The sequence below is a fragment of the Panicum virgatum genome, chromosome 4K (assembly GCF_016808335.1).
Source record: "Panicum virgatum strain AP13 chromosome 4K, P.virgatum_v5, whole genome shotgun sequence".
Classification (NCBI taxonomy): domain Eukaryota; kingdom Viridiplantae; phylum Streptophyta; class Magnoliopsida; order Poales; family Poaceae; genus Panicum; species Panicum virgatum.
The window spans coordinates 4003444-4064391 of record NC_053139.1 but is presented as its reverse complement, the minus strand read 5'-3'; the positions used below and the strand labels follow the sequence as shown (position 1 = coordinate 4064391).

Genomic DNA, 60948 nt, shown 5'->3' with positions numbered 1-60948 from the left:
GGATGGGTGGTCGTGGAGCCGGACGTTTAGTAGGGATCTCTCTAGGGTTCACTTTTGGTAGCTGTAGGCCCCGTTCCTCTAGACGAACCAGGATTTCAGTATTGTAAAGTTTGTGAATTATATATTTATTCAACTCGGTTTGTAAAACTTAAGGTCAAGTTCTATGTATATTTGTTGTATATTCAAATATGTGTCGTGCTTGTACCATCTGCGCCCACCTTCGCGTGGGACTATCGGTGATGTTTCGATCGGGACGTGGGTTGCGAAAGGATCGCCAAATTAAGCCGTTAAGCTAATGAGCCCGATGTGTTCAAATGACGGCCATTACGCTTAATTAGAGTTTTAATTTGGCGGTTCCGTCACAATCTGTTCCTAGTACTGTAGGCTATGAAATGAAGTTCGTAATGATCCACTTCGTTTTGACAGGCAGCTGTCATCTGCCAACTGATGACTTGATTATTTTGGAATGTGGTACGTGCACCCTGGCCTAAAAACACACTCATGGACACCCTAGCTACTTTTTTTTTGAAAGAAATGTAAACCCTACTTGTACCAGCTGATGTTAGGATTATCGAAATCGCAGATATCTTTGCTGTTGACAGGCATGTCGCTCATTACTTAGGAAAAAATAGCTATAATTGCGAACAATAATTGAAAAACTTAGCTATAATGGGCATGTTACTCAAAAGAAAAAAAAGGAAAAAAAATCTGAGCGACAGAACTACCTGATGGCACGAATTGAAGGCGTGATGATGATGATTAACGGTTGGTGATAGATACCCTCGAGGCCTCGACATATAGTACCCATAGTATAGTCACAGGCGCAGATGTTTGTGTCGCCAATCACAAATGTTTCCAAAAGAAGACAAAAATTTAGAAGGGTCGTAGGTAAAGGTCACTCACTGCCTTAGTCACTTAAAATTTTCCTCATCTTTTGCTCATTCATCGGCATCAAACAATTTCAGCAAATTGCTTGATGCTCAGCCCAAACAACAATTGCATACAAGTGCCTATCTGGAGAATTTCGTATATGACTGGCATCCAACCAAATACGAGCACTCATATCCTGTGGCATCAAATCGACGGAATCGTCATCCACACGGACAGTATCTAGCTTTTAATGGGGTGCATATATAGTGAAAACAAAAAAAAGAAAAGGAAAATATAAAATTCTCATCCAACAAAAACTCTATCTACCTCTCGTCTTCTGTCCTTGTTTTCAATCCAGGGGTGCTCCTGGGCATCTTTGTCTAGCGCTGAACATTAGTCATCCTTTTTTAAATTTTGGAGAAACTGTTGGATTTCATACTTTTTCGCTAGCTATATCGTTTTACATAATAGCTATATTAGGATTTTAGCTATTCATAGATACAATAGCTCTTAGAGATACTCTAATGCACCAAAAGTGGTGAAAGTTCATGAAAAAAAACTGCAAATGCCTTTTATTTTTTTATTTTTTTTGAAACAGATCTAAGCTACTATCCCGCCTATATTATTCAATAGGCATGCAAACTTCTATACACCAAATTTGGCCTTGTTATTTTGATACGAAATTGCAAAATTTTATGCTATAGATTAGTTTTTCAAGAACACATTGTGCACGTAACGATCATTAGGATCTCCAAGCAACCCAAGCACCCTGCGCCAATGACTTCTTCAGATAATAATAATGGGCCTCAATTATAGACTGGTCAGGGAAAACCCACGTCGGGTTCCACGATCGCCCGTGTCGCCGGAGAACCTTGGCGTCCGGCACCAGCGGGCTCACCCTGCGGTAATCCATGTCGTAGATGCCAGAGTCGCCGGCGTGGCGCACGAAGTAGATGCAGTCTTCCCGGGCGCCGTAATGGCCATCGCCGACAGGGACGGACTTGGAGCAGCACCGCCCCAGGAAGAGCGCGCGGCCGCGCAGGCCGCTCACCGGCCTCCACCGGCACGGGCTGGCGCCGAAATCCGCCTCGTAGACATCGAAGCTGCTGGTGCTGTCGCCGCCGTCGTCGATGACCCACCGTCTCAGCATCAGCAGCTGGTCGCCGGACTGGACGAGACGCACGTCGCCGGCGGGGCGGATCCCGTCGTGCGCGTGCGACCGGCACTCTCCGTCGTCCGGGACCTCGATCCCGGACTCGACGGCGGTGGTGATCGCCGGGTTGCCGCGGGGGCCCTCGCCGAGCCGGACGGCGAGGAGCTCGTCGCGCGTCGAGAGGGCGTAGAGGTCTCCACGGAAGAACGCCACGTCCTTGACGAGCGGGAGGTCCACCGCCATGGCGCCGTAGCTCTCCTTGTCTACGCCCGTGTGGGCCGTGTCCGTCCCCGCCCTGCAGACGAACACGGTCGTATTGTACCTGCTGGTGCTGTTCTTCACCATCGCGGCGACCACGGGCTCGAGCTCCGACGAGGAGCCATGGCGGGGAGGCCAGAGCAGCACCGCCTTGTGGACGCGCAGGCTGAGGCTGAGGCCGAAGCCGCGCGAGAACGTCTCGCCGCGGGTCCGCTCCTCGATGAAGGAGGAGAGGTCGGCGACGGGGAGCACGGCCCCGGAGAACGGGTCCGCCAGGAAGCACTCGCCGGTGGCGGCGCGCGTGAGGAAGAGGAGGTGGCCGTCGGAGCCGCGGCAGCGGGCCTTCGCGGGGACGCGCAGGCTCAGCCTGCGCGCGGCGTCGCCGTTGACGACGTCGAGGTAGGCCTTGTTGCCGAGCGCTACCCAGGGCATCGCCGGGGGCAGGTTGTCCCGGTGCAGGCGAGCGCCGGAGCGCCACGGCCGGCAGACGGCGCCGACGCGGGCGCGGTCGGCGAGGGAGTGGAGGCGCCGCAGGACGAGGCCCAGGAGGTCCGGCGGCAGGTCCGCCCAGGACGAGGAAGCGCCCTTGGTCGTCGTCGAAGACATTGGGATTTGGGAGGCACGAAGATTACTCTGAACCGTGCATATAGCTAGGGATCACGAAAAAGATTACTCTGAAGTCTGAAACGATGCCGATTTCTAGCTCTGCGGATCTAGGTTTTCCTCTCTTTTTTTTTCTCTCGAGAATCCATTGACATCATACCGGATTTAGTAGAGGTCGATGCATCGATCGACGATGCGGCCGCGTCGTGCCGTCTCACGCGGTCACGCTTTTGAGTGTAGTGGGCCGTGGCAGCGTGTTACGTGGGCCTATACGCCGTCGCGCAAGCAGTGGGCCCATGCCAGCGAACTCCTCCACGAGAGATGCAGAAAACCTATCTATCTTTCTAAAGTTTTTTTTTTCCAACTTAACTTCCAGTGTTTGAGATTTGTGCAAAAAGCTATCTTCGTTGGATCTACTCAACCATAATCTTTTTTTCTGCCTCCTTGCTCACCATGAGCGCCTTCGCGTCCCCCTGAGCCGCGCGGCTGCTCCTGCCGCTGGCCTGATGTGCCTCCCCAACCCCGCCGCCACCGGCCGATGCTCGCCCTAGCCCCGCCGTGCACCGCCTCCGGCCGATGCGCCGCCCCGGTCCCACAACACGACGCCGCCGGCCGCCGCCCCTCGGCTCTGCCGTGCCGCCACCCAGGCCATCGGAGATGAAGGCCCAGGCCACCAGTGAGAAGACTCATCCATCCAGACCAAGCGGATTTATTCAACATTTTGAATATAGCTTTTTCAACATTTGGTGTTTACAGTTTCAACATTTCATCTTTCTAATTTTGACATATGAACATCAAATATTGAACATATTTAAAAAATATTGAACATTAAATTTATCTTTATCCTTAGCTAATTGGGTTAAAGTAGGCTTTAAAGATACATGATTTATCTATCTTCCACAAGATAATATTAATTGCGGCATGTAAAACTTGTTGGAATATGACAATACCAACCACCGGAAAAAGGATCAGAATTAAACTCAATAGCCACCAATTCTGGTAAATGATCTCACTGTAGCAGCGGAAATAGATAGCATCATGCATATAGAAATTTATCAGGAGGAGAACCACAAAATATGGTTACAGCAACCATGATGAGGATACATTGACCTGAATTCTTGCATTCTGATCGCATCGAAATTTTAATCTCATCCTGTAGAATCAGAAAAATATTGGAGAAAGAGAGATAAACTTAATATAGAGCTACTGAAACATGCTTGTTGAAATTTAGTCTGAATGAACAACAAAATACTACAATAACTTACTTAAGGTGACTACCATAACCATAACCAACGAAATAAACTTAAGCAGTCCAAGCAAGGCTTCAAGCTAGAAGTACACACACACACACACGAGAATCCTGAAACAACAAAGCCAAAGCATGCTACGGCTCACCATAAAGCCGAGCATATGGAATCCGGATCACACAGCTCCGGAAGGGAAAAACCAAGTCGGGCACCCCTGGGCAACACGCCGCACCACTGTGGTCTCCGGCAGCAGCGGCGTGACCATCCGAGTTCTCATGTCGAACACACCGCAGTCTCGGAGGGGATCCGGAGGAGGGCCTCGGCAGGTTCTGGCGTAGTCGCAGGTGAAGTAGATGCAGTCCTCCTGAGGCAAACCACCTGCACATTCCGCTGCAGGGACAGACTTGGAGTATGTGCCGATGAACAGCGCCTGGCCTGCCAAAGAGCTGACTCTCCTCCATTGGCGGCAGGAGCTGCTGCTGGTCAGGTCGACCTAGAACACCTCAAACGAGAGAGTCCGCCCATGATGAAACGAGTTGCGCTCTGGCAGAGGGAGCAGGATGCCAACCCTCCGGACAACGAGCAGCAGTCTGCCGGCAGATTCAACCAGGTACTCCCAAGAGGGGCAGAAGTACCTCGCATCATCATATGAATCAGCAATGGCTAAGTTGCAAATGTTGTCAGACACGCATTTGATGGACGAGATCTTGGGCTGGTGTTTGTGCCTCTCGACGATCTCAAGGACGATGAGCATCCCGGAGATGAGGGAGTACAGCTTCCCGTCAAAGAACGCGACGTCGTAGATGTGGTCACGATTGTTCTTCCTCAGTTTGTCAGTGGCAACCGGGGGCTTGCAGATGCGGATCCCGCTGCGAAGAGAACCGTCCACGATCATTGCTGCTAGCAGGGAATCCGGTGACATGTCCAGGGATGATGGCCCAACAAACTTGAACAAAACTGGGTGTTCTGCAGGGTTCCCCATTTCATAGGGCCAGATAGTGGCCAGCTTAGGAAGCTGCAGCACAGTCTTGGAGAAAGGGTTCATCAACGAGCACTCGCCATCACTGTGCACGAGGAAGAGCCAGTTGTCGAAGGATCCATGGTAACGAGCATCACCTGGTAATAGCATACGGTGAATTTCACCACTCGGAAAGCTGAGGAATGTGCCATCAAGGAGGGACAGCCATGGAAGCGGTGGAGGCAGGAGTTGTAGTTGAGCATTGTTGCGCCATGACCGGCACACTGCTCGCACTCGAACACGGTCAGCGAGAGAGGGGACTCGCTTGAGAGCAAGGCCCAGAAGTTCCGGCCGGAGGTCTGACCAAGATGAAGATTGTGCATTAGCCATCATGCAGAGGAATTCAGGCCTAAGAGAGAAAAATGACATAGGGTTCAGAGTTCAACAAATATACCCCTTGTAATTGGCAAAGACGGTGAATTAAGCCGTATACTACTCAACAAGGCAACTGCAGCTTCTTGCTATTAGTCGTGTTGGGAATAAGGTACATGAGTAAACAAAAAAAAGAAGAAGATAGGAGTTGAGCCTCAGATGGTGGGATGTGCGAATAAACGCTCCTCTGTACACACTGGCAATTTTAGTTTTCTTGACAAAAAATACAGAGTGCCAACTTCGTAAGTTTATTTGACATAAATTATGGTAATTTTCTAAAACTACTTTCAGTACAAGATGCTTATGATATGCTCCATTAAAATTCTTAGGTCAGATTGGGGTTTAGCAAGTTATCAGTAATTACGACCTAGACAGATGGAAATGGTTTATAATGTCCAATATTAAGTTATTGTGGACTGATTCGTAAACAGAGGGAGAAATTCTTACTGGGGTGGAGGGTTCAATCAATCTGTCCTACTTACAAAGCCACAAAATGATGTCCAGGCAGCTACAACTTAAAGTAACTAAGGGGTGTTTGGGTCCAAATGCTAATGCCAATAGTACTAAATTTTAGCATTAGCCCAACAGAAGTGCTAATGGAGTAGACTAAAGCTTAAACAAGACTTAAAAACTTTAGTAGGGGTATAAGTGCTACAGGGTAGCACTCAACTTTGGTCCATCCAAACAGATCTGAATCTAAAAACTTTTCACAAAATATATCAACTAAAAACTAAAAAATGCACAATTTCGGATGGCAAAATAGCAAACAGCTCAAGACGAGGAATAAGGATTCGGAGGCTTACCGGTTGTAATCTCTATCGGTCAATAGAGGTGGGGGACGCGAAGATAGGAAATCAACTCCCCACGGAGGCTAGCTGCACTACAGCAGGCCCTCATGGTGAGAGGCCGCCACGGCCCAACCCGCTGTTCGCCAAGGAGTGCGAGATCACGGCCTCTCAAGGATAGTCCACCAAAACAAAGCCGCGCACAAGTAGACGACGATTGCTGCTGCTCATGATGGTGGTAGGGGAGGGAGAGGAGGGGAGGAAATCTATTCCTTGTGGAGATTTGGTGGGCGGACTTCAAAAGGGTGGGTTTGAGAGGGAGGGGGGGGGGTCACCGGCGGTCTTAGAAGATGGGGGACGGGGTGTTGCGGGGTGGCAGCGGCGTGGGGGAGGGGGTGTGGAGGGGGGTCGCGGGGCAGCGGTGTGATAACCGGTGGGCAAGAAACCGGACGGGGGAGCAGCGTTCTCTCAGATGGGGGTGTTACCAGTTGGTGGATCTGATGCTGCCGGAGATGAGAAAGATGACTGGACCGGAGGAGGGGGGTCGAGGGACGCATGTGATGGCCACGGTTTTTTTCCCAACCGGACACCCCAAACCGGAGCACTCCGGTTCCGGTAAACCGGACCGGTTTCACTGGAAACCGATAGAAACCGGACAAATCCCAGTGCAAATTCAAATCGTCCAGCGCATTTGGGAACCGACCGGTATACCGGCCGGTTTGGCCAGTATACCGGTCGGTTTGACTGGTAACGGTCAAATTCGATTTTTTAGTTTAAATTTAAATTCCCACAAAGTATACTAAATAAATATTTATATAACATATTTTAGTCTAAATGAACCATCCAATCCTCTTTTGTACTGCTTTTACATTGTATTTGTATACTTTTGTATGCACGCTTTTTTTGTTTAACTTCAAATCCCCGCAAACTATACTAAATGAACGAATTTTTGAGAAAATTTAACACCATTAGATTTGTCGTACCTTGAAGTATTTTTAGGAATTTTTTAGAAATTTTTCATTTTTTGAATTTAAATTTAAATTTTGAATTTGGGCCGGTTTGGTACCGGCCCAAACCGGAACCGGTCCGGACCGGTTACGTGAACCCTGGTGATGGCTCGGCTCGCACTCACACGAGCGAGAAATAGACATCCGCGGAGGAGCGGGGTGCCCAATCTGTGGGTATTCTCCAGCGAGAGGTTCACATCGCCGATTTCGTGAGGGCGCTTCGCAGATCTAGGGTGAAGGTAGATTGGGGTTACACAACTTAAATAGCCTGTCACAGGCTGGCAAAAGAGAGGATAGATACCATCTGGCAACATCTCACACCATCCAAGTGTCTGTTGTAATAGCATGAGCACCACACGTCATATCTAAGGATAGATTCGGATCAGATACGGATGAAATCGGATTCGAATGTCATCTTTTACCACATTTTAATCCGGATACGAATGCAAATACGGATCTCATCGGATACGAATACAAGATAGTTCGAATCCAGATACCTTCTCGATTTGAAACATAGAGTTATCACGAGTATCAATTTGTTTTGTCAACAATTTTATAGTAGATCAAAATCATTATACAAGTAGGGAGTAAAGGATTAGAAGATAGCTAATAAAAAATATAATTATTTAGGTAGAGCTTTTATGTTAAATATATAATATTAATTTTAAAGGTAAAATAAATAAATATTTAAATACTTAATAATTAAAATATATAAAAAAGATTTTATCATTAAATAATTAATTAATTTGACTCGTATATAATAATTTTAATAATGAAATAAATATATTAAATAGTTAAGTTAATTTTTATATCATTACTAATTTTAATAAATATATTATTAGTTATCTAGCTTTCTAAATAATTTAAATAGTATATATTATTAAGTAATTAGGTATAAAGATAAGTTTAAGATTGTCTCACTAGTCATTTTTTTTTGCGGATACGGACAGATGCGGATGTGATCGGATATTTCTCGAATACAAATATGGAATCGGATAGAAAAAATTTCTCAAAATTGGATTCGGATGCATCCATATGACATCGATATTAAAATCGAATACGAATATGGATATCCATATTTATATTTTAAGCGGATACGAATACAAATAATTCGAATGTTCAGCCATCCAGATCCATCCTTAGTCATATCTCATTCCAGATGTTTGACATGTTGGAATACGACGGTAGCACAAAGCACCACGCGTCTTGTCTCATGCCAAATGTCCAACATGCTAAAATGTCATGATAGCTTGAGCGCCATTTGTCACTGGTATCATGCCAAGTGTCGATCAGGTTGAAATAAATATCCGTATAGTTGAATGGTTTTATTTCACCGCGTGTCAACCTGCCTGGGAATTAATTGTTTCTACAAAAGCAAACGGCTAGATTAGTTGTCTAATACCGAGCAATTGTCATATTTGGAAAAAACAAGCTCACGTTCTTTCTTTTTATTAAGGCGTGTTCACGCGACATAGAAATTCCGTAAGTCACCGATTTTCTCATTGCCATCTATAAACCTATTCCTAAGTGTAAAAGATTAAAACGGTAAAAAAAAGTGTATGAGATTAAATGTAGAAAGTAATTAAACAACTTGCATAACTAGTTATCTATTTTCAAAGAATTTTTGTGTTCAGAAAAATAGATACGTTTTTCTTGATGTTTATGTATCGCTTCATATAGAAGTTTTGTTTAGAATAAGCAACTTACATACAATTCTTTATATAGTTATATGTGTGTTCACGGAGCATCGTCGGCAATGTGTGCCACACGAAGTTAGCTTCTAACAACATTTAAACTATCAATCTTTAAATCGTGGTACATATAAACATTGATGACAAACCAAGTGATAAAAGTTAGCTTCTAACAACATTTTTCAAGTTCTCGATCATTGAGGAACAAATGTCAATATTACAATAGAAGTTCTAAAGGGACAGCCAAATGGCCCTTGAAACTGAAATGGAAAACTCCCAAATGCCCATGAAACAAATCATGCAGAAAATAAAGTCATAAAAAGAACTAATAAGGGTGTTGAATTGAACTCTTCCACTAATGGATCATTGAGTAATTGCTCAACAAAAATGGATCATTGAGTTGACTAATAAACCCTACCAAATGATTCTTCGCGGCCAATGGAGTCCGTGTCTGCACCGTCTGTTTGACGAGATTTTGTGCAACCACTTTGAATACAATTGTATAAATTGCATGAATCATATACGGGTTATATGAGAATTTGGAGAAGAAAACAAAGCAATTAACTAAGCACTAGCTGTATGGGCTTCCTGTTACGGGAGCTAGCATGTGAAGCCCCAAGCAAATCAAGAGAGCGTACATGAGCTCCATGCATGCGCCTACATGTACGAGAAGCTCATGTATCTACGCATGTAGTGCCGGTGCACGTGTACGAGAATGACCGTATGCATGGCCGAGCCCGCGCGGCAGCCGGCGCGGCCTAGAAGATTTTAGAAACATCAGACCCCTAAACCCTCTTGCCATAGCAACGACTCGGCTTATTGGCCAGTAACAAAACGTGCGAAGTCTGCGCATATGCGGCCGGGATGGAAATACTCATGCACGCACATCAATCTTGGCCGTGTTTAGATGTTTTGTAAAAAAATTTTGCGATGGAATCTTGTTAATTTGAAGTACTAAATGAAGTCTATTTACAAAACTTTTTGCACAGATGAGTTGTAAATCGCGAGACGAATCTAATGATGCTAATTAATTCATGATTAATCAATAATTAGCGGATGGTTACTGTAGCACCACTGTTGCAAATCATGGATTAAATAGGCTTATTAGATTCGTCTCGCGATTTACAGCCCATCCATGCAAAAAGTTTTGTAAATAGATTTCATTTAGCATTCCATGCATGTGTCGAAATATTCGATGTGATGTTTTTTTCGTGTTTACGGGGTTTATGGAGTGGGAACAGGACCTTAGCTTCTTACTTCACACGTGTGCTGGAAGCTTCCTGGATCACCAGGCCCATGATGCAGAGAGCCCGGATGGCCGCCCGTGGTGTTTATCGCAATGTGCCGCTCCGTTTTGCATGCCAAACGGATAAGCAGGCCTGCATATTTTTCTCAACAAACGAGAGGCGGCGCCGGGTGGGAGGCCAAGGCTGCGCATCACCCTAATCCCTCTCTATATAAAGGCCCGTGCGTCTCTGGTTCAGGGGCTTCTTTTTTTCCTCCACGGGGGAGGCAGCTGGGCGAGGGGGCGAGGCGCGCCCCCGTCCATCCAAGGTGCCGACGTCGTGCGCCTCCTACTCGCCTTGGGTCGGCCGCTGGGCAGGGCGCCACGGAGCAAAGGAAGATCGATCTTGAAGCGGAGCCGGCCACCACGTCGACGCCGTGTAGATACCGAGGAACATGCCAAGGAAGGGAGAAGACGCCATGGCCGCCTCTGATCTCTTGATCTAAAGAGGTGCAGGTTGATCTTCTATTCTCTCTCTTTTTTTTTACAGATTGCATGCGCAGAGACAGGGGCTTCTTTTTTCCTCCACGAGAGCAATCAGGTGAAGGAGCCGGCCGAGCGTCCAGCCGGAGAATGCCGACACGGTGCACCTCCTGCTCGCCTTGACGAGCGGAGAAGCAAGGAAGGCGTGCGCTCGTCCATCGTCGCCCAAGCCGTCGTCGAGCTCACCGTCCATCATCAGATCACCAGCCGCCGTCAAGCTCGCCGTCTCTGACCGCCGGCGATTTCCAGGGCTACCGGCGCCCTTCTTCTTCCATCGAGCACCGGGGTGAAGAGAACCCCTCTATCCAGAGGCGTGCGGCCGGCATCTATCGTCATAGGCCTTCTGGCGCCGGAGCCCTCCGGCGCGTCATTCACTTCGAGGCCAGGCCGGCGGCACCCTTCTGTGTGCACTTCGGCTCCGCGAGCACGCCAGATACAAGATGATCTACAAGTTAAATATGGGTGAGCACTGCTAATGATTCTCTTTGTTTCTTTAATTAGCATGCATGGGCGGATGGGTGCAGCACCTGGCTGTGGAGATGTGTCTTGCCGACCTCGACGCACACAGCCAGTTTGGCGGCCGTTCATGAAGGCGCCCCTGGATTGCAACCCAGATCCACTACCGCCGTCACCACCAGGAACGCGCCGGCATCGAACCCAATGCCGCCGCCGTTGCGAAGACGCCGAAGTGCAGCTCGGCGTCGAGGCTGGCACTGCACGTTCAAGCCCGGCACCAACCTGACGCCGCCGCCGTCGCGAAGACGCCGAAGTACAGCCCGAAGACAGGCTGGCGCTTCACGTTCAAGCCCGGCATCGACCCAACGATGACCTCACCATCGTCTTCGTCTTCCTCGTCATCCTCCGGTTCACCATCCACCGTCGGCTAGGAGCCGGAGTCGACAACCCCGCCGGCGCAGCCCAAGTCTACACCAAGCCGGCGGCGGCCCTAATCCTCTTGTCATCCTCCGGCTCACCGTCCACCATCGGCAAGGAACCGAAGTCAGCAACCGCGTCGGTGTCGAGAGGACAAGGCCATGTCGCCGATGTTCACCTTCCGAGGAGCAGCAGGTTGATCCGTGGCCCTCTCTTAATCTTCTGTTACAGATTGCATGCACATGTTCACGGCCCATTGGCGCTCGCCGACCCGTCGTCCATCCACGGCGTCATGGTGCTGCACAAGCATGTTGGTGATGAAGACGTGGCCGGCGACGAGACTCTGCAGCGCCGCGCAATGGGTTGACGCTGCACATCTCGACCCGGCTGCCGCACCAACGACGACAGAAGTGTGCCGCGACGAGGCCGGTGCTGCGCGACGAGGCTGGCACGGTGCTGCCGCTCACGGCGTCGCTTCGAGAACGCCAACCTCAGGCTGCCACAAGATGATGCCGCCCCAAGGAGCTGCGTGGAGCCGAGAAGCCGATCTGCAACTTGCGCTTGGGTACACGCTCACATGCAAGCCCAGGCGTGCATGGTCGCCGTCCAAGTGCACCTGTGCTGTAGAGAAGCAAGCTAACTACAGTTTCATGCACTCAATTCTGGCACTATTTACTGAATTTCTCTTAGGTACAGGGGTTCAAATTGATGGTTAACTCGTTGGTGAAGATGCCAGAGTCGTGTAGGTGCCATCCTGGAGGCATTTTGAACAAACCGTTTATCGCACGAAATGAAAACTGAGTGCAAGAAACACCATGTTTAACAAGCCAAGGAATAGAAGCTACTCAATTCAGACACCATTTACTCATTTTCTCTTAGGTTAAGGGGTTCAAATTGATGATTAACTAGTTGATGAAGTTGCCAGAGTACTGTAGGTGCCTTCCTGGAGGCATTTTGAATAAACCGTTTATCGCGCGAAATGAAAACTGAGTACAAGAAACACCCTCTTTAACAAGCCAAGGAGTAGAAGATACTCAATTCTGGCACCATTTACTCACTTTCCCTTTGGCCTAGCGGTTCAAACTGATGGTTAACTAGTTGGTGAAGATGTCAGAGTAGTGTAGGTGCCAACCTGAAGGCATTATGAACAAACCGTTTACCGCGCGAAATGAAAACTGAGTCCAAGAATCACCATCTTTACCAAGCCAAGGAGTAGAAGCTACTCAATTCTGGTACTATTTACTTAATTTCTCTTAGGTCTAGGGGTTCAAATTGATGGTTAACTAGGTGGTGAAGATGCCAGAGTCGTGTAGGTGCCTTCCTGGAGGCATTTTGAACAAACCGTTTATCACGCGAAAATGAAAACTGAGTCGAAGAAACACCTTCTTTAACACGCCAAGGAGTAGAAGCTACTTAATTCTGACACCATTTACTCATTTTATCTTAGGTCTAGGGGTTCAAATTGATGGTTAACTAGTTGGTGAAGTTGCCAGAGTAATGTAGGTGCCTTCCTGGAGGCATTATGAACAAACCGTTTATCGCGCGAAATGAAAACCGAGTCCAAGAAACACCAGCTTTAGCAAGCCAAGGAGTAAAAACTACCCAATTCTGGCACCATTTACTCATTTTTGCTTAGGTCTAGGGGTTCAAATTGATGGTTAACTAGTTCATGAAGTTGCAAGAGTAGTGTAGGTGCCTTCTTGGAGGCATTTTAAATAAACCGTTTATCGCGCGAAATGAAAATTAAGTCCAAGAAACACCATCTTTAACAAGCTAAGGAGTAGAAGCTACTTAATTCTGACACCATTTACTCATTTTCTCTTAGGTCTAGGAGTTCAAATTGATGGTTAACTATTTGGTGAAGTTGCCAGAGTACTGTAGGTGCCTTCCTGGAGGCATTTTAAACAAACCGTTTATCGCGCGAAATGAAAACTGAGTCCAAGAAACACCCCCTTTAACAAGCCGAGGAGTAGAAGCTACTCAATTCTGGCACCATTTACTCACTTTCCCTTTGGTCTAGCGGTTCAAATTGATGGTAAACTAGTTGGTGAAGATGTCAGAGTAGTGTAGGTGTCGACCTGGAGGCATTATGAACAAACCGTTTATCGCGCGAAATGAAAACTGAGTCCAAGAAACACCATCTTTAACAAGCCAAGGAGTAGAAGCTACTCAATTCTGGCACTATTTACTCAATTTCTCTTAGGTCTAGGGGGTTCAAATTGATAGTTAACTAGTTGATGAAGATGCCAGAGTCGTGTAGGTGCCTTCCTGGAGGCATTTTGAACAAACTGTTTATCGCGCGAAATGAAAACTGAGTTCAAGACACACCATCTTTAACAAGCCAAGGAGTAGAAACTACTCAATTCTAGCACCATTTACTTAATTTCTCTTAGGTCTAGGGGTTCAAATTGATGGTTAACTAGTTGGTGAAGACGCCAGAGTCATGTAGGTGCCTTCCTGGCGGCATTTTGAACAAACTGTTTATCGCGCGAAATGAAAACGGAGTCAAATAAACACCATCTTTAACAAGCCAAGGATCAATTCTGGCACAATTTACTCATTTTCTCTTAGGTTTAGGGGTTCAAATTGATGGTTAACTAGTTGATGAAAATGCCAGAGTCGTGTAGGAGCCTTCCTGGAGGCATTTTGAACAAACCGTTTATCGCGCAAAATGAAAACTGAGTCCAAGAAACATCATCTTTAACAAGCCAAGGAGTAGAACCTACTTAATTCTGGCACCATTTACTCAATTTCTCTTAGGTATACGGGCTCAAATTGATGGTTAACTAGTTGGTGAAGATGCCAGAGTAGTGCAGCTGCCAACATGGAGGCATTATGAACAAACCGTTTATCGCGCGAAATGAAAACTGAGTCCAAGAAACACCCTCTTTAACAAGCCAAGGAGTAGAAGCTACTCAATTCTGGCACCATTTACTCACTTTCCCTTTGTTCTAGCGGTTCAAATTGATGGTTAACTAGTTTGTGAAGATGTCAGAGTAGTGTAGGTGCCAACCTGGAGGCATTGTGAACAAACTATTTATCATGCAAAATGAAAACTGAGTCCAAGAAACACCATCTTTAACAAGACAAGGAGTAGAAGCTACTTAATTCTGGCACCATTTACTCAATTCCTCTTAGGTCTAGTGGCTCAAATTGATGGTTAACTAGTTGGTGAAGATGCCAGAGTAGTGCAGCTGCCAACATGGAGGCATTATGAACAAACCGTTTATCGCGCGAAATGAAAACTGAGTCCAAGAAACACCCTCTTGAACAAGCCAGGGAGTAGAAGCTACTCATTTCTGGCACCATTTATTCACTTTTACTTTGGTCTAGCACTTCAAATTGTTGGTTAACTAGTTGGTGAAGATGCCAGAGTAGTGCAGCTGCCAACCTGAAGGCATTATGAACAAACCGTTTATCGCGCGAAATGAAAATTGAGTCCAAGAAACACCCTCTTTAACAAGCTAAGGAGTAGAACCTACTAAATTCTGGCACCATTTACTCAATTTCTCTTAGGTCTAGGGGCTCAAATTGATGGTTAACTAGTTGGTGAAGATGCCAGAGTAGTGCAGCTGCCAACCTGGAGGCATTATGAACAAACCGTTTATCGCTCGAAATGAAAATTGAGTCCAAGAAACACCCTCTTTAACAAGCCAAGGAGTAGAAGCTACTCAATTCTGGCACCATTTAGTCACTTTTTCTTTGGTCTAGCGGTTCAAATTGTTGGTTAACTAGTTGGTGAAGATGCCAGAGTAGTGCAGCTGCCAACCTGGAGGCATTATGAACAACCCGTTTATCGCGCGATATGCAAACTGAGTCCAAGAAACACCCTCTTTAACAAGCTAAGGAGTAGAACCTACTTAATTCTGGCACCATTTACTCAATTTCTCTTAGATCTAGGGGTTCATATTGATGGTTAACTAGTTGCAGGGCCGACCCTGTGTTTCTTGGGGTCCGGGGCAAAACCAAAATTGGAGGCCCCTAATAAACATAAACATCCAACTAGTTCAGTTGCTAATCTCAAAAAAAAAAGTTCAGTTGCATAGTTGATTTCGATGGATTATAAAAAATTCATATGGTGAAAACAGTTGCATAAAAGTACGTCAAAAGTATAACTTGCAAACACCCGATGGTAACACAAGTGGCTCAAAACTAGGGCACAACTAAAATTTACAAGAACTTGCATCCCTAATCCCTATATCTTGAACGGATGAAAATCCTACTAAAGCTCTTTAGAACAAAAGAAACAAAGATTACAATACTTATTGAGATTTTACAGAAAAAAAGAAAAGGATTATGCAAAAACATGATACTGAATCGAACGCTAATTAGTTTGGGAATTGGGATCGATCCTTCCTACCTTCCTTCAGGTGTTAGGGCCTTAGGGGAAATCAGTCTGCCGAGGGCGAGGGAGCAAGGCAATCTTTGGGTGCGGTTGTGGCGTCGCGCATACTGCAGAGAGATGGTCATGCGGATAGCCGATGAGGAGCCGAGGAGGAGAACAGGCATTTCTTTTTCTTTTTTTTACGGAGAACAGCTGAACAGGCAGGCGTTCCTCTCGGTGGCTTCGCTAGGATTGTTTGCATTTGGCTGATTGTTTGCAGTTTTCGTTGGACTGACAGCATACGACAGTTTGGACCTTCGTATATATATTCTGCATGCATATATGACCGGGGCCCCTATGATTTGGGGGGCCAGGGCGGCTGCCCCGCCTGCCAACACTACAGGGCCGGCCCTGACTAGTTGGTGAAATTGCCAAAATAGTAAAAAACATCTACGTATAGATGTTTTAACACTACTAGAGGATGAATGAAGCTCTCTGCGGACGGTCTTCCCGTGGGACTTCTTCGCCCATCGACACCCAGGCTGCTGGTGGCCCTTCTCGGCCGGGGTTCCTCTCCATCAAGCACGCGGTCTCTGCGGACGGTCTTCCCGTGGGACTTCTTCGCCCCTCGACGCCCAGGCTGCTGGTGGCCCTTCTCGGCCGGGGTTCCTCTCCATCAAGCACGCAGCGAAGGAGCCGGCAAGCGGCCGGCATCCGTCATCCGCTATGAAGCCGACCGTCAGGACTCCATCAACGCGAAGGGGAAAGGCAGCAGCGTGGTACCTCCGGCTCATGGTCGACGTTCGCCTGCTCATCATCAACAACCACTTCGGCTCATCAGCGTCGAGGGTCACTTCGACTCGCCCTCTAGCGGAGCGGCGACCCCGTCATCGTCGACGATTACTTTGGCTCGGCTGCCGGCAGAGTGGTGGCACCCCTCATCATCGATGGCCACTTCCCTGACATCAGCAGCCGGAGGCGCTAGGCAGTGTCTGGAGGTCCATCTACTTCGACATGAAGTGGAAGTACGTGGGGGCACTCTGCATGCACGTACGTGCGCATGCACTACCACAAGCTAACAAGTCAGTTAGCTGATTGTGAAGTTTCCGGCAGATGGGATTTCTCTGCTAATCTACAATGCTTGCAACGACCAAATCGACCGCAACAAGCTGCCGCGACAATGACTTGGTCTAGTTCGCGCGACCATGCATCGCCAACATACCCCTACTACGACTACACCGCCGTTCGAGACCGACGAGGCCGAACGACACGGGCGAGCGCCGCTGATGTTCCAGCTGCGCTACACCGGCTCATGGACACTGACGAGGCCATGGACAACGCCGACGTCCACATCTGCACCACCACCATCATCTTGCATGGAGAACGTGAAGCGAAGACTGTTGATGACAACCACAGCAGCTTAATCGGACGTGCTCCAGCAAGCTAGTCTTGCGGAGTTAATTAACCAGGAGCTTCTCAAGGCCCTGGGAACCAGAACACCACATCGCCCAAGTCGGATCTACCCAACGACGGCAGACTATGGAGCGCGCACTTGTATAAGGGAACCTGTATTTGTATTTCTAAAAAATATGAATAAAGCATGTGTTCTCTATCTTTTGTTTCTCTTGTGCATTTTCTATATACACTGGCACGCCCGCATCTTTATTTTCCACGCAGAGAAAATCTTTTGTGATTTTTCTCTCAAAACACCGTCATATACTGTAAACGAAATGCCGTCCACTCCCGGGACGGTAAACGAAATACGTCCATCTCCAAGGTGCCTGGGGCCGTCGGATCCACAACAGTCGATCGAGATTTGAAGCGGGTCAGATTGCATACATACGGAGGAGACGAACGTACTGCCACGCCATGGCCGCGCCGCGAGCGCTGCTTACCGAGTCGCGCGGACAAGACATCGCCGATGAGGAAGACGGCGCTGACGCCGACGCGAATCCACATCCGCGCGCTGGAACTCATCTCTCGGCATCACGCATGGGAGTGGGACGCGGTCACGCGGGTACTCTTCAGTCTTCGCCGTTAGCCCTCGAGCGCCGCGGCGCGCTGGCCACGGGGCCATGCCTCCATGCCATGGCGGCGGCGACCGACGACGAGCAGGTGGCTGCCACTCGGCGCGCGCCTTCGACATGGCGCAATGCTTGCGCCGCCTTGTCCCCAGAAGGCCAGAATACGTGCAGTAGCTTCACCTAGTTCTCCTGACAAATCACAATGCGCATCAAGTTTCGTTTCTCCCGAGATCGGCTTCATCGCCAGCGCCGCGCGCCGCTTACATCGGCAACGAGGAAGACCGCCGCAGCCGCCGTGAACAGATCTTTGGGTGCTGGAAGCCTGGAACTCATCTCTCGGGATCACGCTGCACAAGACGCGGGTACTCTTCGCCGTTAGCCCTGGAGCGCGGCGCGCCGGCCAGGGCCATGCCATCACGGCGACGAGGAGCAGGTTGCCAATTTCTTCAACTCGGCGCCCACCTTTTTAAAGTAAAATGGTATTTCTGCTCGACTAGATTGCAGCAATAGCGTCAACTTTTTAATTTTTTATAGTCTCGTCTTATTAAAATGGACAAAAAAAATCCCAGAACACATGAATGCGCAACAGAAACTCAGGATGCTCAGGTATCCTACTGCAGTACTGGTGAATACACTGCTATCACTGCATGAGTTTGTAAGCACAAATCCAGTTATAACAAGAGGAAAAGCAGAGCTCCACATCTTTCAAAAAAAATTTAAATCTTTCAAAAAAAGCAGAGCTCCACCAACAAAAAAAGAGGTCAATAAAATTAGCAGATTATTTGAAAAATGAAACATTCCTCCTTGATTCAGTGCAGTATTGGTAATTTGTTATAGGGAACAGATGCAAATCAACTCAGCAAAAAGAGAGACTAGCATAGAGCATATATAGGTGGTGAACATAATACATGAGTCTTGATGAGTAGATAATAGTTAATGTGGTTCAACAACAAAACACTAATGCGCTAAGTAGACATCAGATAACATTTAAGAGCACAAACAACGTAGAGTTACATAATCCCAATACACTAAACAAGGTAAGCTGGTTTGACTATATAGAATCAGCAGGATCAGCAGGAAAGAACCATGTTGGACGCCGCTGGCCACCATGATGCTGCGGTGCTGTTGCAGTCTGTGACAGCAACGGGGTGATCATCCCATTTCTCAAGTTGTAAACGCCAGAGTCACGAAGAGGATCCACAGCATAATCTGGCAAAGTATAGTCACACATGAAATATATGCAATCCTCTTGAATTCCATTGTACTCTCCAGGAGGGAAAGACTTAGAGCAATGCCGCCCAACGAAGAGCGCCTGGCTGCCCAAGTTATTGACCCGTCTCCACTGAGCAGGATTGGTGCTCAAGTCTGCCTCAAAGACACTAAATGCAATAGTGCGATCATGCTCAAAGAGAAGACTTGCGTGACCGGGATGGTCCTGAATAAAGCGTGCAACCCTCAACAGTTTACCACGACATTCAACAAGATATTCCCTAGACATATATGACCTCTCTTGCGGCCCCTCTGTGGCGCGTTCCCAGGCCACCTCTGGTGGCACCGGCTGGCCCCTTTGTGGCCTTGCCTAGTAAAAAAAAATATGACCTCTCTCTGGATAAGGATTCGGGCAAGTCCCATATATCATCCCTGTAGTTGATTATGCAGTCAGTGGCTGAGATCTTCGGCTTACTCCCAAGGTCATAACCAATCTCAAAGGAAACAAGCTTACCAAAAGCAGTTCCATATAGCTTCCCATTGAAGAATGCGACGTCAAACAAGGACCAAGACGGTTGCATGCCCCTTCCTCTAGACAAGTCGGTAGCAACTGGCGGCTGGCAAATACAAACTGTACTGCAATTAACATCATCCACGATCAGCACAGCAACAAGGGATTCTGGTGAGGAGTCCGGGGGCGAGGGAACCACCAGCTTATAGAAAAGCGTTGTAAATCTGTTGTCTGAATTCAACCAATCACGGCACCAAACAGCGGCTAGCTTAGGAAGGTCCAGTGTGGCCTTTGAGAAAGGATTCATCAATGAGCACCCTCCATCGATTTGCATTAGGAAGAGCCAGTTGTCAATGGAGCCATAGCAGTGGGCATTATCTGGTAGAGCCATTCGGATAACTTTACCATCTGGGATGCTCAGGAAGGTGCCATCAAGGAGGCTGAGCCACGGGAGGGGAGGGGACGGCGATTGCAGCCGAGCATTGGAGCGCCAAGGCTGACAGACTGCTCTCAGTCGAACACGATCAGCTAGGGAGGGGAGGCGCTCAAGGACAAGGCCTAGGAGCTCTGAAGGGAGGTCCGACCAGGACAAAGACTCTGCAGCTTTCATCATCAAAGTCTACAAGAGAAGTCATAGGGTTCAGAGTTTAATACAGTAAATGATGTGAATATAGTGAATGTTAGCAGCACAATCAAAGTCTGAAGGTGACCAGCAAATCGTCAGATCAGAACTAAAGTAAACTTGATCAACAGCCTGGTGCTGCACTATATGCTAGATCGTTGCAGTCTCTAATGGGATCACCAGTAGTCCAGTTAAGTTACTGAAACTACACTTCGACTTATTTTAGAACTCGAGGTGCAAAGCTAAAGTAGAAGCCACAATCTTTCACTCCAATAGTCTAATGGCAACCAGAATCGACAGCAAGCAGGAGTATAACCAGAATCTTGCACGGTGTTCCTTTTGTTAGATCCAAAGCCCAGATGGCATTTTGTATTTTTATAGCAGGGCCGTACCTCAAGATATAAGAGCATCAGTTAAAGCAAGCCAATCTGTGAAAGTCAAATATTTTAGCATATTACTATTTATTCAGGGCAAGACGTGCGATGTTTTCTCTAAGACCATGCTTCAAAAACGATGTGTGTAAACTAGATCTAAGTACTACTGCAGTATTCAACATTACAAGTCATTTTTCTCCTCCCAAGTTCATGCCAGCGCGGAACGGCAATGGTTGGTTGATCTCCCAGCTGCACAGCCAGGGCCCTTCTCCCCATAAGGCTAGATCCAGGCTTGGAGGTGCTTGCTGGTGGCCTGGGACGCCCGGGCCGGCGAGGAATCGCCCGAAACAGCTTGATTCGAGCTTCTCCTCACCCGACCCAATGGCTATTTTGGGGGTGAAGATTCGATCGGGACTTGGGAGGTGCTGCTGATGGCTCGTGGGCGAATGGATCCTTGCGGGATTCGTCCAGCTTAGAACAATAAAAAGAATGGCAACGTATGCTATGCAAACCACCTTCGTATCTGAACCACCATCTAGTCTTGAACCAAAAGCAAGATCCGCCACACTGATTACAGCGCTAAACATGAGAACATGGAGAGAGGAACAATTGTGGTGAGGCATTGCCGCTTACTCGTGATGACCTCATGGCCGGTCGGAGAATCCGCTCCGCCGCCGACTACCGCAGCATAGTGCTGCAGCCCGCAGGCCGGAGTTCTGCGTTGTGACTCGATGGATCGCAGCACGCTGGCTGCGCGATCTCCGGGTCACTGGGTGGCAGGGGGGAGGAGAAGAGAAATGGGCAAGGTGGTGGACTGGTGGTGGAGAGAAGGTGGCTGGCACTTAGGGATGCAAGTCCCATATTTTTTTTTGGGTTAATTGGATTCGTGCCATTACAATTCTGCGAGTTCGGAGTTCTGCCATTACTATTCGTCTATTTGGAAACATGCCATTACAAATTCATCTCTACCCGGCTCGTGCCATTTTATACGCTTGAATCATCTTTGGGTCCATTTGCAGACCGTATTGTACGTCCCGAGCTGATTCCACGGCTCAAAATACCCTGGCGAGCTGAGCCGAGCCGTTCGAGAGTAGCCATACCCCAATGATAAGGCCGACCGAGCCGTCTGAGCCAGTCGGTCACGCCACACACAGAAACACTCACCCCTCCGCGACGAACCCTAACCCTACAGCGGCGGAGGCGGCGCAACGGCGGACGAGGAAGACCTCCAAGGAAGAGTGATGCAGGCCACTTGAAGCAGATGGCTAGCCCCCCCTCGTCTGAACCTCCCTTACTTCTCGAGGAGGCGATGGAGGTCGACGGCGTCGACATCAGGTAAGCCAAAATCTGTCTCCCCAAAACCGATGTCGACGTAGGGTAAAATGGTGAAATCATAGGTTATCATAGGTTATTCAGTAGCGCCTATTGATTGGTTTTGCATTTGTTTTTGGGTTCCTCTTTATAGGCATGAGTTGTTCTCACAAGAGATTATGGTGGAAGGGTTTCTCACAGTGGATGCATTGGGTAGGAAAGTGTACTGTAAGGGTGAAGCGTTCCCTCACAAGAGAAGACTTAAATGTGATATAAATATCAGTCCCAGGAGACTGATAACACATTTATTACATTAGATGGTACATCACCGTACAACTCTACGTGGTAATGGGCAGTGAAGCGTCACTATCACGAGGATAACAATTAAAACCCACACAACGACATTAACTACGAAGAGGTCATCAGAGTCTTGCGCCATACGGAGCTTCTTGCGGGTGACCCTATCCACAGGCAAGGTTGGGTGCAGGACGGAACCCCTACTCAACGTCTTCGGGAACGAAGTCTGGATCTTCCTCTGTAAAAATTAGGAAAGGGTTGAGTACAAACGTACTCAGCAAGTCCAACCACACCCACGGAGGGGGTATAAATAGAATATAATGCACAGGGTAAATCAAGGATAAGGCTAGAGTTTAATTTGCGGAAAGCTAATTTTTATGCAAGGGTTCATTTTAGAGAAAAGAATTTTCAAAGCAACTTTCTCGCACCGAGTAACACATAGGGTTGATCCACACATCATCCAAGTTTTAAATTTGCTACCGGACTCCTCATCCGCCGTAGCACACGGCACAACTGTCGGACACTTTTCCAAAACAACTCACGCCAACCCATCCATTTCCAGAAGAAACACTAGTTGTGTGACCAAACCGTAACTCACCGAGTATTGTGGGCACGGCTATTCGAATATATTTTAACTCTGCAGAGGTGTGCAACTTTACCCACAAGCGGGGTACCGCAGTACGATCACCTTAGTGTCGGTGCAGATCCCAACAAAGCCATTACCCACCTTAGCTAGACCTGACTAGCCACCACGGGATCCACCAAGGGGCCATTAACCTATTTCCGAGGTTTAACCGGGGCATAAGTCACACAAAGCTTATCCCTTCTCCTTAGTCACCCGTTGCTCTCAGCTCTCCTGATGGCAATCAGACTAACTAGTGAGATTTATGCTAAGCCGTTGCCACATACAACGGTCGAGTGGTTTGCACGATAGTGGAGTTAGGCAAGATGACACACCAACTCGGTCCTTAATTGTGACAAGATGGATATCACCCTTCCTTGCTCAACTACACAGGTACGAGCACACCATTCGGCAATTCACACAGAAGTGACATCCATCCCGTCTAAACTCATCTTTCGAAAATTCCATATTTTCTCTTTCCACACACTCACACATTTTCTTTTTATAAAACAAGTGGTACCGTGTTCGAGGTCCTAAGCGTTCTAGCAGTGATTAACATCCAAATAGAATGAATCATATTCGGACATTAATCTAGGTGGTCAAGGAATGGTTATAACAAATCAAGGGGTGGCTATCCAACCATGTTTTCAGCAGTCAAAACATATGCAGTTTTGTAAAATAGGCTAATAGGTTGTGTTTATAAAACTGGGACAAAATATGCATTAAAGGATGGGATTGAACTTGCCGTTCTCAAAGCCTTCTGGGAAGCCCTGCTCGAGGTACTGTCCTTCGAGTTTGGGGTCGCGGTACTGGTCCTCGCACACTTGCTCGCGGTACTGCTCGTCGACGGGTTCTCCCTTGTTCACACCATGATCTACGATGCACACAAACAAACACACAATAAAGAAAAAGAAATAAAGGTTTTACCGTTGAGCTCGAATCGGAAACAATTAATGAGCAAAGGGTAGGAAGAGTATTTTTGGGAGATTTTTGAATGGCATGGCCAAAATAATATAAGAATTTGTGTGGTCGAATTTGGGGGCACTTGGAGGATTTTTGGCGCATAAAATGAGGAGTTAAAGAGGCGTTTAGGGGCTAAATACGGATATAAGGGTTCTTTGTAATTATTTTTGAGATGGTATGGGCTCGATTAGAATTTCTAGGAACACATGAGTTACTCTAAAAAGGGGCAGGGGTATATTCATGGATATCTTTGTATGGTGGAGGGACTAATTTTCTAAAGAAATAAAGGAGAGGGGCTTCTTTGGGAAAGAACTAGAGAGGTGGGAGGGCTCTTTATAGATTAGAAAGAAATGGAGGGGCCTCAGGGCAATTATGCCCTTCTTCTTCCTTGCGACACAGGAACAGAACGGGAGGGATGGGGGGCGCTGGGGGGTAGGGCACCGGTGGCCCAGGGCATGGCGGCGGCCGGGAGGAGGGGCAAAACGACGAGGGGGACGATGGGATTCCATTCCCCTCCTCACCTTGGGCTGCGGTGGAGCGAGGAGGCACGCCCGCGGTGGCCGGTAGGAGGCGGCGGTGAAGCTTCGGGGCGGCGGTGCTGGGAGCTCGTGGAGTTGGTACGCAGTGGTTGGAGGGGTTGTGGGGGTCGAGGGCGACGCGCAGGGCCTATTTATAGGCGGTGGAGAGGGGGGGCGCCGGTGGCCGAGTTCGGCGGCCATTAATGGAGGTTTGGCCTCGTCGAGGTGTCGAGGAGCGGCGGCGCGATTCGCGGCATTGTACAGGACGACGAGACGGCTTGGGCAGGGCCGGGTGGCGCGTCGGGCATCCCGCGGCGCGTGGAACGCGTGGGCATGGAGGGGTGCTGCAGCGCGTGGCACAGGGGAGCCTTGTCCGTGCGTGAGCAGGCAGCAGGGAGGAGGAGGAAGGAGAAAAGAAAAAGGAGAAAGAGAAAAAGGAAAAAGGGAGAAAAAGAAAAGGGGAAAGGAAAAAGGAAAGAGGAAAAAAAGAAGAGGAGGCGCCGGCGGGATTCGCGGCGACGGTCGCGAGCCGGGCGTGGTGTCGATGAGAAGCGACGCGCACGAGAAACGAGGAGAACGGGGAAGGTTTAAATGATGATTGCTTTCGGTGTCGGAACAAAGATTGGGTTTTGGTGTCCGGACGACAAATTGCCTGAAAAGATTCGAGCTCGGCGATGAAAATATTTTGAAAAATATTTTTAATGAGTAATTTAATTTGGTGAATTTTTTGAGATGTTACAAACCTACCCCACTTAAAAGGAATCTCGTCCTCGAGATTCGGCTGGTTTCTAAAGAGATGGGGAAACTCCTTCTTCAGAGCATCTTCGCGTTTCCACGTAGCTTCTTCTACCCCGTGTCTGCTCCATTGCACTCTGCAAATCCGTACTTCTGAGTTCCTTGTTCTTTTTGTGACAGTGTCCAGAATTTTGACCGGTACTTCCTGGTATCGCAGGTCTGGCTGCAAATCTATTGCCTCCACTGGCACGTGTTCTGTCTCGGGTACACTCAAACACCTTCTTAATTGTGAGACATGGAACACCGGGTGTATGTCTGACATTCCTTCTGGTAGTTGGAGTCGGTAGGCTACTTTTCTGACTTTCTTTAGCACTTGGTACGGTCCAATGTACCGAGGGGCTAACTTTCCGTGCACTTGAAATCTTCGGGTCCCTCGAATAGGTGAAACCTTAAGATAGACGAAGTCTCCTGGATTGAAACTTATTTCTCATCTTTTCTTGTCCGCGTAGCTCTTCTGCCTGGACTGGGCTGCTTTCAACTTTTTGCGGATTTCTGCTACTCTTTCTTCCACTTCCTTTATGTGGGCTGGTCCGACTACTGAACGCTCTCCTACTCCTGACCACATCAGAGGGGTTCTGCACTTTCTCCCATAGAGAGCCTCAAATGGTGACATACCTAAACTTGCCTGATAACCGTTGTTGTATGAAAACTCCGCATAGGGCAAACTCTTTTCCCAATCTTTACCATAGGTAAGGACACATGCCCTTAACATATCCTCCATAATTTGATTTTCCCTTTCAGTCTGACCATCAGTCTGCGGGTGATAGGCCGAACTAAAGTCCAATTTGGTCCCCATGGCCTTATGCAGACTTTTCCAAAACTTGGAGGTGAATTGGGTCCCTCGATCTGAAATGATTCTACTAGGTACACCATGGAGTTTTACTATATTATCCACATAGAGCTGGGCTAGCTTCTCTCCTCCATAATTGGTCCGTACGGGTAGAAAGTGAGCGACTTTGGTGAGCCGGTCCACTATTACCCAAATGGAATCATAACCTTTCTGGGTCTTGGGCAATCCTACCACAAAATCCATTCCTGTCTCATCCCATTTCCACACTAGGATAGGTAGGGGTTGTAGTAATCCTGCTGGCTTCTGGTGCTCCGCCTTGATCCTTTGGCATGTGTCGCAATGAGCAATGAACTGGGCAATGTCTGACTTCATTCCATTCTTCCAATACTTTTGTTTTAAATCCAAATACATTTTGGTGGACCCGGGGTGGATGGAATATGCCGAGTTATGAGCCTCGTCCATGATCATTTGCCGGAAGTCCCCTTCTTTGGGCACACAAATTCTATCTTTATACCACAAGGTTCCCTTATCGTCCATTCGGAAATTTGGTGCTTTGTTTTCTCCAGTATATTTGCGGATTTTCATTAAATCTTTATCCAAACCTTTGGCCTTTCTGATTCTGTCCTCTAGTGTGGGTTGGACGTCCAGCGTGTGGCGGGAGCCTCGAGGGACAATGTGCACATTCAATTGTGCCATTTTCTCTCGCAGATGAGCATCCCTGGGTCCATAAGATTTCCGGCTTAAGGCATCAGCTACCACGTTAGATTTGCCAGGGTGGTAGTGAATTTCCACATTATAATCCTTGGCCAGTTCTAAACATCTTCTCTGCCGGAGGTTCAGATCTGGTTGGGTGAAGATATACTTCAGGCTCTTATGATCTGTGTATATCTCACACTTGTTTCCAATCAGGTAGTGCCTCCAAATTTTGAGGGCATGCACTACGGCTGCAAACTCCAGATCATGTGTTGGGTAATTCTGCTCATGAGGCCTGAGCTGTCGGGAAGCATAAGCTACTACTTTTCCATCTTGCATAAGGACACACCCTAAACCTTGTCGGGATGCGTCACAATAAATGACAAAATCCCAGTGAATGTCCGGTAGGGTGAGTACCGGAGCGGTTGTCAACCTATTCTTCAATTCTTGAAAACTTCTTTCACATGACTCTGTCCAGGTGAATCTCTTATCCTTCTTGAGCAGCTCTGTCATGGGCCGGGCTATCTTGGAAAATCCTTCAATGAATCTCCGATAATACCCAGCTAATCTAAGAAAGCTTATGTTTTCACTAACATTGGTCGGTTACTGCCAGTTGGAGACTGCTTCGACCTTCTCAGGGTCCACTGCTACTCCTTCTGCGGTTAGAATATGACCAAGGAAAGCTACTTTCTCAAGCCAGAATTCACACTTGCTAAATTTGGCATATAGCTTATGTACTCTCAGCTTTTCCAATACTACCTGCAGATGTTGCTCGTGTTCCTGGACACCCTTGGAGTAAATAAGTATGTCATCAATAAAGACTACAACAAACTTATCTAACTCGTCCATAAACACCTTGTTCATGAGATTCATGAAATAAGTAGGTGCATTGGTGAGTCCAAAAGACATCACTGTAAACTTAAACTGCCCGTAACGGGTGACAAAAGCTGTCTTTGGGATGTCGCTTTCTCTAATCTTGAGCTGAAAATATCCTGACCTCAGATCAATCTTGGAGAAGTACTTGGCTCCTTTTAGTTGATCGAAAAGGTCATCAATCCTGGGGAGGGGGTACTTATTCTTGATGGTAACCTCATTCAGTGCACGATAATCTACACACAACCTCATGCTCCCATCCTTCTTCTTGACAAATAGGACTGGGGCTCCCCAAGGCGACGAGCTTGGTCTGATGAAGCCAATTCATTGTAATTCTTCCAGCTGCTTCTTTAATTCTGCCAATTCAGAGGCTGCCATCCTATAGGGTCTCTTGGCTATAGGAGAGGTTCCAGGGACAAGGTCGATGACAAATTCTATATCCCCATCTGGTGGCATTCCGGGAAGTTCTTCAGGGAAAACATCTGGATATTTGTTTACTACCGGGACTTCTTCCAAGGACTTGGCTTCCATGCTAAACACCATTGGGTCTGGTCCACTTCCCCGGGTATGGCAGGTCACTCGTACTCCTTCTGGGTTTGTTAGGTGTACCACCTTGTCAGTACAACTTATGAGACCATTGTGCAGGCTTAACCAGTCCATTCCAAGGATCACGTCTATTCCTTTAGACTTAAGTACTACTAGGTCTGTTAGAAATTCTATCCCACTTAAATTGATCCTTACCCATAGACATCCTAGTTGACACTTGATGTCACCTCCAGGCGTCCGGGTTAATAGGGGTGTTTATGTAGTACTGTAGGTATTTTATGCTTATCCACAAAGCTTGATGATATGAATGAGTGTGATGCTCCAGAATCAAATAATATTGTTGCCAGATTTGAGCTGACTAGGAACTCACCAAGTACCACTCCTTGTGCACCTTGGGCCTCCTGCGCGTTGATGTGGTTGACGCGGGCTCGTCCATAACGCTGCTGGCTGTTGTTGTTGCCCTTGTTGTTGCTGCCGACGGGAACACGATTGGCTCCGGACACCGGTGGCCTAGGCCCATTCACCGTGTTGGAGAAGGCTAATGCAGCAGGCTTGTTCTTGGCATATGGGTAGTTAGCAATGTAATGCTCTGTCTCTCGGCAGTTGAAACAGGCCCTAGCATTGTTGTTGTTGGTGGTGACTTGGCTGGCATTGCTCTGCGGGGCCTTCATGGTGTTCTGGCTTCTGAACTATGTGTTAGGGGCTTGGGATCATGTCACTTGTGACTGGGTCCTGTACTGCATTAGAGCCTGAGATCTTGGTGCAGTATAGCTGGAGCTCCTTGGTTTCTGGAAGTGGTCCTGCTGGCGAGCTTTGCTTTCCAGGAACTTGCGCTTGTTTTCCTTCTTTTCTTCAGCCTTGGCCCTTTCTGTGAGGATGGCCATGTTCATCAGAGTGTTGAAGTCTGGGTATATCTGAGGGGTAAGCAGGGTTCGGAGTTCTGGGCTCAATCCCTTCTTGAACATGTCCTGCTTCTTCTCATCCTTGTTTACTTCTTCTGGTGCGTAGAGGGCAAGCTCCATGAACTGGTAGGTGTACTGTTCCACAGACATGCTTCCTTGCTGCAGTGCACGGAACTCATCCGCCTTGCGCTTCATGGTGGCTGCGGGGATATGGTAGCGATGGAACTCTTTCACAAACTCATCCCAAGTGATGGTGGTGGCATCTTCGACAGTGGCACAGTAATTCTCCCACCAAGCTAAGGCAGTTCCGGTGAGTTGGTGAGCTGCCAGGAGAACCTTGTCTCGGTCTTGGCATTCAAACGGCTCGAGCTTCCTTTGGATCACACGCAGCCAGTCATCTGCCTCCAAGGTTTTGCCGAATCCTGCAAAGGTGGGTGGCTTGGTCCTCAAGAAAGCTGTCAGCTTGTCATTCATGGTCTGCTCTCATGGCCACTTGTTGATGAGGGCATTGGCCAGGGCTTCCAGTATGAGGGTCTAGTTGCTTATCACCTGTGCCAAGTCCCCGAAAGGTGGAGGTGGTAGCAGTGGCACTTCTCCTTGGTTTCCTCCTCCATTCTGGCTCGCTTTCTGTTCGATCTGAAGAGGGTTCTGTCCATTAGGCTGTCCTCCCGCGCCAGCGGCTGTAGGGGTCCGGTTGTGGGAGGCCCTCGTACCACTTCGGGAAGCCATCTGTAGATTGGGTAGAGTCTTTGTGAGATTGGGATTAGGATTAAGTGATGTTTAAGTTGTTTAATTTGTTTTTTTTTTGAAAAGGCAGAATCTACCTTCCGCCGATAAGCACACAAACTAACAACAAGTACACAAACTAGCAAACAACAAATACAAACAACTTTATTACTGCAAGGGGGGTACACACTGGGACAAGGCCATGCGCGTACTATACATTCTGGTACAAGGGTCACAAATAAGGGTACAACTTAAGCCAGAGGGACTGGGGGCTTCTTCTAGGGTGGCTTCGGGACAAGCTACTCGCGGGGCGAGCCTTCTTCGGAGTGTGCCTCTAGGAGAACGAGCAGTCCTTGCTCGCCGTTCTCTAGGTTGCCATTTTTCAGGGGTTGTCCAGCAGCTTCTCCTTCAACGGCGGCAGTAGACCCTTCAGGGTTCTCGGGAGGGGCTTGTGGGGTTCCCAACAGTGGTCCCCATCCTATGACGGGCGTCCCAAGTAGGACGTGATCTTCCCCAATTGCCGGGACTGGCGTTCCACTTCTGGTCCATTCTTGCATACGCCGGTCCCGGGCCTTCCCGAGGCTCTCCTGGGCAACCACTTCGCTGCTGACCGCGGCTGCGACTCTTGCCTCGGCTTGGGCTGCCCAAAATTGTTGCAGTCTTACCGCGAGCTCTGCTTGCTCGGCTCGATGGGTCTGCTCCCTCAGGATGCTGGCTTGCTCATCAAAGAGCTGATCCAAGGAGGCTAGGTAGGTAGCCACTTGGTACAGGGGGTCCTCTTCATGGCGGCGTCGTTCCAGGCTTCTCATGCGAGCCTCTCAAACTGGGGTTCTGATGGCCGGGGGAAAGAACCTCATCGGAGTGGGGGCGAGGTGTCCTTAAAAAATCCGGCACAGATAACAGAGTGCCTTCCTGACGGCCAAGGGATAGGTGTCTGGGTGCCTAAACCCTGTGACGGTCACTCGCCATGGCTGGATGTCGGGGTCGCAGTCACTTCTAGCGATGACCAGGATCACCCTGCAGCGGATGGTACCATGGTGCTCGTACTCTCTGCTGTAGTACCTTGGCATTCCGAAACACCAAGACTCTCCAGGGCATTGATCAAAAGGCTAGGGAAGCTAGGTGCAGCTTGGCAACTGCCCTGGGTCCATCCTTCCTCAGCCATCTGAAAACAAAGGGTGAACAAGCTTTACACAAATATTTGGGTACAAAGGGGATAGATGGTACTTATTATTACAACATGGTGGGGTACAGTTTCCATGGATACACGATTATTAGGATAGGAGTTCTAGCTTAGGTATGCTACTCTCCTATTATGAGGACTCTTCCTCGATCTGAATAGGGCGCTTCTTTGGTGGAAGACACTGCTCTATCACATCATCTTCGGTCTGAGTACCCCTATCCCAATGGGTTTCTTCGGGTTCTTCCTCTATCCACCCACCTACTCCTCTGTGAGCCTCGTGGTTTTGCCATTGGGCTTGGAGAGTGGCTAGGGAATTCTCAGCTCGTACGGCTCTTATCCGTTGTTCCTCCATTTCTTGGATTGCCTTTTCTGCCCTGCGGATTTGGTGCTTCAGTTGTTCCGCCTGTTCGCGGTAGAGTTCATCCAGGCCGGTGAGGTAGATGGATAGGTGGGAGACCGTATCTTCTAGTTCTTCTTCTCTCCCAAGTCCTCTCATTCGGGCAATCCATGAGCGTCCTCTTTCTCCAGTAGGCAGGAAAAATCCCATAGGAGTCTGCTGAAGATTATGCTTGTAGACCACACGCAGACATCGCAGGGCTTTTCGGGCGGCCTTTCGATAGGTGTCTGGGAAGCGAAAGCCGGTGGTGGAGATGAACCAGGGGTCCACGTCAGGGTAGCGGGTGTTTTTTTCCCACGAAGATCATCATGTCGCACCGAAGAGTGCCCCTGGAGTCGTACTCCCGGTAGACATACTCTGGTGGGTCCACAACTCCGACGCGTTCCAGGCTGAGTAGCAATAACTTAGGAAGGTCTGGCTCTGCGTGGCAGATTCCACCACTCCATCCATTGTCAGCCATCTAGAATAGGGCAAGAGTCAATGGTGAGTGTATGAGTGGAAAAAGGATTAAGCAAGGACAGTCCTAATGTGGAAAGGCTCGAAAAAGGGGTCTCGATTCTAGGGTCACGTCCTATGGCCAACCTACGGCTCTGATACCACCTGAAGCGTCCCCTTACAAGAGAAGACTTAAATGTGATACAAATATCAGTCCCAGGAGGCTGATAACACATTTATTATATCAGATGGTACATCACCGTACAACTCTACGCGGTAATGGGCAGTGAAGCACCACTATCGCGAGGATAACAACTAAAACCCACACAACGATATTAACTACGAAGAGGTCATCAGAGTCTTGCACCATACGGAGCTTCCTGCGGGTGACCCTATCCACAGGCAAGGTTGGGTGCAGGACGGAACCCCTACTCAACGCCTTCGGGAACGAAGTCTGGATCTTCCTCTGTAAAAATTAGGAAAAGGGTGAGTACAAACATACTCAGCAAGTCCAACCACACCCATGGAGGTGGTATAAATGGAATATAATGCACAGGGTAAATCAAGAATAATGCTAGGGTTTAATTTGCGGAAAGCTAATTTTTATGCAGGGGTTCATTTGAGAGAAAAGAATTTTCAAAGCGACTTTCTTGCACCGAGTAACACATAGGGTTGATCCACACAACATCCAAGTTTTAAATTTGCTACCGGACTCCTCATCCGCTGTAGCACACGGCACAACTGTCGGACACTTTTCCAAAACAACTCACGCCAACCCATCCATTTCTAGAAGAAACACTAGTTGTGTGACCAAACCGTAACTCGCCTAGTACCGTGGGCATGGCTATTCAAATATATTTTAACTCTGCAGAGGTGTGCAACTTTACCCACAAGCGGGGTACCGCAGTACGATCACCTTAGTGTCGGTGCAGATCCCAACAAAGCCATTACCCACCTTAGCTAGACCTGACTAGCCACCACGGGATCCACCAAGGGGCCATTGACCTATCTCCGAGGTTTAACCGGGGCATAAGTCACACAGAGCTTATCCCTTCTCCTTAGTCACCCGTTGCTCTCAGCTCTTCTGATGGCTATCAGACTAACTAGTGGGATTTATGCTAAGCCGTTGCTACATACAACGGTCGAGTGGTTTGCACGATAGTGGAGTTAGGCAAGATGACACACCAACTCGGTCCTTATATGTGACAAGATGGATATCTCCCTTCCTTGCTCAACCACACAGGTACAAGCACACAATTCGGCAATTCACACAGAAGTGCCATCCATCCCATCTAAACTCATCTTTCGAAAATTCCACATTTTCCCTTCCCACACACTCACATATTTTCTTTTTATAAAACAAGTGGTACCGTGATTGAGGTCCTAAGCGTTCTAGCAGCAATTAACATCCAAATAGAATGAATCATATTCGGACATTAATCTAGGTGGTCAACGAATGGTTATAACAAATCAAGGGGTGGCTATCCAACCATATTTTTAGCAGTCAAAATATATGCAGTTTTGTAAAACAGGCCAATAGGTTGTGTTTATAAAACTGGGACAAAATATGCATCAAAGGATGAGAATGAACTTGCCTTTCTCAAAGCCTTCCGGGAAGTTCTGCTCGAGGTACTGTCCTTCGGTTTCAGGGTCGCGGTACTTGTCCTCGTACACTTGCTCGCGGTACTGCTCGTCGACGGGTTCTCCCTTGTTCACACCGTGATCTACGACACACACAAACAAACACACAATAAAGAAAAAGAAATAAAGGTTTTATCGTTGAGCTCGAATCGGAAACAATTTATGAGCAAAGGGTAGGAAGAGTATTTTTGGGAGATTTTTGAATGACATGGCCAAAATAATATAAGAATTGGTGTGGTCGAATTTGGGGGCACTTGGAGGATTTTTGGCGCATGAAATGAGGAGTTAAAGAGGCGTTTAGGGGCTAAATACGAATATAAGGGCTTCTTTGTAATTATTTTTGAGATGGCATGGGCTCGATTAGAATTTCTAGGAACACATGGGTTACTCTGAAAAGGGGCAGGAATATATTCATGAATATCTTTGTATGGTGGAGGGACTAATTTCCTAAAGAAATAAAGGAGAGGGGCTTCTTTGGGAAAGAACTAGAGAGGTGGGAGGGCTCTTAATAGATTAGAAAGAAAGGGAGGGGCCTCTGGGCAATTTTGCCCTTCTTCTTCCTTGCGACACAGGAACGGAACAGGAGGGATGGGGGGCGCTGGGGGGTAGGGCACCGGCGGCCCAGGGCATGGCGGCGGGCGGGAGGAGGGGCAAAACGACGAGGGGGGCGAAGGGATTCCATTCCCCTCCTCACCTTGGGCTGCGGTGGAGCGAGGAGGCACGCCCACGATGGTCGGCGGGAGGCGGCGGTGGAGCTTTGGGGCGGCGGTGCTGGGAGCTCGGGGAGGGGGTGCGCGGTGGTTGGAGGGGTTTTGGGGGTCGAGGGCGACGCGCAGGGCCTATTTATAGGCGGGGAGAGGCGGTGGAGAGGGGGGCGCCGGTGGCCGAGCTCGGTGGCCAATAATGGTGGCTTGGCCTCGTCGAGGTGTCGCGGAGCGGTGGCACGATTCGCGGCGTTGTACAGGACGACGAGACGGCTCGGGCAGGGCCGGGCGGCGCGCCGGGCATCCCGCGTCGCGTGGCACGCGGGGGTGCTGCAGCGCGTGGCACAGGGGAGCCTTGTCCGCGTGTGAGCAGGCAGCAGGGAGGAGAAGGAAGGAGAAAAGAAAAAGGAGAAAGAGAAAAGGGAAAAAGGGAGAAAAAGAAAAGGGGGAAAAGGAAAAAGGAAAGAGGAAAAAGAAGAAGAGGAGGTGCCGGCGGGATTCGCGGCGACGGTCGTGAGCCGGGCGTGGCGTCGATGAGAAGCGACGCGCACGAGAAACGAGGAGAATGGGGAAGGTTTAAACGATGATTGCTTTCGGTGTCGGAACAGAGATTGGGTTTTGGTGTCCGGGCGACAAATTGCCTGAAAAGATTCGAGCTCGGCGATGAAAATATTTTGAAAAATTATTTTTAGCGATTAATTTAATTTGGTGAATTTTTTGGGATGTTACAAAGGGCCGAGTGATTAAGTGGGATGTCGAGATTGGGTCTTTCTCATTTGATTTGCTGATGAAAAGTCTTGAAAATGAAGTAAAATGGGCAGCTTACTAGTCGGCCACAGTGTGGTTCTTTCACAAGAAATTTGGTGAGGACACTAGACTAACAGAAGAAATTCATTTGCGTGAGTTGTATGAAATGTATGAGGCAGAGATGCGTTGCCATGTGATTGTAGCCATCGTTGACAATTCCAAGATTGCTGAGCTTGTGCTAACAGTTGAATTAGAGCCTTTGTGTATGGTGGCACCTGATGAATGGCCGCCTGCTAACCAAAATGAGGTGTCTGCATCCAAAGAGGCAGAATCACAAGGTACTGCAGCTAAGGAGGCAGATGCTATAGAGATAGACCTGTTTGACAATGAGGAGGAATATGTTGGAATAGATGATGAGCACATCTATATGCCTCCTGACCCACCATCTTCAGGAGTTCACACTGAAAATGGTGGTGCTGAACCTACAGCAGCACAACCTAGTGCACATGCACCTGAATCATCTAATGCACATACCCATGCTGGTCCTGAATCTAATGAAAATGGGCCTACTACTGAAGGAGGTGTGCCTCTTGAGGCAGAGGTCAATGATGCAGATCCACAGGAGCTGAATGTGATTCATGATCCTGAGCAGCCAAATATCGAGCAGGGTGCCTTGTTTCCTGATATTGTGAGCTTTAGGAAAGCAATTAGGCATTACGCTGTTCAGAGGGGTTTTGAGTTTCGTGATCTGAAGACAGATAAGACCAGATTCATTGCCAAGTGTGCTCATCAGGGATGCCCATGGCGTATACATGCTTCCCATATTTGGGATAAGAAGACAATTGAGGTACAGTACATGTTTGAGTTGCTTATGCTTCCATTATGTACCTGTTTTTGTTGCTTATGCTTCCATTATTGACATGTTTGAGTTGGTTTTGCAGATTAAAGTCCTTCCTGCAGAGCACAATTGTCCAACTACCAAGCTTAGAGAGAGCAAGATGGCTACTCAGGGTTGGGTGGCTGACAGGCTGGGTGAGTGGGTGAAGAAAAATCCTAGCAAAGGGCCAAGGATGGAAAGGAGAAGGTGGAAGGAGATTATGGCATCAAGCTGAAGTATTCAAAGGCATGGTCAGGTCTGAAACTTGCATTAGAGCAAGTTCATGGTAAATATGAGGAGAGCTTCTAACTTTTGTTCAACTGGAAAGCACAGATGGATATCAGTTCACCTGGTAGTATCATTGAAATAGATTTAGAAAGGAAGAATAAGAAGACGCGCTTCAGGAGGATTTTTGTTGCATTGAAGCCATGTGTAGATGGATTCTTAGCTGGTTGCAGACCATATATAGGATGCCACAAAATTGAATTGTAAATACACTGGTCAGTTGGCTTCTGCAACATCTGTTGATGGGCACAACTGGTTGTATCACTTAGCTTATGCTGTTTTTTATTCAGAGATAGAGGAAAACTGGACTTGGTTTATAGAACACTTACAGAGAGCTGTTGGGACTCCAGAAGGCCTGGTCATTTGTACAGATGCTTGTAAAGGGCTGGACACAGCAGTTGGTGCTGTTTTTCCTACAGCAGAGCATAGAGAATGCATGAGGCATTTGTATGGAAACTTCATGAAGTATTACCAAGGTGACGTTTTCACAGAGCACTAGTATCCAGCTGCTAGGAGCTACACTGAGTACATATTCAAGTGGCACATGAAAAGAATCAATGATGTTGCTCCAGATGCTATAGAATATCTTGAGGAGTTCCACAATAGGATTTGGTATAGAAGTGGATTCTCAGAAGCAAGCAAGTGTGATTACTTGACAAACAATGTATCTGAGAGTGATGATGACCTAGCAGAGGTGACTCTAATTGACAAGTGGAACAGAACTAGAAGGCATTCTGTGGACCTGAAAAACCACAAGTGTTCATGTAGACAATGGCAAGTGACAGGCAAACCATGCACATATGCCTTGGCATGGATACTGTCCAATAGAGGTCTGAACATTGGTGATTATGTCCACGAGTATTATTCAATTGCAAAGTTCAGGGCTGTAACACCCAGGTGTTAATCACCTGTAATTAGGGTTAATCATATGTTTAACATGACGATTAGTACTAATGTTAATCATGTAAAGGCATTCAATAAAGTTTGTTAGTACTTTAACACATGAAATGATGAGTTCTTCAAATCATAGTTTTTAAACATTTAAATCTATATTTCAAATTGCAACAAACAGGTTTAAAAATAAATTTGAAACCTTTGCTCAAATGGACTTTTGCCTAGAACCAATGTTATAGGTTTTCTAATGATGAACCACTTTCGTGTTCAAATTTTTTTTCGAGTTGGCACACAAAAGTGGGAGAAAAAGTTGAATTCTGAAGTGTATAGGATATTTTTAAATGCACTCAAGTTTCAAATTTTATCTTTCAAACCATTGTTCAAATGGAAATGTGCCTAAAACGAAAGTTGTAGATCTTGAAATTTTAAGCAAGTTTGGTATTCAAAAGTTTTTCGTTTGAGGCCATGAAGAAGGAGAAAAGCTGGGTTTACAAACTGGAATTTTGGAACTTCGAGTTAATTACAAAATTGCCATCACCACCATCTCTTCTCTCTCTTCTTTGTTTCTTGCCATGACGGCGCCGTGCGCCGGCGTCGACGGCTGGCTGGCCACGCGCCGTGTCCCTTGCCAAACCTGTCCTTGGCACCCCTGGTTTCATCAAAACCAGCCTCCCTAGCTTCTCCTACATGCGACGCGTGCCCCGCCATCCTCCGTCGTTCGCCGTCTCGACGTCGGTGCCGAGCCACGCATCGCCGCGCAGGCGATCCTCGCCCTCCACGCCGCGCTCGGCCTTATCTCTCGCGCATGACCTTATCCCCTCACCTGGAACCCTCTCTTCTCCTTCCTGTCACTCCTTCCTCTTCGTGCCTCCATTAACGGGCTCAAGCTCGAGCTCGCCCCCATCGCCAATACTCGTCACATAAGCCACCGAAGTTCGATTCCTCGCACAGGTAGCAGCCCCACAAGCTCCTCCATCGAACCCCGAGCCCGGCCGCACCCTACCCTGACTGAAAATCAGCCCCTGTACAGCCGGCCTCCATTAAACTACGACGAAACTCATGCTGCACGTCGATCCGTCCTTCCGGCCCTTCTCCCTCCAACCTAGGTATAAGAATCGACTCCCCTTGACTCACTCATGCTCGTGCTCGCCTCGTTCCATCACGTTCACGTCGTTTCCACACTTGTTCCCGAGCCATGCCGCCACCGGCATGCTACTACACGCCGGCGAGCCGCCTTCAGCCGTCCCAACCCGCACCGAGCACACCATGAGGTAGCTCGCAACCTCCTCTATCTCCTCCCCCACTTCCCCCTTGCCGCCGGTGACCGGAGCCGCCTGAATCCGGCCGGCAAACGCCGCCCCTCCCCTATTTTCGCGAGCAGGGACCCCAGGCAGCAATAGAAACAATTTAATATCTACAGTTTTGGATGTTCAAAAATTATGAAATTTATGCAGTAGCTTACTCTTTGCATGTTTAGTTCACTGTAAAAATTTCATGTCCTGAAGATATGTACACGTTTGTAAATCTATTTTGGTTCGGTTGTCTTGTTAAGGATAAAATAAATACTTTTCTGTTACCAATAAATGTTGATAAATTTTTGTTACACCCTTTATCAGTATGTTATCATGCCAATTAATTTGTGTTGCTAGATCATGGCTGCAAGTTATGTTTTTGCCTTTGTTTAGTTCCTAGCTATAGCTTTGCCTTTTGTGTTGTTGCTTAGAATTTACTTGTTGCATGTTAATTTCAGCAGCTTATTTGTTTCAGTTGACCATAATATGGATTGTTTTTATGTACCTTGGTCATCCTTGCTTGTTAGTTAAATAAAATCTCTAGTTAATCCTTCTTGCTTTGTAGTGTTGCTTGACTTTTCTAAGTAAGTTTAGTACTGCGTTTGGAAGTGAAAAACTTTAGTTATATATAATCTGCTGGTTGTGTGATGTTGAGCTAATTAGTTCTTAAAAATTTAATGCCTTGTAGTATATTAACCAGTTGAACCTGTGTGCCATGTTTGATGTGCCTACTATCCTTCTATGGTACACTTGTGTGAGGTTTAGCTAACCAACTCTGGGTGCTTATGTCATTTCATGTGACCTTATGCTTGCCATGTATGCCTTTTAAATGCATCGTGTGTTGTTTTTCTTATGTTCATGCACTTGCATCGTTACATATCACCTAGGTACGCTATATGTGCAATGCGTCGATCTGAAGGGCAAGGTTGGAGCCGAGCCAGAAGATGGTGTAACGGTGGACGCATCTAGAAGATGGACGGATGGATTCGATGTGCATGACCAAAGGAAGATGCTCGCCAAGCGAGTATCATCTAACTAACACTGACTTAGTGTTACTCTCAGGCAAGTCCCGGAGCATAACTCCTAATTTGAGTATTCAATGTTTATTTAAGTATTTGTGCATTTAAATTTTTAGGAGTTGTATGGAACCCTAGTATACATGTTTCTCCCTAGGTACCTATGAGTCTATACTAGTATACAGGTGTCATTAGTATTGCCATGCTTAACTAGGATCCGGTAGAAGTCGAGTGATTGCTGTCACTCGCGAGCTATAGGTTTTTGTTACTTATGGCAACGTGGCTTGAGAATGAATCAATGAGGAAAGAGAAATGGAGACCGGGCGGAGATGATTTTGGTTTTGGATATGAAATGGATGGAAAGTAAGCCTCCGCCTATGTCGATTGAGGACCGTACCGTTGTTGGCAGTGTTGATCGAGGATTGAACAGTACTAACCACATACCGGAAGTAGGAGGTAGTCGAAACCGGTAAACTGTGTACCGCTTTACGACGATACTTTGAGTTCCGTCCTGCTACGCTGGGCGTGGGATGATGGCAGGTGTTGGGTTGGATGTTGCCTCTGGGTTCTTCGAGAGTTCACCGTGAGGGGCCCTTTGTAACAGAACCGCCTAAATCAAACCGGCTTAAGTGCACTAACTATCATTTTAAGCATTAATCAAGTTATAGCACACTTAAAACAGTGTAATCCGGCAGCCTATTGGGTTAAGGATCGAAAACACCGGAAGTCTCGCACGAAGACGAGCACAGATGATTACAAGCAGACTAAAGTTCTCAAAATTAAGTTTACAAAGCAAAGTATTACAATTAAGCTTAAATAAAAGTTATTAGAGTTAAAAGTGCAGCGGAAATTTAGAAAGGAAGTTCAGTTTAAAAACCATGAGATCTACGAAGTCGAGAGGATGTCACATCGAGCCCACCGACGTGAATCCTAGTCAGCTTCCACCAACAATAAATACCTGAAAACAAAGTAACAACAAACCCTAAGTATACTAATACTCAGCAAGACTTACCCGAACAAGGGTATACTTAGCCCATTATCTAGACATGCAAGGCTTTTGGGCTGGTGGATTGGTTTTGCGGAAAAGCATCTAAGGGTGGATCCTTACTTTCAATATTTTAGCTCAAGATTCTATATAGATAAATTATCAGCTAAGATTTGCATAGCTAAAGCAAACATGGTAAATATTGAATATTAATTCAGAAAATCATTTCCAAATATCCTTCATGTTCCATTTCCTTACTACGATGCGGTGTTTTGATCAAGATGCTCATATCCGAGAGCGACTGACGGCGAATCGATCCGATTTAACCTTGCAAGGTGGACCTAACACACACGTCACATATAGGCCCCGTCGGACCATACGTGGCAACCCTTCACATATGCACACCAAATTGCCGAACTGCCCTGCGACCCGGAACTGCTAGCCCCACCGATACCAACGAAGGGTCAGCCATGAGTTTTTATATTAGCTCCACTAGTGAAGACAGTATCAAGTCTGCCTACCGGTGCATATATGTTACTGAGCTTACCGGTTTCGACTATCTCCTACTCCCGGCATGCGGTTAGTACTGTTCAAACTCGATCAGCAGGGCCAGACAACGGTATGGGCCTTAATCGACACAGGCGGAGGCATACTCTTCATCCATTTCATATCCATAATCATATTCATCTCCACCCGGTCTCCATTTCTCTTTCCTCATCAATCCTTTCTCCAATAACTTTGCCATAAAAAATCCCAGTGGTCCTATATATCGCGAGTGACAGGAAATCACTCAACTTCTACCTAGTCCTATTTAAGCATGGCAGTACTAACGACCTATATATATACTAGTATAAGACCAAAGGAACTTGGGGATAATGCAACTAAGATTCCAAACAATTCCTAAAAACATAATGCACAAATTATAATTATATAATGATTCATAAATTAAAATAGTAGGTTATGCACCGGGGCTTGCCTGGGAGTAACACTAAGCTAGTGTTAGTACTAACAAGGCCTTGGGCCCTTACGACTTTGAGCCGGGTCTTCGGTTGCATGAGTAGGATCGAGCGGGAAAGGGCCGGGGAGCATGAGTAGGTCGCGTGGATGCTCACCGTGCACTCGATTTGGACGGAGGAGGGCCGGAGGTAGGGGATCGACGGAGGGGACGGAGCTCCGGCGGAGCAACTATGGCGGCCGGCGTTGGCGACCCGATTCCGGCAGGGGAACGGCCTAATCGAGGTCGGGGCTGGGTGGAGGAGTTGCGGGGCAAGGCTGCGCGGCTTGGGGCGTGAGGGATTGAGGCCGGGTGGCGAGGGGTGGCCGGCGCGGCGAGCGACAGCAAGCTCTGCTCGGCTTGGCTCGTCTCGAGCTCGAGCAGGAAGAAGAAGAAGGGAACCGGGAATGGATAGGGACGCGTGCACGGGATAAGGACGAGCGAGTGAGCGCGGCGGGCGAGGTTCGCCGACGGCCGATGCGTGGAGGTCGCCGGCGGTAAGCCGGTCGTGGCTTGGGCGTCGCGTACGAGCACAGGGCCGAACAGGGAAACACAGTGAACGTTTTGACCGATTTTGACCCGATTTTGACCATCCCGAACTCAAAATTTTGCATGGGAACATGAAATTTGACCAAAATAAAAGTTGTAGAGGAAAAGAAGATCTAGCACTTTCATTTGGGAGAAAGTTGATTTGGAGCTCGGATTAGGGAGAAAACGTGCTCAAATTCCTACGAGGTTTAAGTAATAACAATGGTCATTAGGAAGCTAATGACGTTACTTAACCATAGTTAGCAATTAAACATGTGATTAGTGCTAGGATTAACACAGGGGTGTTACAGCCCTTCCCCCTTTAAAGAATCTCGTCCCGAGATTCATGTGCGTAAGTGACAAAATAAGGAGGGAAGATGTTCGTTAACCAAGGATATTAACACTATCCTGAAATTACCTTCCTCAAACTAACTTACCTTTGGAAGCTTTCTTGGGGGTAGAGCATTCAGCGTGAATCATCCCTTCATGAAGGTACCAAGTACAAGATTTTTCTCTATCGCATTGCTTATTTGACCTCTGACCTTGTGTAGGTGGTTCGTACTGTGCAGCTAACATCCGAAGTAGATGGTTTGAGTCGCCTCCCGACATACGAACATCGGATAGTATCTTTGTCCAGTTCAGATTATTAGAGGTGCTAACCGAATTCGGTGGATCTTTCCAAGTGGATGAACGGCAATCCCGGATGAAATGGCCGTATTCAACACACTTGAAACAAGGTTGACAACCGGTGCAGTGACATTTCTTCTTTGACCTCATTGAACCCCGAACAGGGGAGCGAGTTCTTGCTCTTATGGTTGGGTCAACATCAGTAGTGCTGCTAGCTTGCCTTCTACCACGTGGAATGAATTCTGTGCATGTAATTTCCCATCCACTCAAATCTATGTCGTATCCACTGCTCTTGAGAGCCATACACTCTACATGGGGATCTTTAAGTTCCATCGGAAGTTGTGATGGTGGCATTAAGGAGTCCGAGTAAACATTATGTGTCTCCTCTTGCTTCCCATTTATTTCCGGTCTGGGGTTAGCATATTCTTCAGGTACTTTGCTGTGATCACTTTTCTTTTTGTTGGAGCTGCTTCATAGACAGGGGCGGTCGTAGATCTTACAACAGTGGCAAGGCTCAAATTGCCTCATTGGTGCTTCGGTTATCATGTTGTCGGAGGGTAGAAGGTTAATGTGCCCCTGACCAGGGTCCTTCCTACTGCTTCCCGCTGCATACTCCATTATTCACCTAAGGAACAGAATAAAGTTGGAGACATCTTTAGCAGTATGATAACTTCTATTTCAGGGGAGCTCACATAAATGATATACACACAAACAACCGTAACTAACACGGCATACCAGAGTTTCTAGCTCCAACTTAAGCAAGGTGGTTTAGAGAACTCAAGGTTACGCATGCAGTCTAAAACCAGGATTTCCTAATAAGGTGAAAGGAACTTCCTCTTTGCGTGCAGCTGGGGATGCCTCCCGATGACGGCAATTGCTTTTAAGTGAACACCCGAACTCGATTCTTACACAGCTCTTCAATTAGAATGGAGAATTGAGCCGTGCAAGGTTTTCAGATCCGAAAGAAAAGTTGACCGAACAAGGTACGATGATGAGACCAAGTGGTGAGTTCTCACAAGGTTGAGATCATCACATGAGGAAAACAATATCGGTGAGATTCATCACAAGGCTTACGGATGTCAAGCGAGGAGAACACAAAAGAATGGTGTAGAAGGAGATTTTGGAACATCCTTGCTCAGGATTTTATTATCTGACTGAGTTGGAGGATGCTAGTTGTAAAACATATTTATTTATGCCAATGCAATCAAGGGATCATGACAAAATATTCCAACTCAGTGGGCAGATGCTCGATAACCATGATAATGATGCACTCTTGAGATTTATGATTGCAATGCTAGTATAATAAAATGATGGATGAAATGGTGCATATGACACGATGCAATTGTCATGATGCTGACCCAATGATGCATACACCATGATGCAAAGATGACAATGCTCTTGTGTGATACTCGCCCTGAGATGCATGGGTATGATGCACACACATATGAGTTGAGGATGCACATGATACGTACCCCGTACCCATTCTTTCGGAACTAAACCTCGTTAACCTTACACTCTTGAGTGAGGTCCGAATAGTTAGGACACTAGTAAGGTTGCATAAAAGGGGATTGCAGTGAGTTATGTCACATATACCTTGGCACCAGCGCGCTCCTAGTGGCTCAATCATGTGGCTGCAGTGCACATGAGGCCCTAGGTTCCATCGCGGCATCATGGTTATGTGACTAAAACACCACCACAAGAAATCGGGTAAATTCCTTCCACGGCCCTAGAAAAAATAGTGCTCCCCTCTATGGCCCTGTGAAAATGAAACTTCCTTATTTGACACCAATTTAATTTTCTATCCCTTGCATGGTCCTACTGTTACTCCGTGAGCCACTTCCGTTCGTTTCCTGCACTGCGCCGTTGCCTACCGTATGCTGTTCCAACCTTGTCATACGCGCGCCTTGCTCAGACAGCCGCCGTGCTCGCCTCGCCGTCCCCGCTGCCCCGCCGCCGGCCGTCTGCACTGCACCACCGTCCTCTCGCCCGCCGGCCATGCACGCCGTCGGTCGCTCTCACTGTGGCCGCCCACGCCGCACCGTCGGCCGGGGCGGCACGTCACCGCGCCACCACACTAGGGCGGGTCTGTGTGCCCGCGTCGCCGCGCTAGCTGGCCACCACCGTCCGCGCCCACCGTCCTCGCCGCCACCTTCGACCGCTCCCTCTGCTCTTACTAAAGCCGCCTACTCAAGCTCTTTGCTCGCCTCACCGCCCTCAGCTCCCCGCGCAAGCGCAAGCGCCTGCACCATCGCAGTCCGGTTCCAACGCCTCCGCTCCACCTCCCCTCCCCAACCAACCCAGATTGGAACGCGCGGCGACGGCGAGCGCATGAGCACGGCGAGGCTGCAGCAAACCCATTTGTCTGTTTGGATGGAATAGAGGGAGAGGAGGTGGCGCTGGAAGCTCGGTGTTCGCCGGCGACGGCTCGATGCAGCCTATGGCGGGCTGCAGTTGAGCTGTGGGGAGGTCGAGAGAATGGGGGGCAAATCTTCCAATTGAAGGAATCGAGCGGAGAGGCTTTGAACACGGCGAATTTCGGAGGCGGCCTCTCAGTGGCAAGGGCGGGCGGCCAAGGCCAGCCTCTTCAAGCTGCTCCGGCAGGCGGTCAGAGGCGTAGGCATGGCAGGGTCTTGCCAGCAGCCACGAGGAGCAGGAGGAGGAGCATGCCGTGCGGTCGACGTTGGGGCACATCGGTGGCTCAACGCCTGCGTGTGGCGCAGGCCGGCCTGCGGGCGAGCGGCTCCAGCAGGCGCTCGCGGGGGCGGATGCATAGCCAGTGGCCATGAGGACGCCCCGGTGGGTTTGCGCGCCATGGTGGAGCGGCTCCTACGACCGCCGCCGTGCGTCAAGGGCGAGGCTGAGGAGGCGTAGTCCTGCTGCTTCGAACGGGAGCGGGAGGTGGCACGCGGCGCCAACAGCAGGGTCGCAGCCGCGTGCAGGTCGTGCGGCATGGCGAAGGTACGCGTGCTGCTGCCGTGACTCGCATATGTGCCTGCTCCACTACCAGTTAACACCGACGCCCGTCCAGAACTCTCACGGCAACTGAAGAAACAACGGAAGTGGCTCACAGAGGTAACGGTAGGGTCATAGAGGGGATAGGAAATAAAATTGGTGCCAAATAAGGAAGTTTCATTTTCGCAGGGTCATAGAGGGGATCACTATTTTTTCTAGGGCCAATGAAGGAATTTACCCCAAGAAATCAAGAGTAGCAACCCAATAGCGCCAGCAATGACAAGATAGGTTTAAGAAACCGAAGGCAACTCGAAGTTCTACTCGGGCATACCCGTTAGTTAGCCCACATTTTCTCGATGACGATGATGCAACACCATGCACTGATCAATGATGTGAAATGATGTGATGCATGATGGTTGCAATAACTGCAATTAAAAAATTATTTTATCATGAATCTTTTTAATTTATCCAAAACTAACTGGGCAAGAATGAAGGTACAAGGTTCAGGTATTAGAGTCAAAATAACCAACAATACAGGGTACAACATCAATAGAGGGTAGAATGATCATTGAGCGATGGATTGTAGGATTTTGTTGACAATCATCATGGATTAACTATCACAGGAAAAAGCACAATGCATTTGCCGAAATAGATTCAAGGCAAGGATCAAGGGTTCGTTTTGGATTACAAGCTAAGATCAACGGTAAGGTTCGCACAAGATTCACAGCCACTAACTCACAAAAGATCTTCTCGACTCAAGATTAGAGTAGCAGATTACGTTGGTTCCACTATTACAACACTAAAAAAACTAAGCGGACATGCAGGGAAAAGCGACACATTTCAGTAAAACGATGCAACAAGCAAGACGATCAACCAAACCAAGCTATGCCATGATGCATGCACGTTCTATCGTTCCTCACCAACAAATGCCAATAACTAGGCATACGAAGACAATTGGTGGCACAATACGTTCAAAGCTTACGTAACGTGGTTAGTGTACCTGCAGACAAACACAAGATATAAAGAGATATATAAATCCATTTCTGGACCCTTTGTGCCAGCACACACGAACGGCCCCCATGTGTCCTACACCACATGGGTAACGCATATGCAGTTTCCCACATATTCACACATACATTACCATCCACTATAGAGACGGCACCCAAACGTTCGACGCTGAATGGGCAGTGCTGCATACGTTACCGAGGCAACGTATTCAATTCCCGTACAAATCGCCTTACGGGACACCCAAGGGTACATGTGTCCCAAGGTACACGGTTATGACCAACTGCATAACGAGTCTTCACCTCGTAACATTGCCTTACGAGATGGTCGTGATTACAATCACACGGTAAGAAATCCGCACTCCATATCAGGTGGCACATAGTGACAGACTCATTTGAATTGAGTCTTATCACCTCCTCGTATGCTCAACATACGGGACCCGCGTACGTATGAAACACGTGGGCTATTTTAAGGACTACCAAGAATACTTACCTTACTTACCTTAATGTAGGTGCGTCGTTACAGAATAATAGTTGTGCACAAAAGTAAGGTTTAATGAAAAGTAAAAGCTGGAAGTGCTGGAATAAAATAGATACATAGATGTCACCTAACTAATAAAACCTAAATAGGGCATACGAGCTATCTATCTTATTCCTTAGCGCATCTAGCGTCAACTTTTCAAACCCAACAAGTTTACTAGTTAAATATTAGTTTTAAACAAAATTAAGTATGCAAGTAATCACCCCAGTGTGTTTCGGCTCTGATACCAGCTGTAACAGAATCGCCTAAATTAAACCGGCTTAAGTGCACTAACTATCATTTTAAGCATTAATCAAGTTATAGCGCACTTAAAACGGTGTAATCCGGCAGCCTGTTGGGTTAAGGATCGAAAACACCGGAAGTCTCGCACGAAGACGAGCACAGATGATTACAAGCAGACTAAAGTTCTCAAAATTAAGTTTACAAAGCAAAGTATTACAATTAAGTTTAAATAAAAGTTATCAGAGTTAAAAGTGCAGCGGAAATTTAGAAAGAAAGTTCAGTTTGAAAACCACGATATCTACGAAGTCGGGAGGATGTCACATCGAGCCCATCGACGTGAATCCTAGTCAGCTTCCACCAACAATAAATACCTGAAAACAAAGTAACAACAAACCCTAAGTATACTAATACTCAGCAAGGCTTACATGACTAAGGGTATACTTAGCCCATTATCTAGACATGCAAGGCTTTTGGGCTGGTGGATTGGTTTTGCGGAAAAGCATCTAAGGGTGGATCCTTACTTTTAATATTTTAGCTCAAGATTCTATATAGATAAATTATCAGCTAAGATTTGCATAGCTAAAGCAAACATGGTAAATATTGAATATTAATTTAGAAAATCATTTCCAAATATCCTTCATGTTTCATTTCCTTACTACAATGCGGTGCTGTGATCAAGGTGCTCATATCCGAGAGCGACTGACGGCGAATCTATCCGATTTAACCTTGCAAGGTGGACCTAACACACACGTCACATATAGGCCCCGTCGGACCATACGTGGCAACCCTTCACATATGCACACCAAATAGCCGAACTGCCCTGCGACCCGGGACTGCTAGCCCCCACCGATACCAACGAAGTGTCAGCCATGAGTTTTTATACTAGCTCCACTGGTGAAGACAGTATCAAGTCCGCCTACCGGTGCACATATGTTACTAAGCTTACCGGTTTCGACTACCTCCTACTCCCGGCATGCGGTTAGTACTGTTCAAACTCGATCAGCAGGGCCAGACAACGGTACGGGGCTTAATCGACACAGGCGGAGGCATACTCTTCATCCATTTCATATCCATAATCAGATTCATCTCCACCCGGTCTCCATTTCTCTTTCCTCGTCAATCCTTTCTCCAATAACTTTGCCATAAAAAATCCCAGTGGTCCTATATCTCGCGAGTGACATGAAATCTCTCGACTTCTACCGAGTCCTATTTAAGCATGGTAGTACTAACGACCTATATATATACAAGTATAAGACCAAAGGAACCTGGGGATAATGCAACTAAGATTCCAAACAATTCCTAAAAACATAATGCACAAATTATAATTATATAATGATTCATAAATTAAAATAGTAGGTTATGCACCGGGGCTTGCCTGGGAGTAACACTAAGCTAGTGTTAGTACTAACAAGGCCTTGGGCCCTTCCGACTTTGAGCCGGGTCTTCGGTTGCTCCAGTGGGTCCTTCTTTCTTCAGGATGCGTCCGCCCAACACCGTCTTGTGGTTCGGTTCCGTCAGCACGTGCTCCACGTCCGCACGTTGTACGTCTAGCGTACCTAAATGATATGCAACGAGGCGAGTGCATGAACATAAAGAAAACAACACATGATGCATTAGTGCTCATGATGCAATGCAATTACAAGAAAGACCTGACTGGGCAATCATTTATCGAGCAAACACGACAAACCAGCTCAAAAGGCAAAAACGGGTTGGTGCTATAATACGAGAGTTCATTCAATTTATTTTAGCTTGAATTGTTTCCTCCAAACAACAGTTACTAAACTTGCTTCAGAGGATTAAACACAACCCTAAAGCAATATGGATTAAATTATGGACCTAAAAGAAATTACTATCAAGCAACCCTAGGCAAGGTACCTACAACAAGCATCAACCTGGGCCTACAAGATTAGAATGACTCAAACAGGAGCTCACATGCATGAAGGAATTAACTAGCAACACCTATAAAAGAAAAGAGCATAGCTAGGAACAAATTAAAAGCAAGGACCTAACTTACAGACGTGAACTAGAAACAATAATTTATCAAAATAACATGATTTTGATAAAGCATGCCACATAATTTTTCCAATATTTATTTATGATAGAAAGTATTTATTTTAACCCTAGCAAGTTAAACTAAACACAATTAGATTTACACAAAAGTGCACAGCACCAGCATCTGAAATTTTTACAGTGTATTACACATACAAAGATTAGGCCACTGCATAAATTTCATGATTTTTAGACAAACAGAACAACCGATACAAAATAAACTAGCTTAAGCACAAACCAAATTTTCAGCAGGGGCAAAAGTGACATTTTACACACATGCACATTTTTCCTCTGAAAATCGTGATCTAAGCAACCCAACAAAATTTAGTTTGCATTTTCGAATTTTTCTACACATTTTCAAAGTTTTCAGCCGAAATAAATAAATGAATTTGGAAAACAAAAATCTAAATAGAGGGCTGACGACTGGGCCCCACCCGTTAGTGGGAGGGAGCCCAGCCCAGCTCCCCTGTTTTGCCCGCGTCGGGGCCATGGCGGGCAGCCCGGCGGGGCCGGTGCAGGGCGGAGCAAGGGCGGCCGCGGGGAGGAGCAGGGGGGACGCGCGCGGCGGCCTGCGGCGGCGCAAGGCAGGGGCGCGCGGCGGCACGGCATTCCGGCCCGGCCGTGGCCGGCCAGCGGCGGAGGCGGGGTGCACCCACGGCCAGGGGGCCCAGGCGGACTTGGGGCTCGCGGCGGCACTCCGCGAGCGCGTGCAGAGCGGCCCCGCGGCGGCGCGGCGGCGACGGCCAGGCGCTCACAGCGGCGCGACGCGTTCTCGACGGCGGCAACGTGGGGATCGAGCGGGGAAAGGGCCGGGGAGCATGAGTAGGTCACGTGGATGCTCACCGTGCACTCGATTTGGACGGAGGAGGGCCGAAGGTAGGGGATCGACGGAGGGGGCGGAGCTCCGGCGGAGCAACTATGGCGGCCGGCGATGGCGACCCGATTCCGGCCAGGGAACGGCCTAATCGAGGTCGGGGCTAGGTGGATGAGTTGCGGGGCAAGGCTGCGCGGCTTGGGGCGCGAGGGATTGAGGCGGGGTGGCGAGGGGTGGCCGGCGCTGCAAGCGACAGCGAGCTCTGCTCGGCTTGGCTCGTCTCGAGCTCGAACAGGAAGGAGAAGAAGGGAACGGGGAATGGATAGGGACGCGCGCACGGGATAAGGACGAGCGAGTGAGCGTGGCGGGCGGGGTTCACCGACGGCCGATGCGTGGATGTCGCCGGCGGTATGCCGGTCGCGGCATGGGCATCGCGTACGAGCACAGGGCCGAACAGGGAAACACAGTGAACGTTTTTTACCGATTTTGACCACCCCGAACTCAAAATTTTACATGGGAACTTGAAATTTGACCAAAATAAAAGTTGTAGAGGAAAAGAAAATCTAGAACTTTCGTTTTGGGAGAAAGTTGATTTGGAGCTTGGATTAGGGAGAAAACGTGCTCAAATTCCTGCGAGGTTTAAGTAATAACAACGGTCATTAGGAAGCTAATGACATTACTTAACCATAGTTAGCGATAAAACATGTGATTAGCGCTAGGATTAACACAGGGGTGTTATACCCTTCACCTGGGTTTTAGCAGGCGTAGTTCAGATGTCGTGGTAATGATGGGAACAGCTGACACGTGTGGCCCAGCGTGGTTTGCATGTGTCGTGTGAGTTAGGTCCACCTTGCAAGATTAAATTGGATCGATTCACCATGACTCGCGGTTATGAGAGCCTTGATCTCTTTGTCACATCGTAGTAAAGAAGTGGAATGAGAATGACAATGTGATGAGATATGTTTATGGTACTCTTGGAAAATATAATGTGATATACCATGTTTGCTCTAGATGTTTATGCAAACCTAGTTGATATTTGTATATTAAACTTGAGCTAAAATATTGAAAGTAAGGATCCACTATTAGTCGCTTTCTAGCAAAAATAAACTCCAGAGCCAAAAAGCTTGCATGTCTAGATAGTGGGCTAAGTATACCCATGTCGGGTAAGCCTTATTGAGTATTAGTATACTCAGGGTTTGTTGTTATTCTGTTTTCAGGTGTTTGTTGCTGGTTGGAGCTAACCAAGATTCACATCAGTGGGCTCGATGTGACGTCCTCATGTCACCATAGTTAATGTTGTTTTTCTAAACTAAACTTCTATTTAATCTCCGCTGCATTTTGAACTCTGATATTTTACGAAAACTTGTTTGTAAAACTCCGCATTGTAATTTAACTTTGAGAACTTTTATCTGCTTGTAATCATCTGTGCTCGTCTTCGTGCGAGACTTCCAGTGTTTTTCGATCCTTAACGCGACAGACGACCGGATTACACCGTTTTAAGTGCGTGGTAACTTGATTAACCATTAAGATGATAGTTAGCGCACTTAAACTGGTTTAATTTGGGCGGTTCTGCTACAAGGGCTGTCTATGAAGGGAGAGTTGAAGCATTGCCAGATAGATCACAGTGGCCAGCTGTGGACCTGGGGTACAAAGTGTACCCTCCTTTGCTGGGAAGATCAGCAGGCAGGCCAAGGAAAGTTAGGACCAGGGGTTGTCTAGAAAAAAATGCAACAAAAAATAAGGTGAGATGCAGCAGGTGCAAAGAATTTGGTCACTTTGCTAAGACTTGTCAGATGCCAGTTGTTGGAGAGGATGGAGAAACTGCAACTCCAAAAAAGAGGTACAAATGTAACTTAGTTGTCTGTTAGTAACATTATATATATGAACTAGCTCTTACAAACTTTGCCATGTGCTGATTGTAGAAAGAGACAACATGATGAAGGCCTTGCTGGACCATCTCAGAAGACTAAGAAGAAGAAGTCCCCCAAGAGGAAGAAGACCCCAGCCAAGAAAAAGCAGAAGCAAGCTGAAGCTGCACCTGCTCCAAGGGTTGTGAGGAGTCTCAAAGCTTGGTTGAACACTTCAGCTGGAGGATCTGGGGCCTAAATCAATGATCAAATCTTTTGTAATAGGATATATTCGTGTAATGCACTCTAGAAGGCATTCCTGTCGATCTACCTTTTGTGTGGTCATTCTGTGAAGTTGTAATGCACTCAAGACTTGTCGAGTTGCTATCAGGTTGTGAACTTGTAAGGTTGTTAGTTTCTGAACTTGTAAGGTTGTGAACTTGTAAGATTTATGTTAGCTTCAGAACTCCCAAGTTGTTATGATACCTTGTGTGATTGTTATGCCAATTAATTATGGTCATCGAATTATCATATTATCATCTTTGAATCACCAAATTAATGTCAAAATCGTCCACAATATCATGTGCCATTGATACAAACAATATCACAGCATATTGGGTACAAATTTCAGATGGAACTACAATCATTTTCAGATGCAACATTATAAACCATTGACAGAAACATCACAAAGGTCCATCATTTCAGATCACAGTAGGTCACTTGTTTACACAACATTTGCAAGGCAAGCAGGCCATCTATTTACATACCATCCAAAAGCATCCTAGGCCATCTACTTGCTGATCACAAAAGCTTCCTAGCTGATATACTAGCTGATCACATAAGCATCCAGGCTTGTGGATCCCAAAAGCACCCTAGGTCATCTACTTGCACCACACCACACAACACTAAGCCACATTGTCACAAGCTTCACTTCCATAACATTGTCAGCAGCAACCCAATCACAACACCAACACATGCAACAAGTAGTGCTGACACTCTCATGTACCAGATCTTCTTCCCCTCACTGAGCTGCTGATTGACCTCCCAAATCTGCATCTTCAAGTTCCAAATGTCATCTAAAGCCCGATCAAATTGCAGCTTCATTTCTTCGAATTGGGGTTTGAGCTCATCAAATTGGTTCTTCAGCTCAAGAAACTGCTCTTTCATCTCAAAAAGAGCTTGCATCCTGTCATATCCAAGGACTGCTAGGTCGCCAGATTGCTTGACTTCCTCCTTCCGAGCATCCAGCATACGCAAATACGTCTCATACTGAAACTCAGACCTAATCCATGCACATGTGTTTGGATCTCCCTGTCACGGACAGCCGCAAACCCTAGCATTGTTAATGGCTACAAATTGGGTTGGTTCAAGCACATCGATGCAACAAATTGAACCCAACTCACCTTCACGTTGTTCGGGCACTTGAAAAACAGCTGATTCATCATATCCGGCTGCTTGCTCCGGATACAGATCAGGCGGCAACCGCAGTTGGGGCAGTCCTCCAAGCGGAGTCGATTCCCCTGGCTGCCAAGGATAACTAGCGAGGCCGAGCACGATGAGGCCCCCATCGAGCTGCCACCTTCACTCATGCTGGGCTAGAAGTTGGCGCCGGAGACGAAGGCGAGGTCGGCGGCGGTGGAAGCGAGAGGAGTACCGATTGGGGCTCGGCTCGCTCTTAACCGACGAGAGGGTATTTTGAGCCGTGAAATCAGCTCGGGACATACAATACGGTCTGCAAATGGGCCCAAAGATGATTCAAGCGTATAAAATGGCACGAGCCGAGTAGAGGTGAATTTGTAATGGCATGTTTCCAAATAGACGAATAGAAATGGCGGAACTCCAAACTCGCAGAATTGTAATGGCACGAATTCAATTAACTCTTTTTTTTGTCATTGGGTCGACCTAAAACTTAAAATGAACTAGAATGACATGTTATGTAATTAGTTTGGAAGAGAAAATGAACTAAAATGAGAAATCCAAAAACACCAATGGGTACCCATTTGCATCCCTACATGTGAATGCTCAGGTACTTCGCAGAACGCACTGCTGCAGTGTACCGTACAATACAGCTCGAAAAAATGCCTGTCAACAGCTGGAGATCGCTCCAAAAGAATCCGGCTCCATTGCCTGATCTCGCTGGAGATCGCTCCAAAAGAATCCGGCTCCATTGCCTGATCTCGTCCTCAACTTCCAGAAAATTCTGAGATTAGCGGATTCAGGTTCTTCCATGCTTTGCTGCTCCCCTCCTAACGCTGAAGCACGGACGAGCACGATTTGTGTTCGTGGGGATCAGGCAGCAGCAACATCGCAGTTTTGAGCAATTTCAGCAATATAGAATTTTTTTTTAAAACAGAAGCAGCAGCTCTGAACAGAGGAAAGAGCGACGTCGTAAGCAAAGGCTTCTGATGCTGACAGGCACCAGACATCAATAGCAGCAGCAACGCTAGCAAAAAATAAAAAGATCTTCAATATCCAGCAACAGAATCTTCACTCGTCCCCTTGATCAAAGCTTAGAGACCATAAACAGAGACAGTTTACATTAACATTCCCAGGATAGTTAGCAGGACCAATAATTCAAAAGAAAAAAAAAACTTCTGGCCTTAAAGCAGGAATTGGAGCATGGTGAGCACAAAGCTAGGGATAACAAGAGACAAATGAGAGCTCAAGATCCTGGATGGGCAATACTTGACAGATCGTTCGTGAAGAGTTATTCCTCCTTGCTGCCGTATTGGCATAGATGAACGCGTGAAGATTTTAATCGGTAAGGCAAGCATCAAATATAGCTCGTGCATATATAACAATACTTAAAGAGTCCTAGAGAGACGAGAGTAGCTAGTAATTAATATGGTTCAACCACACATCACTAAGAGCAAGTATTATGGTGCTGATATGCCGATAAGAAACTTATACTGAGATGCCGATAAGCAGAGACCAGTGTACTAGATAATGTGCAACAACACTGTAACAGCAAAAGAAACTTATACTGGGCAGCCTATCACATAGCTTGAGTTGGGAAGAGCCATGTCGGATGCCACGGACCGACATGATTTGACGGCACTGCTGCAGTCTCTGACAGCAAAGGAGTGATCACTCCATTTTCCATGTTGTACATACCAGAGTCATGAAGAGGATCTGCAACAAGTTTCAACCCAGAAAACTCGTTCATGAAGTAGATGCAATTCTCTTGAACTCCACTGCATTCTCCAGCTGGAAAAGATTTGGAGGAACTGGAGCTGACAAAGAGAGCATGGCCACCCAAATCGTTGACACCTCTCCATCGACAAGGCTTGCTGCTCAAGTTTGCCTCAAAGATATCAAATGCAATAGTATGATCATAATTGATACATGGCGCAGGGTGTAAGCCACAAATCCATCGTCTCACCATCAGCAATTTTCCAGCACATTCAACAAGGTATGGCTTGACAAAATACTCCTCATCACTGGACGTAGCTTTAGGCCTACTCGATAAATCATCACAGCAGTCAATGATGCATTTGAAAGATGAGATCTTCAACATGTGTCCAAGGCCCTTGACAAGCTCAATATTTACGAGCTTCCTGAAGCAATCAATTGCATACAACTTTCCACCAAAGAATGAAATCTCTGATAGGGGCTCTAACGGCTCCTTTCCTTGGATTGTGTCAGCAACATCTGGTGGCTGGAAAATACAAAGACTCCACGACTCATGCCTGATGGCAATGAGAGGAACCAGTGGCGGCTCCAGGGGTGAGGGAACCGCTAACTTGCAGAAAACAGGGTTGAACTCAGAGGAATCAGGCAACCATATATGCCAACCAGTGGCTAGGCCAGGAAGCTTCAGTGTGTCCTCAGAAAAAGGGTTCATCAGTGAGCACTGACCATCACTGTCCACAAGGAAGAGCCAGTTGTCAACAGAGCCATAGCAACAAGCATCATCTGGTACAGGCATTTCGATAATTTCACCATCTGGTATGCTCAGGAAAGTCCCATCGAGGAGGGCGAGCCATGGGAGCGGAGGAGGTAGGGGTTGCAACAGAGCATTGGAGCGCCATGGGTGGCAGACTGCTCTCAGCCGAACACGATCAGCTAGGTTTGGAAGGCGCTTGAGGACAAGGCCTAGGAGCTCTGGAGGTAGGTCTGGCCAAGACAAGGGCTGCGCCATAACAAGACTGCAAAACAAGGCACATGGTTTGAGAGTATAACATAGTAAATGGAAATAGATAGCATGTATATACTTCTAATTTTTGTGCCAAAAAGCTACCAAAGTGGATTCACAGTACGGCGTAATTATGAAGATTCTATGAACCCCAGAAAAGTCATCAGACCAGAAAAACAAAAACCTACTCTCTACTTATGCAGTTATGCTACTTGCTCTAGCCAAGGGTAGTAAACCCATATATTTAATCACACTGTAACTAAGCCAAGGGTCAGTTTAAAATTCGAATTACATACTAAAATAAGAAAGATGATTAGAAACAACAATTATAGCACCAGGAGTATGGCGAATTGCAAGGATATTGCCTTCCCCTGAGTAATGATTCTCGCTAATTTGTAGTGACAGAATACTAGAATATAATTGTGCTGCTGCAGTCATGTTCAATATGCAATATCCGGATGGCATTTACAAAGAACAAAAATCTGAAGAAAGGATCGATTTGTAAAGCGTCCTGTTAAGTAAAAAGTTCAGGAAAAGGGCGCAATCTTCTCAGGAAAATGCTAAAGCATACTAACTCGGGAATCAGATATACAATACATACAAACTACAACTACCACTCAAAAAATATGAATACCACTGGTAGATTTTGGTGGTGTGAACAGCAGTTTGCAGAAATAATTATTACTACGTAGATCCCTAAACGGCTAAACCTGAACGAGTAGGGGCGGAGCCAACGAGGGCTTACCGATTACAGCTTCATCGCGAGGGCCAGATGGCTGGCCGGTCGGCGAGAGGGGAGGGGAGCAGCCGGATCCGACCCCGACAGTCTGACGGCTGCCGCGGAGGGAGACGATGGCGTCCGATCCCGGCTCACTCCTCCGAAGAGGCTCGAGGAGCGCCGCAAGGGGCGCGACGCGGCTGGATGCCTGGATCGTGGGTGGGAAGGGGGGGCTCGGAGGATTACTCTGGGGCTCAAATGACTTTGTTGTCCCGCCCAAAGTTTTTGGATGTGTTTGTTTTGTTCATGACTATAGAAATAATGTAGGCAAACTTGATCCTCGTGCTCTCAAGTGGGTATTTGTTGGTTACTCTCCTACTCAAAAGGGTTGTAAATGTTGGTGTCCTTCTGAGCGTCGTTTTTTTGCCAGTATGGATGTAACTTTTCGGGAACATGAATTTTATTATGGCTTAGGCAATAATATTGTCTTTAGTTTGTCTCCTCCTGAAGTGCAACAAGAGGGGGAGAGTAATGGAGGTATTCTTGTGGGATCCATTCTTGTTCCTACTTCAGGCACTTCTCATGGTGTCAATCCTTTTTTGAGCCAGGGGGAGAAAATTAATGGTAGTGGTAGTCATAGTTCTTGCCATGGAGATATGCAGACTAGTCTACCTTCTCAAAATATAGTCCCTTATGCATGGTGACCCAGGTAATAATCCACAAGATTCTCTTAATCCTTCTAATGCTCCTACTAGCACTTTAGAGCAGGGTGAAAATCAATTATCTACTGAACCTTCTCTTGAAAATGATTTACCCATTGCCCTAAGAAAGCCAACTAGATCTTCCAATGTTCCAGCACGTCTCAAAGATTATGTTGGTCACAAATATGATATTGCCAATTTTGTCTCATACAAAAACTGTAGCCCATTTTTCCAAAGTTTCATTGCCTCTCTAGATGCTATATCCATACCCAATGACTGGAAATCAGCTAAAGATGATTCAAAATGGAAGGAAGCAATGCTGGAAGAGATGAGGGCTTTGGAGAAAAATAAAACTTGGGAGCTTGTGGATCTACCACCAGGTAAGGAACTAGTAGAATGTAAATGGGTTTTCACTATCAAACATACACCTAATGGGAAGGTGGATAGATATAAAGCTCGTCTTGTTGCAAAGGGATATACCCAGACTTATGGAATTGATTATGACGAGACTTTCGCACCGGTGGCTAAGATGAATTCTGTCAGGACACTTATATCTTGTGCTGCAAACTTAGATTGGGACATCTATCAAATGGATGTAAAAATGCATTTCTACATGGAGATCTTCATGAGGAAGTATACATGCATGTTCCACCTGGTTTTGAAACAAATCAAACTAAGGGCAAGGTACTTCGCTTGCATAAATCCCTGTATGGATTGAAGCAGTCACTGAGGGCTTGGTTCGATCGTTTTAGGCAATCAATGCTCAAGAGAGGTTATCTTCAAAGCAATGCAGATCATACATTGTTCTATAAGCATGCTATAGGTAAAGTGGCCATTCTGATTGTCTATGTGGATGATATAGTGATTACTGGGGATGATTCCACTGAGATTTCAGCGTTGAAAAATTATCTTGCACAAGAGTTTGAAGTGAAAGATTTAGGGCACTTAAGGTACTTTCTTGGAATTGAGATCTCTCGTGGTTCTAAGGGTATATTTCTTTCTCAACGGAAATATGTCCTAGATTTGTTAAAAGAAGCTGGTATGCTTGGATGTCGACCTGCAGCCACGCCAGTTGAGCAAAATCATCGTCTAAGTAAAGATGTGGGGACTCCAGTGAATCGAGAGAATTACCAAAGGTTAGTTGGTAGACTTATTTACCTTTCTCACACACGACCTGACATTGCATATGCTGTGAGCGTGGTAAGCCAATTTATGCATGATCCTAAATCTTCACATATGGATGCTGTGTATCGAATTTTACGATATCTCAAAGGTTGTCCTGGGAAGGGGCTTTTATACACTCGCCAGGGAGACTTACAAGTTGAATGTTATGCCGATGCTGATTAGGCTGGTTCTTTAGATGATAGACGATCGACTTCTGGGTATTGTACCTTTGTTGGAGGTAACCTGGTTTCATGGCGAAGTAAGAAACAAAGTGTTGTTGCAAGATCAACTGCTGAAGCAGAGTTTCGATCCATGGCACATGGCGTATGTGAATTATTGTGGTTACAAATCTTATTAATGGAGTTACGGCTATTTAAGAGCAAGCCCTTGATGTTATATTGTGACAATAAGGCGGCTATTGATATTGCTAATAACCCCAGTGCAGCATGATCGAACCAAACACATTGAAATTGATCGACACTTCATTAAGGAGAAGCTTGACGAAGGGATTATTCGTTTGCCATATGTAACTTCAACTAGCCAAGTAGCAGATGTCCTAACGAAAGGGTTGCCAGAAAAATTATTTTCATCATTTTGTAGCAAGATGGGTCTACATGATGTATTCGCCCCATCTTGAGGGAGAGTGTTGAGGTGTAAATACTATATATATGCTAGGGATTAAACTATAAAAAGTATTTTAGATGTACATGAGGGACAGAGAAGCATCGACAGAGGCTAGTTCAGTTTTTTCCCCCACTCAGTTCTTGCCTTTGTTCCTCTCCTCACAACCCTAGATCCTGAAATCCTTCAAATCTCTCCAATTAATCTTCAATAGGCTGGACCGCCGCTCGCCCAGTCGTCGCCGCCAGGGAAGGAAGATCTCGAGCAAGGGAGGAGATCGGGAGAGAGTTTCTCTTCGAGAGAAGGGAAATGTTTTTTTTTTGGAGAAGGGAAAGGTTGGAGGAGAGAAAGAGAGCGGCTGAGCCTCCAGCGGGAGGGCAGTTTGTCAATAAGCCGAGCTCGAGCGTGACAATAACACCCATCGATGATCATATCATATAGTATTAGAAATAATATAATAAAATAAAACTATATACTGAGATTAGTTTAAAAGATTGATTTAATTCGAATAATCGACAAGCAAAAAAAAGGTTGGCTTGCTCATCATACCACGGGACGAGCATGTATTTTTTAGATTACACAATACAACCCAAACACTCACAACGTACGCGCACCTAACACATGTATGCAAATCCTATCCCTATAAGCATCTTCGAAGATTGAGCCGGCAAATCCTCGAGATTGACGAAGTCACCACAAACGTCTCGTTGTCGATGGAAACGTCGTCTACCACTGAATGCACAACACCGTTAAATCCCAGAGTATCCGCTCTCATGGAGAGTCGAACTCAGAACCTCAGGTGCTACCAAGACTTTTGTAACCATTAGGCTGCATGCGGACGAGCATGCATGCTAATATGGTGGGCACCCTCGTCGTTGCTAAAGTCAAGATCGTGATGACAGGGAAATTTTTTGAGGAAGGAGGATGGTTGGCATGTATGAAATTGTTAAGAAGTGCTAGAGGTCAAAATTTTGTTTGAAAAGATTTTGATCGAGATGTTGTCATGTGAAATTTAATTATGTCGTGATGAAAACCGATAAGGGAAATAAATGCTTCACAGTATCACCTATAGGAATGTGCAAGTATATTAGCTAGCATCATAACAAATTGTTTCAGCTAAAAAAAAATTGTGCGCGCTGGGTACGGCCAAATTCATCCTTGTATCCTCATCTGGAGCACCTCCCGGCTCCTGCAGCCGCTCCAGTCCAGCGCCGCCGCCACTCCAGATAGGATCTCTCGGCTTGGGAGGGAGGAGGCAACCGGTTGCAATCTTGCAGATTTCTGCCTTGGTATACTGCCTACGGATGGCCGCTGACATAGAAGAACTAAACTGTTGGAACCTCTCCTGACGGCTGACGCAGGCGCGCGCGCACACAAATGCCAAGTTAAACTTGATAATAAACAAAAGGCTTCATTTTGATGTGGCTTATACAGTAGTAGTTTCCTGAGACATTAACATCATTCGGTTTTTTTTAAAGAGAAGAGTAATTTTACAGAATCTAGAGACACCTAGTGATAACTTTGTGTTATTTTCTCTCAGGATGCGCACAATGATGTAGCTTGTAGCCTGTTTCATCCAAGGACACTGCCCTGCACACAAACAGGTGCAGCAGTAGCAGCTCCGGCCGGTGACCGACCGAGCCGAGTGGTTTATTACGTGACGAGGATGAGGCCCTCGGTGATGAGCGAGTCGGCGATGACTTGGTTGGCCGCCTCCGACGGGTGGACGGCGTCCCAGAACACGTAGGACGTGGCGTTGGGGCACGTCCCCACCGACTTGGGGTTGCAGAGGAGCACCGTCGTCTCCACCGTCCCCGTCCCGCAGCACCC

The 60948-nt window shown here is 47.1% G+C and overlaps 5 protein-coding genes across 8 annotated transcripts in view; all 5 read right to left on the bottom strand.

The window, feature by feature from the left end:
* Positions 1-1540: 1540 nt before the first annotated feature.
* Positions 1541-6631, bottom strand: LOC120704963. Its single transcript, XM_039989514.1, has 2 exons — positions 6325-6631; positions 1541-4037 (listed from the first exon to the last, which is right to left on the bottom strand). The coding sequence occupies exon 2, from the start codon at positions 2885-2887 to the stop codon at positions 1613-1615; it is 1275 nt and encodes a 424-aa protein (XP_039845448.1). The 5' UTR covers positions 2888-4037; positions 6325-6631; the 3' UTR covers positions 1541-1612.
* Positions 4060-6297, bottom strand: LOC120702613. Its single transcript, XM_039986476.1, has 2 exons — positions 5544-6297; positions 4060-5448 (listed from the first exon to the last, which is right to left on the bottom strand). The coding sequence occupies exon 2, from the start codon at positions 5258-5260 to the stop codon at positions 4625-4627; it is 636 nt and encodes a 211-aa protein (XP_039842410.1). The 5' UTR covers positions 5261-5448; positions 5544-6297; the 3' UTR covers positions 4060-4624.
* Positions 6632-18855: 12224 nt separating the features above from the next.
* Positions 18856-21515, bottom strand: LOC120702612 (probable F-box protein At4g22060). Of its 4 annotated transcripts, XM_039986474.1 has the most exons (4): positions 21343-21515; positions 19913-20332; positions 19717-19833; positions 19607-19634 (listed from the first exon to the last, which is right to left on the bottom strand). In XM_039986474.1, the coding sequence occupies exons 1-4, from the start codon at positions 21355-21357 to the stop codon at positions 19629-19631; spliced, it is 558 nt and encodes a 185-aa protein (XP_039842408.1). In that variant the 5' UTR covers positions 21358-21515; the 3' UTR covers positions 19607-19628. The 4 variants fall into 4 exon arrangements, with proteins under 4 accessions (XP_039842406.1, XP_039842407.1, XP_039842408.1 ...); XM_039986473.1 differs by having other exon boundaries at positions 19426-19634; positions 19717-20332; XM_039986475.1 differs by lacking the exon at positions 19607-19634 and having other exon boundaries at positions 19697-19838.
* A 33033-nt stretch (positions 21516-54548) lies between these two features.
* On the bottom strand, positions 54549-56874 carry LOC120702610. Its single transcript, XM_039986470.1, has 2 exons — positions 56660-56874; positions 54549-55927 (listed from the first exon to the last, which is right to left on the bottom strand). Exon 2 carries the CDS (start codon positions 55918-55920, stop codon positions 54775-54777), a length of 1146 nt encoding a protein of 381 aa, XP_039842404.1. The 5' UTR covers positions 55921-55927; positions 56660-56874; the 3' UTR covers positions 54549-54774.
* Positions 56875-60509: 3635 nt separating this feature from the next.
* The window catches only part of LOC120702611 (GDSL esterase/lipase APG-like), a 1632-nt gene continuing 1193 nt past the window's right edge, over positions 60510-60948 (bottom strand). The window contains exon 3 of the mRNA XM_039986471.1: positions 60510-60948. This exon is cut by the window's right edge and continues 276 nt beyond it. Coding sequence (XP_039842405.1) covers positions 60772-60948 — 177 coding nt within the window. The 3' untranslated portion in view covers positions 60510-60771.

Coding starts and splice junctions, on each gene's coding strand:
- LOC120702610 (XM_039986470.1), bottom strand. CDS start 55,920: ATGGCGCAGCCCTTGTCTTGGCCAGACCTACCTCCAGAGCTCCTAGGC.
- LOC120704963 (XM_039989514.1), bottom strand. CDS start 2,887: ATGTCTTCGACGACGACCAAGGGCGCTTCCTCGTCCTGGGCGGACCTG.
- LOC120702613 (XM_039986476.1), bottom strand. CDS start 5,260: ATGCTATTACCAGGTGATGCTCGTTACCATGGATCCTTCGACAACTGG.